This window comes from Bidens hawaiensis, unplaced genomic scaffold (genome assembly GCF_021521415.1).
Source record: "Bidens hawaiensis isolate Kalapana, Puna unplaced genomic scaffold, B.hawaiensis_p1.1 tig00041672_1, whole genome shotgun sequence".
Taxonomy (NCBI): domain Eukaryota; kingdom Viridiplantae; phylum Streptophyta; class Magnoliopsida; order Asterales; family Asteraceae; genus Bidens; species Bidens hawaiensis.
The window spans coordinates 19,885-91,973 of NW_027497375.1; the positions used below are offsets into that span (position 1 = coordinate 19,885).

A 72,089-nucleotide genomic window follows, 5' to 3' on the forward strand; every position below is an offset into this window, starting at 1 on the left:
AGTATTATTATCTACAAAATCTAACAGAATGTGATACCCTTTGTCTACCCATGAGTTAATACTAACTGCACCATACAACAACATGTATAGACAATGAAAATAAACAAAATACATGACCTCGAAAATACTGAAGTGTCAACTTATTACACTATACGACATGCATGCTCTTCAAAAATTAAGCATCCACAACATTCATTACCTACAACACATACATCTTTTCAGCTCTTCAAAATTTAAGCATCCACAACATTCATTACCTACATCACATACATCTTTTCATACTGTCGGCCAAGTTTTCACTTTGTATTTTATCAAAAATAACCAAGGCTTTAAGAAACACAGGATAATTATACCAAGTTTTTAGGTGTAGGGCACTATGATGAACTACAACAAAATTAGATCAATGTGTATGCATTATTTACTTTATACGCTACAATTATTCAAGAAAATAACACCATTATTCAACATACCTTTAATTTCTTATGTAGGGTTAAGTCACTGTAGCACATGAAAAAACCCCAATTAAGCTTCAAAAACTTGTTTGTACACAGCAAAGATGAATAATTGCTTCTTATAGACACCCAAACAAAATTAGTCGAGTTTAAACTTCTCGATTTGGTGTAACAATTACATATGGGAAGAGGATTTCACACAGTTATGTCGATTAGTTTTGGAGTAAAAGCAAGGATGTCCCAGCCGTTTCATATTATAAGCTATACAAAATTGACTTTTTTTACCCTTTTCAGCATAAAACATCTTCAAACTATTTACAAAAATGCCATTGTGTACATAAACAATTGATTTGTGTAATGAATGGTTGAGATTCACTTCTCGCACTTCTCGCCATAATACTACTTCTCGCATGATCCATCCCCTATATATATATATATAATATGGTGGGGTTTGTTCCGGTGTGGGGTGGAGTATGGTAGAGATTAATGGATCTTAGTTTGATATTTGCCTAATACAAAGTATTTTGTTTGAGTGATGTGACGAATCGCGTTAAATGTATTACATGCTTGAAAAGTATCGTGTTTGAAGACCTTTTTTTATTAAAATTTCAGTTTATTTAAATTTCAGTTTATTTTAGCAGTCTGCATATGTCACACCCCCATCTTAGGCCTAGGAGTGCGACCAACAGTTAGTACCATATTTGTAAAATAAATCAGAGTTACGAGTTATTAGCGGAAGTCTTATAAAGCATGTGGATTTAAGTTGTAAATATTTACATTACAAAAGATGAGACAAAAGTCTCATTTAAGTTTACTTGTTTATAAGTTTACAAAACCATAATTAGTTATAATTAAGTTTAATAAAATATCTGAGCCATCGGATTCTTGAGCACTTCGTTCTTCAAGCCCTATTCTTGATTACCTGCAAAATATTAAGAAAATACGTCAGCAACAAATGCTAGTGAATATGCTGACGCTAAAAATATTTTCTTTTATTTGATTACCCCTCAAGACATAACTTAGGTCCGGCTCATCGTGGCTTAGGAATAATCAAGTTATAAAATAATACAATTTATAAACTCAAGTCTCTACTCATAGCACCTCAGCAAACACCGCAGCGTTCGACATTACTTAGGTACCATATATATACACATGGTCAGTCTCACTCGAACGTACTTAGGTCCGGCCCATCGTGGCTGGAGGTCGTGACCAAGTGTGGTGCGATGTGCCCACCGCATTTTACCACATATGTAAGGATCCAGACAAACGTATACTATAGCCTGAAGGCTAGTATTTATACTCTCGTTTATAAATGTTTTAGAGACACTTAGTCTCACGTAAAGTTTTTCATATAACACGTTGACTTGTTTGAAAACAAGTTTGTAAAAGTTGGGGCGTGTTCACCTTTTGATTGGGATCGGTTTCCAACACCGTCCGTGGGTCTTTCCCTTGCTATCTCGCACCTATAGTACGAGTATAACTTTTTATTAGTCGGATATACAATCCGGCTTAAAACCTTTAGTCTTAGTTTTATAATCGCCACCTCAATTTACTTTAAAAACCTTTAGTTTATAAAATAATCTCTTTTCTTTTCTTTTTAAACCCGTAGTTAAAATATCTTTCTTTATAAGATAACCTATAGATATCTTATTCATAAAACCCTACGTTTCTTTTTCTTTAATAAACGTATATCTTTCTTTCTTTATTATTTAAGAATACTCATTATACTTAATAATATTTATAACAAAGATTCATATATATCCACACATGTATTTGAATATACATTTATATTTCTTTCTTTTCTTTACTTTGTTATTTATTCTTTTATTTATCGAGGTATCGAGTATTTACTCGACCTTAGGTTTTAAGCCTTTTCAATATTTTATTATTTTATTCGGGCATTATGCCTATTTTTTCTTTGCTTATCAAACCCTACACAATTGAGCAGCACTTCGACGCCGCTTCAAGTTCCTTATTACCTTGTTCAACTTCTATCCCCTTTTCTTTGCACGCAAAACGAGGCACCAATACTTCGCGTCACACACTTCGAGTTGATCGTCGGGACGTCGGGATTATAACACCTTCTTCTTTTGAACGTCGTCGGGTGGTGGCACGAATATCGAGGTAATAGGCACGGAATACGGGGAATCGGGAACACGTTTATCGAGGCGAATCGAGGGTTGGTTTCTTGGAGTTTAGAGAGATGTGAGAGAGCAGGTTTTGGTGTGTTTGGAATGAGATACCGAACCTGCTATATATAGACAATATTTTGGGGCCCATCGTGATACGCGATGGTCCTCTGGCTGAGCCCGTCGTGTATCGCGACGTAGGCTCTCTGAGTCACCAAGTAGACATGCCACGTGGCGACACGTAACAGGCGTTGTGCCATGTGGCGACACGTGGCAGCACATAGTGCCACCGGTTGCCACGTGGAACACATGTCACAAGCTGTCAGGCCACGTCATCGCGATACGCGATAAAGTTGGTTCAATAGCGATAGCGTATCGCTACTGACTCTTCCAGAAACTTTTGACCAAGCCCTTCGCGATACGCGATAGGCTTATCTTTTGTCCCGTCGAGTATCGCGAGAGGACAAGAAAACAGAATTCTCATTTTTAAACCTTGGAGTTTGGAATTTGGCAAGATTGGTCCATTGACTTTGGAAGTTTGACATTTTTGGCTCGAAATTTCCGTTATGTTACAGCAGGTGTTATAAAACAAACAATCTTCTTGTTGCAGACTGCAGATGTTTGGTCCACATCTTCTGCTACAGATGTCTGTGGATGTGGTCTGCAGACTAGAGACGTTTTACCTCTAAAAAAACAAACAACACCTAAGTCAATTCAATTATTCTTTTCTATATTTTACATTTATGTTTAATTTTTGTAAGTTAACACGTTGTAATGTATGTGTGTGGTTCAATGTTATTACGTCTATGTACTTAACACGCACAATCTACTTGACCACCCATCCTTTATCTCAATTATTGAAATAATTTCAAGGTAAGTTGGAAAACAAGTCGTCAACGACGTCATCATCTTACCAAAGAGAATAAAACGTCATTTGATAAACTATTTTAGAAAATATATCTTTTGATTACCCGAAGGCAAGTGCAACCCTCCTAAATAGAGTAACCGGCTTCGGTTTCATTTTCATGTTATAACCAAACTGAAAAGGCTTTATGGTTAATTATTTGACTAAAACATAATACCAATAATCATATTCTTTCTCAAAATCACAATTATCTTAGACGTCAAGAAGGTTGTTGACAAATAAATCATTAGACTCAAGTTCCAGTTGAGACTAGTTAAGGAAGTTTCGTGGGTGACGCCATTTGGTTTTAGCACCAATGAAATTACTATCCAATGTCCCTACAACGTTCTTTAGCCATCGTGATGTTGATTTATGAGACCTCGAGGTGGTCTGAGGGGAGCGGCAAAGAGAGGGGGTTCCCTCTAGACAGACACTTCGAAGAAGAAAAAAACATGATAGGGTAGGGTAAGATTTCTATATTATTTTTGTTGTTGTAAAGAATATGAATAAAGCATGAGTTTCATTTCAAAACTCTTAAATACTTAAGAACTCTTAACAATTAATTATTTTTAAAAAACAGTTATGTATTAATATTATTTGAGTATAGTTTTATCCTTTTTTATATTTATATTTACAACTAAAATTTTGAAAATAAGTTTTTACACTAATTATTGCATATATATCTAATTTGTTTATTTACACATACGTAACATGTTATTCAAATACGTAATCAAAAATTTATATATAAAGTATGATAAAAATATCCCAAATAAACATGTATTTTTTTTTTGGAATTTTAAATGAAACCAACCCGTTAATAAAATAGTTATATTTAGTTTTATCTTTTAGTGTGTCACGAAACAAGTTTGTAATTAAAAAAAAACACAGAATAATTAACTAGGGTTTACAAGTTTGTACAAGTTTACAGTTTATAAAAGTGGCCGCTTCTTTCGACGTGAACATCGCATATTGTGATATCTTTGTCGCGTCTTCTTCGCTGCTGCTGGCTTCCTACCATAATTATTTCAGGTGTTTCTTCTCAACTCTTATTAAATAATATTAATCATTTTCTTTATTTTAGCATGTCAAATTCCAGTTCCTGTATGTTAGTTGTAGCTAGTAATCACTGATTTAACGTATCAAATATATATCTGATTTATTTAAGTGAAAAAAGGCCAGAACATGTAACCATAAATCTTAGATTCAACGATCTGGATCACCGAAGATTTTCTCGATCTCTTATCAGATTGAAAGTTCAATTTTTTAAGTCTAAAGAAATTTCGTCCGATTTGAACTTAAAATTTTAAATTTACTTCTTTTGATGATACAAACCTTTGCGGCTTTGTCAAATCTGATATCTTTGATTAGCTTTCTTGAAAATTTTCCTATTATTTTATGCTTACTTTGTGTATCTGCATCTTTTGAATTTTGTAAAGTCTGATAGATCAATGAACTGTGGTGTTGGTGCTTTCCCTAACTGTCTGATAGTTTTAGATATTTAAACTAACTGAATAAAGTATACGGTCGCCACATATTTAGCTTATAAATTTATATCCTTGATTAGGTGTGTATGCACAAGATTCGATCTGGTATATCGTTTCGCCTTATATTGGCTTCTATGTGATCAGTTGTCGAACATATTGTAACCATTTGCATTCACCAAGATTAATCAATATATTACGATTATTCCATTTTTGTTATTTGTTTGTTCATAATCAAAATAATTGTTGTGTTTATTAAATTTGTTTCTTATATCCAGTATCACCAATAAACTGGTTTCTGAGCCTGGTTCATTAACTTTACGCAACAAAGAAACGATAACCACTATGGAGAGCAACAGACACAACAACGGCTGCATGGAACAAACTACATACAATCGGAGGCGATGTTATTACTGCCGTGAACAAGGACATTTTATTCAGGGATGCAAAGTGAAAGAGCAAGATGAAGCCACACTACTAATTCGTCAAGCGATTGATACAGGGATTCAGAATCAAGGCGATGGTGATGAATACACTGAGGAACACATCGTTTGTGGCACGGAAAATGGCTTGTGGTCAGATATTTGGGCCAAAGCAATGGAAGAAAGTCTTGCTGTACATACACAAGATGATCCGCAAGAGACTAACGAGGAAACTACTCAAGCATCGTCAGTTATAAATGAAGACGACTATGCTCAATATATCATGGAGGAGATTGCAAGTCTGCTAAAAGACTAATCAAACAAAGGCGTTTCGATTTTGCTGAAGTCATCAAAGCATTAGATGAAGCACAACAAGTCTTTCGAAGAACTCTTTTAAAGCCTGATTAAGTTTAGGGGAGTGTATGTTATTATAATCATTATTACATTTTATTATAATTATTTGTATCAAACATTTGTCTTTTGTCTAGGTTTGTAGTGTCGGGTTATGATTAAAATGGCGGCAAACAAGGAAACCGTTAATAAATGGTTGTTCATGCCACCAACCATTACCGTTATAATCTGTCACTCAAGCTTGTATACATTCGAACATATTGTAATCGTTTGCATTCACCAAGATTAATCTATATACTATGATTAATCCATTTATGTTATTTGTTTGGTCATAATCAAATTCATTGTTATGTTTGTTAAACATGTTTTTGATATCCGGTATCCCCAGTAATTCTTTGTAGCATGTCGCTTTTAACAAGTATACATGCAAGATAAATGTGAAGTCATTACACCTATATTCCATTGATAGTGAACTAATTAATGACCGATAATAGTTTATCTGTTCTGTATAACATTGTCATTAATGGCTCTAAACACGATTCGATCTATGTTTTAAATATACAGATATTCATGATGTTGTTCCGCGTTTCACTGAGTAACTAACTAGCTAATTAATAAGCTAACCAGCTAAAGGATATGCAATTTTTATTGTCATGCTAAAATTGCCCCATTATGCATGCGTGTTTTTTTTGTTGGTAACTAGCAACTACATTTATGTCATATTTTATGTGAATTATGTGTTCGGTTAATCGATTATTAGACAATTTGCTGTCTAATTGGTGCCCGGCTCTATCATTATCAACTCATGATTCACAGTTCCAGCGAGCAAGACAGAACTAGAAAACTTGGTTCTGAAAAGGGGAAAATGGTTGACTCTAGCAATTCCTGCTCAGAGTCTTCTAGAATCCTTTGTTTTGGGAAAGTTTTGAAGGAGAAATTGGGCGATTGTGTTGATCAGATAACCGTAAGCCTAGACTATAACAATCCATGCTGTTTTACTAGACTGCGGTTTTGTGAAGACCGATCCTGTTTCAAAGTCAGCAACTGGTAATGTTCAAACTAACTGGTACCTCCCTACGTTTAACTATACTCTTCCTGATATCATTACCCATGGTAAAACTGAAACCGTGAAGATCAAGTTTCAACATTGGACAAAGGTATTGTAGTGTTTACGGGTCTTTGGTTGGTGGGACCATGATGCGTTCTGTGCTGTTAGACAAAGCCAGATTGGTATTAATGTTCTTGAGCGTGGCTTGGGCTAAATGCAGACGAGTACTTGTAGTTATGAAGGAAACTAAAAAGGGCATTTAAATCCAGCCTGAAAATTAAGGAAGTGTTAAAGTATTGGAGAGAATTCAAAGCCGAGCTCGTGCTACTTCTTTTGACCGATTTATGTGAGGAAGCTGAGCTCAAGGATCGACCTTGTTTATGGGGCTGCAGATGAACTCAAACTCAAGATTTTAGAGTCGGTTATTGGGGGAGATTTGGATAGGCTGAGCTATTTTAGCTCAAATTTGAGATGCTTGACAACGAATAACGACCTATGGAAACAGAAACTCACTGAGAAGTTTCCAGTATTTGTACACATCGACACCAGGTGGACTTACGAAGAGTATTTAGTAGCTCTTGGAGAGATTGGATGAACTGGTTAAGTTGAGTGGTTGATACTGCTAACTTGTTGCTTTGACATGGTGGTTATGAACATGAGGAATGCATAATCTGGGTTGATCTGTTGTCCTTTAAAAATTGTTTGAACCCTTGTGGTATATGCATATAGAGTTACAATTTAAATTATTTTAATTATATTGCCATTGAAATTGATGGGCATGAATTAATTTGGTTTGTTTTGTTTATGGGCTAAAATCTGTCACACCCTATTAATTAAACCGAGGCTTCACATAATACATTGACTACATAGATTACAATAGATCAGAAGGTACAAATCAAGTCAAAGCATATCTACAAACTATCTCCCATCGCACCAGTGGCGGACCCAGGATTTTTTGACAACGGGGTCCTATTTTTTCGTTGTTCAAATTTTTCGGGCCGATCGTCGGTTTGGTCGGGTCGAGTCGAGGCGAGAAACGTAATAATAAAACACACACAAACAATCCTTGCATAATTAGCTCTAAAATTCAAGTTTTTACAAAACTATGTCACACGAGAGAGCTTGTTTGGAGAATCAACACGTGTTTATCCCCTTCGCCTTTGACACTTTTGGTTTCTTAGCTCCGGATGCCGTGGACCTTTTGAATAGGGTTCAGAAAGTTGTGTATAGTAACGTATCAGCCCATAAGAATCAAAACTTTGTTTTTAGTCGGATTGGGTTTGCTATCCAAAAGGGGGTTGCGGCGCAGCTTGTTGCCCGCTTACCTGCCACTTCATTGTAAATCGTTTGGATGTTTCTATGAAATATAATACATTAAAAATTTAAAAAAAAAAAAGAAAAAATCTAACAACATTTGATAATAAAACATACAAAATAATTCTTGTGTTGATTACCAATATAAAATAATCAATCAACATTAGCCCTAAAATGATCTTTTGTATGAGACAAAGTCAGAGGGCGGACGAGATGGATAAGAACTAAGAGGGGTGGAGGCTAGCCGAAAGGAACCGAGGTTGGTTGGAGACTCGGAGAGGTGGCGTGACTGTGTTAGTGTTGGTTGAGTCCTGAGAACATGAGATGTGTGTGAGTTACGATGTTGGAATGGTGTTGAGGTTCCAACATGTTAATCGTTGTACAAAAGAATTTATAAATAAAAGAACATGAACCTAATTCTCCTACCTTTTTAAAGGCTTGCAAACTAAGACGTAGGATAACATGGACTTAATGGGTTAAACCATTACTTACAAACTTACGTAAACAAGAATAACAATTAACTATACCGGCTAGGAATTAGGAAATGAATAAGGACACATGCTGAATTAAATTGTGCAGAATCAGGAGAGTGGGATTTTAATTAGTACATATCAAATGGCTGCAGAGTGACTTTAAACCTAACTAAATGACTAATAATAACAAATAATAAAAACAAAACAGAAAAACAACAAAAAACGGAGCATTGCAGAACTGAACCGGCGACCTTTAGAAGGTAAAACACGGAACTTTCCACTAGACCACACCAATGATAATAGTATGGGTTCTAATCTAAATATTAATTCTTATGGAGTCCTTAAAAAATTCAATATAGCGCTTCTAAGAAATTTTGAAGAAACAATGGTGTCCCGGGACCCCGATCCATACTATGTGGGTCCGCCCCTGCATCGCACTCTGAAAGTAGGTGAATGAGACTAGCTATATACTATCTTCTAGTAATGATGTACTTTGGCCAGACCACACTTTGGCAAGAAGAAGCTCTGTTATTTCAAAACATTAGACCCGCCCTCATACTTAAACATAAACTCGAAGGGGGCATGTTTCGTCAACGAAATGAAAAACTCCTTAAAATTCAATGGCGTCATCATCATGCTAAAACGAATAAAAATCATTTTACTTAATATTTTTAGAAAACCAAGCCGATATTCTTTTTATAAATTGTATCTGAAGGAAAATGCCATGCTCCTTGATAGAGAAACCGTTGGCACTTTTATGTTTTTTTTATGTTATAAACACATCCATAAATGTTTTTTTTTGGCTATTCGCCTATTTGTGTCAAGATTAACGAAGAGATAATCTTTTCCTTGTTAAAAATCACCATTATCCGAGAAGTCAAGAAGGTAGCTAAAGAATAAATCATTATCACAGACGCATTACCACCATATTTACTGATTAGGAAAGACTATATATAGGCGACGATACTTGTCGGGTTTGCCAACAACAAAATGAATTTCCTGTACCCCTACGTTCAACGTTGTTTAGCGATCATTGTGTTGGTTATGGGTGACAAAGAGAGAAGGACGCTCTAGACGGAGGCCAGGTTGAAGCGGGACACATCGAAGAAGAAAAAAAACAACTATTTTGAGACACTAATAAAAAATAATATACTTATATATTTTTTTCTTATATTTTGGAAGGTTATATATGGAAAACTTTATAATAAAAAAAACAAAAAGCACACATTAATGAACTAGGGTTTACAAGTAGCAACAAGTGTAAGTTTATAAAAGGGGCCGCTTCTTTCGGCGTCAACACCGCATTCATCAACTTCTTCTTCGCTGCTGCTTAATACCATTACAATTCAGGTGATTTTTCTGAACTCTTTTTATTAACACTCTTAATATTATTATCATTTAACCAATCTTTATGTATATATATGTGTTTTGTTTCATTGTTGTATCATAAATTCAATGATGTGGAGCATCGGTGATTTTCACTCCTATCAGATTGAAGTTCATTTTTTTTAAATCTAGAGAACTTTTGTTTAAAATTGAGCTGTATTTGTCAAAATTGAAATTGTACAAAACAGTTGTTGGTTTTGATATCCTACACAAAGTAAGCATAAAGTTTCGGGAAAATTGCCAATGGTAGTATCAAAGATATCAAAGTCGACAATGGTTTGTATTATGAAAAGAAGCGAAATCCCAATTTCGACAAGTATAGTTAAATTTTAACGAAATTTCCCTAGATTTTTAAAATTTCAAACCTTCCAATTGAGAGAAAATCATTCATGTGCTCCACATTGTTGCAATTAAGATTTATGGTTAGATATATGGTTGATACATTGAATTGCTAATAACTATCCCAAAGTTCGCCTAATTAGGGTGTAAATGCAAGCTACAAGAACAAAACAAAAACTAAATAAAAACTAGTAGTTTTGGTCATTAAAAGTTAACGAAAAGAGTATAGTGCAGTGTATTAGCTTAAAAGTTCATGTCCTTTGCCTATGCACAAGATTCTGTCTGATGGATCTTGTTTCGCATTTTCTTGGCATCTATGTCGTTTATTCAGACTATATATTCTTCAATTTAGATAAACATCCATCGGACAGGAGTTTTGACATCACATTGAGGTTCTTTGTTGCGTATCGTTCTTACAATCATACTTTTAACTATACTTTAACTAACAAACAAGCTATGGTATTTAAATTTTAAACCCATTATGTTATTCATTAAGTTCATGGATTTATGTAGGCTCGGTGCTATGGATTCTCAAATGATAACTCACAGTTCAAGTAAGCAAGACGGAACCCAAAGCACTAGATCTGACAAGGGGAAATTGGTTGTTGATTCCAGTAACTCACGTTCAGAAGACGATCGGGAGCCTTCAAGAATTCTTTCTTTTCTCAGAAAAGTATTCAAGGAGGAACTGGGAGATCGTGTTGATAAAGATAGTCGCAAGCCCATTCTTTTAGGATTAATAATCCGCGCCGCTTTACTAGACTCAGGTTTTGTGAAGACCGATATTCCTGTTTCAACAAATGGTCATGTTCATAGGAACTGGTATCTCCCTACATTTTACTACACCCTTCCTGTTGCCATTACTAGTGGTAAAACTGAAAATGTCAAGATCAAGTTTCAGCACCTAGGACAAAGGTATTGCAGGGTTTATGGGTTTTTGGTTGGTGGAACCACGGTGCATTCGGTTTTGTTAGAAACATCTAGATTAATATTGTTCTCGAGCGTGGTTTGGGCTAACTGCAAGCGAGTGCTTGTAGTTATGAAGAAAACTAATAAGGTCACCAAAATCCAGCCTGAAAAGGAAGTTTTAAAGATTTGGAGACAAATCAAAGACGAGCTCGTGCTACCACTTTTGATGGATTTATCTGAGAAAGCCGGGCTCGTGGGTCCACCATGTTTTATGAAGCTGCCAGATGAACTAAAACTTAAGATTTTAGAGTCAGTTTGTGGGCCGGATTTGGCGAGGGTGAGCTGTGTTAGCTCAAACTTGAGATGCTTGGCCTCTAGTGACAAGCTGTGGCAACGCAAGCAGGCCGAGCATTTCCCGTTTATCACATGTGTCAACCCTGGTTTGACTAACAAACAGAAATTTGTTAGCTGCTGGAGGGTTTGTTCAGACCGGAAAATGTGTGCGTGTGCTGATATTGCTACCATGTAACTTTGATGTAATTTCGAATCTTTATCAGTTGGTTCGGGAATGTGTAATCAGGGTGGGTTAGGCTTGTAACTTGTAGGTCGATCTCTGTTAGTCTTTGAGAATGTTTAAACCTTATGGTCATGTGGTGTATGTTTGTGATTCAATATTTTATGTTGTTTGATATACATTATCTTTACTAAGCTTTGCAAGTAAGATAATTTACATTAACTTAATTTTATGCAAGCTTTATAATTGTGTGATTTATTATAAATATTCGCCACACAAATAGGTGAGCATGAGCATGTTTATGGGTTGAAAGCTTGAAATCATACATGTTACTAACATTTTGGATTTTTGATAATTTATAATCGACCGGTTTCGTTAGAGGTGTCAACCGTGTTGGGTTGGGGCTTGAATAGCTAATTAATTTGCCAATATAGGTATAATACTTGGTGACTTAATAACGATTGAAACAACCAATAATTCCAACTTAAATGAATCATTTTGTATAGTATCTTTATTTTTATTTCCTTATCATCCCTTACGAATTAACTATATATATGTAGGTCCCAAAACGACCATCGAACGGTTTTGCTCTCGATAAACGTGACGAGACGGGTACGGTAAATCAAACGACCGAACAAAAATATAAAGTTAATATGGATAGTGAACGATCTCGTTATCGGTAAAAGATTAATATATAAAACTATAATCGACCCACCCAAGGTGAGCTCCCCTTGGGTGATGATTTACACCTTACAACACACACTAAAATGAAATACATATGGCATATATATAGCCAAATACAAACATTCTAGAAGCCTAATCCTGTTGAAGCTAAACGCGCGTTCCCAAAGCTCTCGTTTCGTGTCCGGTTTTGCTCGCCGACATTAATAATTATCTTGACCAAAATATATAACGTGTTTCGTAATTTGATATCGCAAGTCACAAATATTGGCCATACAATATATTTAGCATGAGATTTGAATTAAAAATCAAATGGAAAGAATACGAATGAATATTGGTAGAAGTAATGAATAGTTTTGTTGAAGATTATTGTGCTCAAGAATCGACCTTCTTTTATGGGGCTGCCCACTCAAGCTCAAGATTTTGGAGTCGGTTTGTACGTGGCGGGGGGGGGGGGGGGGGTTGGCAAGGTTGAGCTGCGTTAGCTTAAAACTGAGTTGTTTTGAGGTCAAATGATGACCTCTGGGAACAGAAGCTCACTGAGCAGTTTCCAGATATTGTACACATCGCCATCAAAGAGAGATTTGGTAGCTCTTGGAGAAATGATAAACTGAATAAAATGTGTGACTGATATTGATAATATGTTGCTTTGGCAAGGTAGTTATGAACCGAGGAATGCATAATCTTGTTAGGCTTGTTATTTGTAGCCCTGTTCTGTGGGCCTTTGAAGAATATTGGAACCATTGTGATATATTGCTGTCTAAGGTTTTTTGTTGTTTTATATCCATTTTGTTAACTAATCTTTGCAATTAAGATACTTTACATTATCCTCTGTAGATATGTGTTATCTCTTTGCTCAGAGTTTTATATTTTGAAATATTTTAATATATTGGCATTGAAATAGATGACCATGAGCTGATTTGGTTTGTTTATGGGCTAAAATCTGTCACGCCCTATCAAACCAAGGTTAGACATTGGCTATACAGATCACAATAGATCAAAGGAGAAAATCCCAAAATAGCCATGTTAATCGTGTGTTTTTCACTTCTATCCATAGTTTCCCAAAAATCCTCAAAAATGACCATTCAAGAACCGCCGGACAGACGATTTGGTTCTGCAATCCGACCAAACTCGTGGACTATTAAGATCGCACCGACGAAAGTACAGTCCTATACCGTAGGCCGACGAAAGTACGATCCTAAACTGTCGGCCGACGAAAGCACAACTCAGTCCGATTGTTTAATGATCGGAAGTGTGGTCAGTTTCGTCGGAACGGTGTTATATTTTGTTCGGCATTGTGTAATAATTTGCGATCTATTGTGTTTTTTTAGTTATAATTGTGTCTTTTGTTCATTTTCGTCACTGTGTATTTGATTACACCATTGTGTCTTTTCACCTGTATATATGTGTGAACTCTCGGGTGGGCAAAAGTAAAATTGCACTAATTTTGACGTTATTTTACTAATCTCGTGAAAATAACGTTAAAAGTGGGGGAAGGTTAATCAGGCATCATGTGGTGGCGTTGATAGCCGAAAGACAAGGGCACATGCACCAATCAGCTGGTGTCCCGATGATTGAGTGCTATGTGCCTTATGTCCAAGGCTTGATGCAAAACTACTATCGAGCCGGGGGTCTCATCGGAAGCAGCATCTCTATCCCTATGGGGTAGAGGTAAGGTTGTCTACATCTTACCCTCCTCAGACCCTACCATAGCATTGCTATTGATGGGATATACTGAGTACGATGATGATGATGATGATGATTGTGTCTTTTCACCAATTTTTTTTTTTATATTTTTGTATTCTCTTTTATTTTTTTTGAACGGGAATGATGGCGAAACATTTTAGTTTTTTTTTAATATATATTTTGAGTTATGGTTTTTTTATTATTTTTTTTAATTTATTTTTAAGGGGTTTTTTTTGTGTGGTCAAAAATCATTCTCACACTTCTCATTTTTGTCTCCCTTTGTATTCTAACTTTACCCTTCATTCTTTATCCTGATTATGTATTCTAATAACGACAATGTAAGTCGGAAAATGAGTTGTCAACTAAATAAGAGACTCATTCAAGGTCTATATATTAACCGATATCTTTTGAGAATTTGTTATGGGAAGGCAAATGCAACTCTCCTAGATAAGAGTAACCGGTTTCAATTTCATTATTTAAGTTATAACCAACCGAGAAAAGGCTTTATGGTTAAAAATTTGCATAAAAAATAGCGCGATTCATGCTTTTCTCAAAATCACAATCTTTCGAAACGACCTTAAGGTAGTTGACAAATAAATCATCAGAGAGACACTGTTACAGTTTAGACTTATTACGAAAGCTTGTGGGTGACGGCATTGTTGGCCAAGTTTCACGCCAATAAAACTAATTTTCAATGGACCTACAAAATTCTTTAGCCATCGGTACGTGTTAATTATATATGTTTGAGGTTGCCGGAAATGGGGTCTCTCTAAACGAAGTAAGGTAAACCGTAGAAAGTGAGACGCGTTAAAGAAGAAAAGAACATGAGAAGCTAAGTTATGGTAAGATTTTTATATTTTCCTTTCGTTTTTTAAAAAAAAGAAAATATCTTATGTTTTGTTGTATTTTTAGAGTGTGACATATGTAACAAAACTGTAATTTTAAAAAAGGAAAATTTAATTAGGGTTTGAAGTTACAAACAAGTGTAAGTTTATAAATTATAGGGGCCGCGTCTTTTTAGAAGTCAACATTGCATATTGTGATATCTTGGTCGCGTCTTCTTCGCTGCTGCTAGCTTCTTACCATAATTAATTCTTCAGGTGTTTCTTCTCAACTCATTTTAGTCTCGATCTCTTAATATTAATCAATCTTCATGCATACACATTACTGTTTTTTGGATGGCAGTATATATCCATGTGTCCATCCGTATCGTATTCTTGATTTTACCATTTCAAGTTCCCGATCCTATGTCCGTATTTGTTTGGTTGTTGTAGTGATTCAACATATCAACTATGTGTTTGAATTATTTCACAGAAAAACTGTAACAAAAAACCTCAAAGTTAACGATCTGGAGCATCGATGATATTGTCTTGTCTAGATCGTTAAAATTGAGCTATATTTGTCCAAACTGATTACACTTATTTTGATGATACACATCACTGTCAAATCTGATATCTTTATCTTTCTTGCAATTTTCCTTCTACTTTATGCTTACTTTGTGGATCTGAATTTTTGAACTTTGTTGTTCGTGTGGTGTTCGTATTTTCCTTCATTAGCCGACAGTTTTTGGATTTTAAGAAATAGAGTATACGGCGAAGTATTAGCTTGAAAATTTATCTCGTTTAGCATATTTTAGGCATCTATGTCATTTGTTGAGAATATTTTTCATTTTAGATAAAAAAAATAATTTAATCGTCTTTATTGGCTAGATAAACATCAATGTCGCTCTTACAAGTGTTTTAACATCATTGTGCAGTAACTACACCTATATAGTATGATGGTTTTGAATAAGGGATAAGATAACAATAAGCTATAGGTTCAAAGATCTTTTTATTAATTAATTGAACTGCATACATGAATGATAAACATCAATCACTTAAACAGGAAAAGAAGCAAACGGCTTGATTGAGATTGAATCACATTTCATCATATTATACTGTTGAACGACTGACTACTGATAATACTGTCTGTTCTGAATAGAATTGTTGTTAATTAATGGCTTTGAATGCGATACATACTGTTTTATAATATATGTATATTTGTGTTGATCTTCCATTCTTCCGTACTACCAACCAACCAACCAACCGAGTAACGGGTATGCAAGTCTATTTTTGTCAAGCTAAAATGGAAAATGGCGTGCGATGCTTACATGATTTTTTCTTAATTTGGTAGCTAGTTACTACTTCATTTAAATCTTCAGAAGTTCCCAGTAACTACTGCATTTTGGACCCATTCTGGTATTAATATTACTACTAGAAAGCACGTTATGCGTTTTATGTATGTACGTCCTAAAAAACGGTTTATTGAGTCAGTGGTCTCTTTTGGGTGTATCCTCTCTTTTCGCTAGGATAAGGGTAAGGTTTGCCTTCCGGCTCACCCTCTTAAACCCTGCCCTACCCTACCGGTGACTCGGTGAGACCTGAATATATATGTTTGTTTTTTTGTGTGTTCTCAATCTAATTATTATCCGGTAATTGAAATTTAAAACCCATTATCGTATTTAGTATATTTGTGGTTTTATGTAGGTTGGTGTCATCATGAGTTCCCAACTCATTATTCACCTTTCCCATAAGAAAGACGGATCTCCAAGGACAAGATCTGAAAATGGTAAAATGGTTGATTCCAGCCATTCCCGCTCAGAAGACAGATCGCGAAGCACTAGGTCTGAAAAGGGTAAAAAGGTTGAATCCAGCAATTCCCATTCAGAAGATCACGATGGAGAGTCTTCTAGAATTCTTTGTTATATCAGAAATGTTTTCAAGGAGAAACTGGGAGATCGTGTTGATCATGACAATCGCAAGCCCTTGCTTTTCGGACTAACAATCCGCGCTGCTTTATTAGAATCCGGTTTTGTGGAGATTGATCATGCTTCAAAGACAACAATTGGTAATGTTCAAGGGAATTGTTACCTCCCTACACATTACTACACTCTTCCCGATACCATTACTGGTGGTAAAACTGAAGCTGTCAAGATCAAGTTTCAACACCTAGGACAAAGGTGTTGCCGAGTTTACGGGTGTTTGGTTGGTGGGACAACAGTGCATTCGGTGATCTTAGACAAAGCTAGATTGATATTGTTCTCAAGCGTGGTGTGGGCTAACTGCAAGCAAGTTATTGTAGTTATGAGGGAAACTAACAAGGCCACAAAAATCCAGCCAAGTAAAGAAGTTTTGAAGATTTGGAGACAAGTTAAACACGAGCTTGTGCTACCCCTTCTGGTCGATTTATGTGAGAAAGCCGGGCTCAAGGGTCCACCTTGTTTTATGGGGCTACCAGATGATCTCAAACTAAAGATTTTAGAGTCGGTTCATGGGTCCGATTTGGCAAGGGTGAGTTGTGTTAACTCAAGATTGAGATGTTTGTCCTCGAGTAATGATCTGTGGGAACGCAAGTTCACCCAGCAGTTTCCGCATATCTCATTTCCCGAGGGCATGGGCTCGGTGACTTACAAAGAGGTTTTTGCTTGGTATTATAATTGTAGGATACGCCATCAAAATCGGGTCGTGCGTTGGCTTTAACCTTTGCTCAGCTTGATCTAATGCAGAATCCTTGGTCTTATTACATGTAGCTGGTGTTTGTTGTGCTTTGAAGAATGTTTGAACTCTTGTAGTGTATGTTTGTGGTTTTATGTTTTTCTGTTTACATTTTGTTAACCAAACTTTGCATTTATATATAATATTAAAAGATTTTTATATAATGTTGTGATGCTGATTTTCTCCACATTAATTAGCTGATAATTTGTGGATGGTAAAAGAACAAAACAATAAATTATATTGATGCTTATTAACCTATATAATCATGTCCTTGAGTAGATGCCTAAACACATAATTCTCTGTAAATGAAAGCTATATCTCAGTCAGCATAATATTGGATTCCATGCCATTTATTTAGATTAGGGGTGTGCGTGCACACGTAGATTGTGTCGATTATAAACCTTAACGAAAATCAAAGTCGAAAACCTACCAAGCTATCTACTTCATTGAATTGCACATGTGGTTGGCACAATATTCATAAACTGATTATTAGATTCTCAGTGAATCTTTGTTGAGCGGCAGGCGTATATATATGACGATCACAACAATTTAATCTCGTCCGCCTATAACGTCAACCTCGCGTCATAATACCACATCTCAGTTTTAATTTATTTTGGTAAGGGAAGAAAATGAACCTATTCTTTTCATTTGCTCTTCTTTACAAACATAATCAAATTACTTGAACGTACACATTGTCTCTATTGGCCAAGGAGATCAGTGAATCAACCATCAACAATAAAAATACAATAAATTAATTAAGAACAAATAACAAAAAGATCAACCCTGAAACACGCTGGAATTAATTGACTCATTACATTCAATTGCTGCATCCGATGATATTGTTTATATACATATATGTATCGACGAGATGGTTCATACCGAATCAACAAAGCCCTGTGGTATTAACAGTTGACATCACTTGATATATAGTTATCCCTTAACCGACGTGTTTCTCCAAGTGACGTCTCTTACTAGTTTGTTTATATAGGAGGCGACTGGAACTTTGTAAACAGTTAATCACGTCCACTTATCACAAATTCACAATCGAGTTTCAGTCTTATATATTGTTTTTGTTCTTGGTACTTTCGCTTTATGTGTGCGCTAGTGAACATGGTGTCCAAGAACGATGAATCGATTCAGGAGCCGACTAAGATTGGGGAGCCATTTTAGGTGTGCCACTCGAGACGAAAATCTAAGCCATAGCCTGGAGTTCGTCACAGCTACAATCTGGTCGAAACAACAATAAAGTTTGCAACTTTAATAAGGCAGAACCAACTACAGGGGAGAAACCATGATCAGTTCAAGTTAATCACCTTATACGCCACGTACATGCAGGGCCGGCCTAAGAGTGTAGCAGGGTAGCCGATGGTCACAGGCCCGACACCCCGCTATGCCCGATTTTTTTTTTAAAATTATATGTATTTTTATGCAAAGAAAATTATATAATCAATGTTTCAACACAATTATACAACCACTAGCTTGGTCTAGTGGCAAAGAGGTACAACATCTAACCAAGAGGTTGTGGTATCCAGTCTTATCATTTGAGACATTTTTATACAAAAGTTTTTTACACAACTCAAATCATAACAATCCAACAAAATATTCCTTTTACTTAAGATCCAAAATGAATTTTGCCTTTGGCCCAAAAAAAATTTTGTCTTCTCAGAGCCGGCCCTGATACATGGTGTTGATAGGAGGATCTTAAAGAAACTCCAACTTGATGGCGACTCCTGATTTTCAGCGAGGCGTAAATGAAGACGACCATAATCTAGTTGGGAGTTTGGATCAATGGGTCAGATCCGTCACTCACATCACTTTTTAGAGTTACCTTACCCATGGGCCTGGTTACATATATATCCCCCTTAAAACCATTTTCAATGCTAAATGCAATGTATTCCATATCACTATCAACATCCATCAGGCTCGGCTCAACGAATGTGAAAGTCTAAATCGAAATAAAATTTGTGGCTTTTTCATGACAATTGTTAAGGAAAAAAACTTGCTTATTACAGGTTTTAAACTCATGATCTATAGTTTAGTAATAACCAAGCATACCACTACACTAATACATTAATTTAAATTTGCTTTACCAATTATAATATATCTAGAATTTTAAACAGACAGCCTTCGAATATAAGTTTTGCTCAGCTTCATAAACCTGGAAGCATCAGAAAGCATAAAAGATGCATATATAAGATCCCAGCTGCATGATTCCACACTCCATTATTCAACTATTACTAATTATTATAAGACACAAAAGTAAATAAATAGAAAGTAAAGAACTAGGACACTGATAGAACGAGCTTCGAGGTTTGGACCGACAGAACAAGATCTCTAATCGATCCAGCAGCTGCGAGAACCGATACAAGCAAGCACACCAAGCTCAGTGCCCTTAACCAAATCCACCGAAACGATTTACTTGGAATCTTTGCCCGCACAATGTACATTTCTATAGGGAAATATGCTGACAATGGCCAAAACGTTGTAGAGCCGATTAGAGCAAGTAAAGCATTAAAAAATGGGAGCATCATTGCTACTAGCGTTGCTAGTATAACATATGCCGACCTCCAGATTAACCTGAAAAGATTAATCTTAATGTGTCCAATGGTGTATTCCTTGTTGATGAATCTGCTTTCTGGCCACTTTCTACGATTCAAGTTCTCCACGAAAGCGAAAACTGGTTGGACTACAACCTATAATAAATAATAAAATGTCTCAAACTTTGAACATACGAGTGAATGAGTAATGAAGTGCAGTAGATCGATTAATTAAGTACCTGGTAAGCACCTAGAAGGTGTATAACAACGCACAAATTCGCAATGTCAACGAGCCAAAAAGGGTCATAGAAACCAAACCCAGTTAAGTAATTTCCTGGTGCGTTGTTACCGAATGCCGCATATCCAAGTAGCCCACACAACATGTAGAACAATGTAGAAGTTGAAATTCCAATGGTGGTAGCTGTTTTCATGACTTTGTGTTCCGGGGGATTTGATTTTAATGTATCTTACATTTGAAAAGAAACCTTTTACTTAGATTTCGTGTCTGCATTTCATGTACTTATTGAATTTATATTCTGAGCGAATTAATAAAACTACAAACCAAAGATAAAACATATTAGTTTGAACGCAAAACATGATCAATCATCAAAACATTAATTGTTGGTGATTTTGTGACATCATGCTACTTGGATTATCACGGATCACTTGTAGACTAAATGAGAAGTCACCATACACATTGGCCCAAGTAAGGATGTGGATTACACATTTGTCTAAGACTGAGTGGTTTACCCATTAGGGCCAGGGTTCCACGGGGCACCTCCCTACGATAGTTAAGGGTTTGGCCTCCCGAGGGGTCCAAGGGCTAATTCCCACAGTCGTGGTCACGCTGAAGTGACTTAGAAGTTCTACAGTGAAATTGAACCGGACGTCAATAGCAGTACTTTTGGAACTTCGGTCGATACCTCTAAGTATTGTATAATATCTAAAATGATTGTGCCTAAAAGACATATTTGCCCCCTAAACTTTTAACCACATGCATTAGGTGTTGTACAATCAACATTAAATGCTCATATATTATACATTATAATTTAGTATAGATATACATAGGAAAAGTTAATTTTGGTCTTTATGCATAACACACATGTGTATGTAAGAAGCGCAAAACTTAAAATAAATTAACAATTTATATTTATTATTTTTGTTTTCTTATAATAACTTGGTGTCCCATAATTATTCTCAATATATATACATACATACATACATACAAATATATATATATATATATATATATATATATATATATGGTGCAGTTATCGTATGCTAATGTCTTAACGTACGGTAGGTACGCGAGACACTCAAAGGCAAAAACCTAAAACGCTCAGAAAACGCTCACAAAAACTTAAACGCTCAGCAAAAAACCTAAAACGCTCAAAATCGGTCCCCGTGAAAAAAAGTGAAAAATTGATCGATTAACCATCCAAAACAGTTTTTTTCGGTGAATCAATGATTGATTGGATATGTATTGACGATTCCGGGATGTTTAGATGTGATTTCATGGATCGATTCGTGAAAAAATGGATTCGCGTACGTATTGTACGTTAAGGCATTATTGTATTGTATTGGATCTTTTCACACTTTCTATATTCATCGTCAGATCAACATATCTAATGCACCATATTACTTCTTACACTTCTTACTATAACTCCACCATATATATATAGAAAAATGTTCAAATAAAAAACAATTGTTTTGTGAGAAATGTGAAAATGCTTTAAAACAAAGTACACCATCTAAATATTCACTATAACATGTAAATACAACTTTTAAAAACTATCAATCTCAACCACTAGATCCTAGATCCAATAGTGTACATCTATTATTATGTTTCTCACAAAACCATTATTTTTTTACATTAACCATACCCTATGTGAAGAGGTATACCTGTATCTCAACAAGAACTGCAGCGAAACTATAGGCAAAAGCAATGTCTCCAACGGCACAAAAAATGTTCCACATTTTATCCTGGTCTGACAAATCTTCTCTAGGTGGCATACCAATACTTGTTTTAGGAAGCTTACCTCCTGTATCACTCAAACATTTAAATATTATAAATCAAAAACAATTCAACTTACATATAAATACATTTTACGAGTACAAATTGGCAAAACAATGTATAATTTTGATATATGAATAGATAAAACAAATTTGATATCGTGACAAGTGGTGAGCATATAGTGATTGCATAATGACAAGCAAAGATCAAGAGAAATAATGCAATTAGTGAGTGTGAAGAGATTATTGGTACTTGTTAATTTATTAAACGACATACATAACAGATATTTCACGCTCAGTTCAATGAAGAGTTTGAATGATGTTTAATTAACCTGCAATTTTGGCAATGGAGAGCCCCATGCCAATGGTTGAATACGCAAAAGACATGATGGTCGCGATGATGGAAAGGAGCCACAGCTTGTGGAAGTTAGGTAGTTGGCTAAAAACGAGTTCAATACATGCAAAAATTAAAAGATAAGGACTATTCAACGTGTGACACCCCTTGTCGTGGCCATATTTTTTAAAACAGTTCGACTGTTTGATTGCCCTGTTCAAACATATAATCAAAGTCATTAAGATACATTGACACTTGAGCAATACATGCTATAAAGGTTCTTATTGTTACCCAATACTGATCGATGAAGTGACGGTGTATCCGATGCTTACACCAATGAGAGTTCCGTATTGAGCTATCGCACAAGATATGTATTGACGCCCTCCTAGAACCACAACATGATGAAAGGAACATTAAACGATACATTTTAATGAAGTATTGTATATATTATGGAGAAAATGAATACAATGTTGTCACACACCTAACCTTAGACGGAAAACATTTCAAAACTAGGTTGTTTTGATTAAAAGTTACCAAAATTAATTTGAAATCTCCATATTCTTCATTTCTATCACAGTTTAGGTTACAAGATAATCCATGTAAACATGAATTGTGAGATTATTTTGGATCCTTACACAAGCATAAACTGTACTACTTTCATTATAATTGAAAAAGAATGGAAGCAAGAAGCCAAGTAGGATTGGCGAATGGCCGCAGCTGCAAAATTGAAATGCTTAATACCATAGGTATCTTTCGTTTGTATATAATTTATGAACTTTACTAGGTAAACCATTGATCATTTAGGAGAAGAGATATGGTTTTTAAGGGGATTTAACATGATGATCGTTTTTAATTTATAGCCGTGTGATCAACCATATCAAGTTATCAACCGTGTAAAAAATATGTCTGCTATGAAATGAGCTATACAAATTGCCCACAAAACTCACTCAATTATTAGTTTACACTTGCCATGAAAATTAGCCGCAGATCCACTAAAGGGCTTTTAGCCTAGTGTTATTAAGGTGTCGTATAAGACTGCATTTTTAAGTTGTGAGGAATCAAATCTCATGGGTAGCAAGAAAACAAAAACATTCATATTAGTTAATCACATAGGGATTTGCGGTTTATTTCCCCGAATGGCAACTAAGTTGGACGTTCGCAACACTAAATATGAAACTAGTATATATGTTTAGAGAAAACTTATTTAGAAAATAAGAATAAAATTTACCAAGAGTAGTATTAACAGCTTGCATGTAATTGTAGTTACGAGCTCCAGTAACAGGATGAGGAGATCTATAGCAGTCGGTGAGTAAGATGCATGTGTACCAGGAAATGACTGCAAAAATTACAAGCAAACATGTCCCCAAAGTCCAACCCAACTGCGCTAAACACCATGTGAGTGACAACACTCCGGATCCAACCACAGCGGTTATTATATGTGCACTCGCACTCATCCATGTCCCTTCAAAATCAATAATAAAAAAAAAACAAACTTAATTAATTGTATGGTAAAATTGTCATCCAAATTCTCATCCCCTCCCTTTAGAAACGGAATTGAAAAAAAACTACTTGGTTCGAGTCTGAAAGGGTTTCGTTTCAAAACGCATTTGGGTCGGGACAAGTTTCGGGTAGGGAAGGGTTTCGGATCGGAACGAGCTTTGGGCCTCTACGGGTTTCAAATGGGAACAGGTTCGGTTTGAGCAGGTTTTGGATCAGAAAGATTTTCAAGTGGGAACAGGTTTCGGTCGGGACAGGTTCGGTTTGAGACGGGTTTGGGTAGGGTTGCATATTTAAGAACAAAACCGGGCTCAAATCGTAAGTGTTTCCGTTCGGAACGGTTTTCATTTTTAAATCCGAATGGATTCGGTTCGGAACAAGTTACGGACGTTTCAGGTCAAAATGAGTTTCGTATCGGAGCATGTTAAAGTAGGATTGGGTTTCAGGTCGGAACGGGCTCGGGTCGGAGTTGGAATGGGTTTCAGAAGGGTTCAGGTCGTAACGGGATTCGAGTCGAAACGAGTTTAGGGCCTGAACAGGTTTCGAGTCAGAATGAGTTTAGGGCCCGAACGGGTGTCAAGTCTGGAACGAGTTTCGGTTCGGAACAGGTTCTAGTCAGAACAAATTTCAGGTCAGGTTGAGTTTAGGTTCAGGACTGGTGGAGTAGGGTCGGAACATGTTACGACCCAAAATTGTCCCGGGTCGAAATCTGTCCCGAAGCATAACTTGTTCTACATGTGATTTGGGAGTAAATCATTCAGGGGGTGTTTGGGATTCCTTATTTTACTTCCTTATTTTTCATTAAGTTAATAAATTATCAAAGTGTAAATTATGGAATTTTTCCTCTTACAACATAAGCAATCCCAAACACCTCATTATTAAAATATAAACTACTAATAATTGACTTCTAACCAACTAATTAACAAACATACTAACTAATTAAATACAAGGGCAAAATAGTAAATCTAACTTAAAAAGTCAACACAGTAAAATCAACACTACCCCGGAAACCATCCCGACCAATTACTAAACACTAGTTTTGACCTGAACCCGTTCTGAACCGATCAGTGTGCCGAGCTTAACCTTTTTCGAAACGAAACCTGTTCGAACCAAAATCTGTGTGAAGCCGAAAGCCCGAAACCCATTTCAACTCAAACCAAATTGAACACGCTTTTTTGGACTTCAATTCCAATGAACATGGGATTTGTTTAAAGTTCCAATTTCCTTCATATTCGACCGAACACGCCACATATTGTAGGATTTAAATTCCTTTGAATTCCACAAAATGAACACAAACTTATGGTGTGTTCATTTCACAGACTTCGTGGAAATTCAAAGGAATTGAAATTAAAATCTCATGGCATTGCGTGTTCGTTTCGTTGGAATTTGAATCTTAATTTCATTTTAATGAGTTCGGTTCAAAGGATTGAAATTTGAATTTAATTCATTCAAATTCCTTAAAATTAAGGAATTCCAAAATCCTTTCAAAATATGGAGGAATTCAAGATAATCATTGGAATTTATTTATTTATTTTAACTAGGAGAAGGAACAAAACATTTTAGTTTTTTCTTTTATTTATATTTTGATTTATGGACTTATTATTATTATTTTTGAATATTTTTTTGAGAGGTTTTTGATCTTAATAGAAAACCTATAATAAAAATTTTTTTAAAAAAAATAATAAAAAAATCATAACGCAAAATATAAATAAAAAACAAAAAATCTAAAAACACAAAAATGTTTTCGCCGTTATCCTTGTTAATAAAAAACCCAATTCCTATTCATTTGTCAAACGAACACATTAAGAATGTAATTAGATTTCAATTCCTTCAAAGTTTAATTCATATTATAATGTTCATATTCTAAATCCAATTCATTCTAATTCCAAATCCTATACAAATTCCAATTCAAATTTCATTCCATTCTATAAAACAAACGCGCACTTAATATTTAAAAATGATTTTCACAAGTTTTCAAGAATTTTACTGTTTTTTTTAACCCTGGCCACTATAAATTATAAAGTTAGATCACCGGCTTCTTGATAAAATAACCAAAAGTTACATGCAGTTGGTACCTGTTCTTCTTGCTTGTCCATCATCATCAAACTCTTGAACGGCTTCTCCTTTCTCTAAAGAAAAACTTTCTTGTTTCTTCATAGCAGTCGCTCTTAGTTTACTCTAAAAAGTGAGTAGATCAAGAAGGCAGAAGTGGCAAAAGACTAGACTCAATATTTATTGGCACTTTGATATTTGCCACAACATTCATCGGGACGTGTGGTATTTAAATATCATTAATTCAATACATATATTTTAACAATTATAATTAATTAAACTATTATAGTATTATATTTTGTATGTTTCTTTAGACGACCAACTCATAACTCATTTAGTTCTATTCTGAATTTTTAACATTTTTTCATCTTTCAAATTTATTCATCCCATAACTAAAGCTCTCAACTAGTTAGAACAAAATTATCATGTATACATGTGATCGAGTAAAAGCACTTTAGTTTACATCATAACTAAATTTTAGATTATTCCTTGTAAAGATGGAAATGAATTTATAAATGCCAAATTAATGCAATTCAATGATCAAAGACAAAGGTCGTTTTCTTGAAAACAGAAAACTGAATATTAAGAGTTAGCACTAATTGAATTTCCAAAATAGGCTAAAGGTTAAGAGAGAAATTCAAAATAGGTCAAATTTAGAAAAAAAATTAATAATAATTCAACTAAAACTTACGGAGGAGATGAAAACATAACCAAACATCACGCAAAAGATTTTGTGGAGACGTTTTTCACACCAAAAATAACGGGACCGATAGATTTAAATGCAAAAATATCGGATTGCGCCAGTTTCTTTACACGTGTCAGACTTTGGAAACAAACACCAAGCAAATTAAATACAAATTGAAACGAAACTAAATAAAAAAAACTAAAACAAAACCAAAACCGAAAACCTAAATAAAACAAAATACGAATAGAACTAAACAAAAACCACAATGAAACTGAAAAGCTAAAACCGATAAATCTGAAACCAAACAAAAACAAAAATTGTAATCACCAAAACGAAAAACTAAATAAAGTTAGCCCACCTAAAACGAAACTAAAAAAAACATCGAACCGAAACAAAACTAAAACGAAACAACTTTATAAAAATTAAACCCGAAATGAAACCAAAATAAAAATAATTACCATTAAACTTTGAAAAGAAAAAACCAAACTCATTAATGAACACCTGTATTATTATTATTATTATTATTATTAATAGTATAGTAGATTAGAATATTTTGAATGTAATTAAGTTAGATGTAATTTAATATAACTTTAAATTATTTTATTAGCATGAAATTATAAGAATGCATATTAATTATGGAAATAGTTATTGCATTAATAGTATGGTAGATTTTATTAACGGCGATTCACGCATCTACTCACATTTTTAAATTATACCAATAATATACTCAATTTCAAGATATGAATCACAATCTTATTCCTAAAAGGCAAAACTCTCTACCACCCTGTCAAGACTGTGTAAGGCTATACGGTATACATCAGTGGGCAACCCCCATTGGTTGACGTGGATGCTGACATGGCACCCCTCACGCTAGGGGTCTCACTGGAACACCGTCCCGCCCCAAAAATGGTTTACGCTTGACCTGAGGGGAATGAACACCATCATTATCGTCATTCACCCACTCATCTAATGGAATTTTTTTTATATGTTTTTTTTTCATTTTCTTTTTCATTTCTTTTTATTATTAAATGATATGATGGTGGAGAATGATGAATAATGATGTATTTCCTTGGTTGAAGGATGATGTTGAATGGTGGGGGGAAAGCTGACGTGGTGAATGATGGGAAGAGTGTTGAGGAGAGTATACCCATTAGTCTAATGACCAACAATAAAACTTTAATATAATCAATTTACGTTAACTTTTGAGTTTTGTCGCTAAAAAACCATCACGCATTTTAGATAAATTGTAAAGCCATTCCAAATGGTATCCTTTAAGACACATGTGGACTTGTGGAGACATTAGACTTGTGGAATGACCCATAAAAATAAGGGAAAAATTCTTAAAAGAACCATTTTTAGAGAGAGAAAATGGAAAATGGCCCACTGTTATTCAATATTCTCAAAATAGAGCAAAAATTTGGATTGGGGCGACTCTTTGGGTAACGTTCTTACAGTGTTCAAAAATACTTGAATCTCGTCTGCTCCGACAAATATAAAGTGAATCTCATCTTGCCTATCAAATTTTGAGAAAAAAGTTTGTGTCCTATTCTCTTAACACTCTTTCTCTCTTCTCCAACCCCTCTCTTCTATATTTTTTTTCTTCTTCTTCATCACCATCTCATTCGAACTGAATACCTCCGGCCACGAGTAGGCGCATTAGCCACATCCACCGGTTTACCACTTTACCGGCTGTCACCAGTGGCTCAACCATATTTTGCAACAAAACATCCAATGATAACTGTAACATCATGAAAAATTCGATCAAAAAACGTCATATATTCAAAGTAAAGGACCAAAAATGAAAATTCTGGTTTCTTGACCCATCGCGTATGAGACAACCCATCGCGTATCGCGATGGGTATATCACAGAACCCTATGATGGGCGGTGTCGCGATATGCGATCACCTAAAGTCACTACGTCATCGCGTATCGCGATGACGTGGTCTAACAAGCGGTGACTCGTGCCCCGTCATGTGTCCAGCCACGTGGCACACATGGCAAGCCTAGTTATGACGCGACAAGGCTAGTTACGATACACGATGACCTACAAAAAGTCCATCCCGTATCGCGATACGCGATGAATCCTTGGCAAAACCCATCGCGTATCGCGTTGGGTTAAACTGATCAGCCCTATAAATAGGGCAGCCAACCCTGATTCATAACTCACAACTCAACTTTCTCTCTCTAGAAAATACTCTCTCGCTACAGCGTAAACCGTCCCCCGGCACAACAATCGTTACCTCGTAATCCGTGCCCCAAAACCCGACGTTTCCTCGAATTGTATGCCATCAACCGACTCCTCGCTTCGAAGTACGTGCAACCCGATGAGCGTCTAGTGTCACCTCGATTTGCGTTCCAAGAAGTGTTGATAAAGATTTCTCAGAAAACATGCGTGAGAGGAAGTGCTGCCGAAAGTGTACTAGGAGATTATAAGCCAGTTAAGGTAGGGGTTCTGCTTAACTAAAATATTATTGTTATAATAACTAATAGGCTTAGACCCTAGTCGAGGGTATACTCGATACCTCGAAAATATAAACAAGAAAATATAAATAAAATATATTGTTATAAAAATTATTCTTGGTTATTAATATAATATTATTTAAGATTCTTAAATAATAAGTAAAGAAACAAAAGTATACGTTTCTTTGAGAAGAAGAAACGTAGTGTTCTGAAATATAAATGATCGAACTAGAGGTTCGATTATATTTAATAAAGAAAAGATGTTTTGAACTAAATGTTCGAAAGGTAAATATAATCGAGGTAAAGATTATACAAAAAGGACTAAATGTCTAAAGCTAGATTATTGATCTAGTAATAACAAATGGTTATGCTCGTCCTATAGGTTCGAGATATCAAGAAAGACAACTCGATTAGTGAAGTGAAGCTGATCATTTTAAAAGGTGAATACGCCCCAAACTTTTATAACTAGTTTAATCGAGTTAATTAATTTGATTACATGAGATTATGTATCTCTGAAATGTTATGAACAAAAGTAATCGATGGCCCTCAGGTTGTCGTGTATGTTTGTCTGGATCCTTTCATATGTGGTAGACAGTGAGCACATCGCGCCACACCTGGTTATGCCTCCGCTATGATGGGTCGGGCCTAAGTTATGCCGAGAGAGGGTAATCATGTGTGTACTGATGACAGCTAAGTAACCACGAACGCTTCGGTGTTTGCTGAGTGGTTTCGAGTTGAGCTTAGGTTTATAATCGTGATTTAGGTTTTAACTTGAATATTCCTAAGCCACGATGGGCCGAGACCTAAGTTATGTCTCGAGGGGTTTTTAAGTAAATAAAATATTTTATGCGTCAACTTATTCACCAGCATGTGTTGCTGACGTATTTTTAAAATGTTTTACATGTAATTAAGATTAGACGCTTAGGAAAACGAAGTGGCCATTAGGCGATCTGATGGCTCAGAATAATCTTTTGATAAATATAATTGTAAATGGTGGTTTAACAAACAAGATATCTTTTAGAAACGTTAAATGGGTATTTTCAAAATCCCGGGTTTTGAATATATATATATATATATAAATATGTTAATATTATATCCACGCTAAATTTCCGCATTTAAACCGTAACTCTGATTTATTTACAAAAACGGTACCAGCTCTGGGTCACACGTCTAGGCCGCAGTTTGGGGTGTGACAATAACGCACCGTGTTTTCAAAATGTTCTCTAGTCAGAAGAAGAAGAAGAAGAAGAAGAAGAAGAAGAAGAAGATGATGATGATGATGATGACGACGGCGACGACGATGATCATGTTGATGATGTTGAAGAAGAGGAATAGGAAGAAGAAGAAGAAGAAGAAGAAGAAGAAGAAGAAGAAGAAGAAATAAGCGAGAGGTTGAAGCAGAGAGAAAGAGTGTTATAGAATAGGACAACAAATTTTTTCACAAAATTTTGACTAGAAAGACAAATTCACTTAATATTTGAACAGTAAAGTCGGGATTCACTTTAAATTTGAACGGGAAAGACGAAATTCACTATAAATTTGGACGTAGCAGATGAGATTCAAATTTTATTGAATCCCGTCGAAACATCAACCAAAGTGTAGCCCCAGTCTAAATTTTTGGGCCATTTTTGAAATATTGAAGAATAATGGGTCATTTTTCATTTTCTCTCTCTAAAAAAGGATTCTTTTGAAAATTTTCCTAATAATAATAATAATAATAAACGGTTATCATTGTTATAGTAATTATTATTATAAAATTAAGTTTGTCGAATGATTACATACTCATTTGCGTCAGTAGAAAGTTACTTTATTTTGGGATTGCTTTGGTGTTTGACGAGAGATTAGCAGAGATTTACCTTGTGAAAGATTAACAACGAGCTTGTTCCTAGTCAAAACTGGCTTTGGGTGGAAATCGGTTTGTAGGGCTGAGAAACATGAACATGTGGAACCAATTAGATTTCGTTTGAAGGACGATCCGTATAAGAATCAGTTTATTTTTAAGAAAAAAAATAACTTTCTTATCATTTTCTAACAACTATATAGCTATTGGAAACCGGTCATTGAGCAATTTAACGCCATAAGTTAGTATGCATAAATATTGTGTGTTTGGGTTAGGTTAAACTGAAAACACACTTGAGTTAAAAAAAAAACTCTTGAAAATCTAGTATAACAAATAATTGTTATAATTTTTGGGAAATTCCCAAAGTAACCCTTTTGAAGAAAGAGAAAATTTAAATAGGCCAATTTTTTCTTAAAATCCGGAAATAGCCCTTCAAATCTTGTCTGGGGCGTCACATTGGGAATCGATCCGACGAGATTCAAAATGATTTAAATCTTGTCGGCTCCGTTCAAATTTTAAGTAATCTTGTCTTTCAATGTCAAATTTTAGAAAATCTAGTTTGCTTCATCCATTTTTCGAGATTTTTTTTTGTCTTTTTCTTTAACATCTCTCTCTCTCTCTCTCTCTCTTCTCACCTCTCTCTTTCCATTTCTCTCCATCAATCATCTTCACTATCTTCCTTAAAAATAAACCGGATTAGACGGTGACGTTTGAACCGTTTTCGACGCGCACAAATCTAAGCGGACGGATTTATCGGGCTTTGATTTGTGCTCGCCGGAAATGGTTCAAACGTCACCTGAGTCCAAACCGGTTTAGATGGTTGGAGGTTTTTGAAGGAAGCCGATGATGAAGATGATTGAGAGAAAATGGAAGAGAGAGGTGAGAAGGGAGAGAAAGACAGTGTTAAAGAAAATGACAAAAAAAGTTCTTGAAAATTGGACGTAGCAGACGAGATTTTCTAAAATTTGACATCGAAAGACAAGATTACTTCAAATTTGGACGAAGCTGGCTAGATTTAAATCATTTTGAATCTCTTCGCATCGAAGCCCAATTTGACGCCCCAGACGAGATTTGATTGGCCATTTCTAGAATATAAGAAAAAATTAAGCTATTTAAATTTTCTCTCTCTTCAAAAGTACCACTTTAAGAATTTTCCCTTAATTTTTTTATTTTTATTTTTTAACATAATGTAATATATGTTACTATCATCACATAAAGAAATTAACAAGATATATTAGTTTACTTAAGATTATAGTATGTGCTACAAAATGTTGTTGCGGAAATGTTACATATATATGTGACACAAGCATAATTTTTTTGTTACACATTCATAAGTAAATTAAAATTTTTGTGAACTTTTTTTATGTGATGATAATAACATTTATACATTGCGTTAAAACATTTTAATCAGAGGTGGCAAATGGGTTGGGTTGGGTTGGGTCGAAACGTGTCATGGTTCGAAACGGGTCAATTAAAGAAAGAGTTGTTATGTTTCGGTTTAGAACGGGTCAGGGTCAACAGGTTCGGGTCAAAACGGGTCCGGGTCGGAATGAGTCAAGATCGGAACGGGTTATAACAAGTTTCGGGTCGAGTTTTTTTTTAACAAGGACAACGGAGGAAACGTTTTAGTTTTTATATTTTATATTTTTGATTTATATTTTGAGTTACGATTTTTTTATTATTATTTTTGAATATTTTTTTTGGGTTTTTAATCTTAACAGAAAACTCCTCAGAAAAAAATTCAAAAAATTTAACATAAAATCATAACGCAAAATATAAATCAAAAAAGAAAAGAGTAAAAAAAAACTAAAATGTTTCCTCCGTTGTCCTCGTTCAGCAAAAAAAAACTAGAAAAGAGCCGAAACCGAAAGTGGACGAAAACGAAACAAAAAACCAAAAATGAACCGAATTGATTGAAACCAGAAAAATTAATCAAAATGAAACTAAAAAACTGAAGCCGAACATAAACGAAACTGAACAAAAAACCGAAATCGTCCAAAAAGAAACATGAGAAACCAAAACCCAACTTGTTCAGTGCGAAAACTTGTTCAGTGCGAAAACTTGTTGGCTCAAAACCTGATCCGAGCCAAAACCTAAACCAAACTCGTTCCAATCCAAAATCGAACTCGTTCCAATTCAAACCGAACTCGTTATAATCCAAAACCCGTTTCAACCCGAACATTCTTTTTCCTTAAGACACTAACCCACATCGACCCATCTCTTTAAATTTGTCAACCCATTTTGATCCGAAAATAAGAAGGTGGAATTTCAAGTGACCCATTTTGACACATCTTATTAAAATCTATGACCCAAACCAACCCATATAAATTTTAAAATAACCCAAATTGACCCATTTGAAATGGTTTGGGTCAAGATTGCTACCCCTAATTTTAATAAAAGGTTAATTGCTATACTAGATTTATTTTTAATCTATAACATGATTTATATATTGAACAAAATGATCTAATTACAAAAGAGATGTAAGTAAGCAAACAAAAAGCAGCATCACCACCCCATTTTGAATGACAAACTCGATCATACCTGAAAACAAAGTTATAGTACTTTAGCGTCAATAAGTTATTATGCACGACCCATTGAACTCTTTTCAGAAATGTAATAGCTTCGGGGGTAAGGGACCCAAATGTTTCAAAAACAAAAGGAACGAAGACGTGTTGATTATCGGCACATGCTTTCTCATGCTTAACATTTTTTTCCTGATTCCGCATTCAACACAGCTTGTCTAACAACAAAACTGGTATACCTAATCATGACAAGGGGGATACTCCAGTAAGGTCTATACAATCGTGCTTCCTCCTGCCCATCCAAAACACAAGAACGTTTGCTGGTTGGAGAGTAGACCTCCCTTCAAGTGGATCCGACAGGAAGTTCACAGGAGCTTCTTTTTTCGTTGAGATCTCCGCTCGTTTTAACACATCAAAAAGGACATATCTGACCAAATCATGCCTATATTTAAACCCCTGAAGCTCCTTGCAATGAACGGCATGTTCACCAAAGTTATTTAAACAAACTTTACAGCAAATCGGGCATGACTCATCAACTAGGAACAGTAGGATCGTTGAACAATAATAGTTATTTCAACTCTAATGAGTTTTCAAATCATATATGCCTTTGTGTGTTATATTGAATGGTAATCAATTAGCATAAAATATATTTATTAATATTTTATAACCTTCTAAAAACATGAAACGAAGTAACGAACATACTACAAACAACAGTCAAATCAAACATGGGCAAGACCAATCACCAAAGACGGATAGAATATTTTAGCAGGCTAATTGCAAAGGTTGGATTTAAAGTTTTAAACACCTTGGTGAAATTGGATGCATCAGAAAGCATAAAAAGATGCATAAATAAAATCCCGAATCCTTTGGTTCAACAATCACTATTGTTTTGGACACAAAAGCAAATAAATAGAAAGTAAGAACTAGCTAGGACTCTGATAGAAAGAGTTTGGAGGTCTGGACCGAAGCAACAAGTTCTCTAATCGATCCAGCAGCCGCAATAATTGATACAAACAAGCACATCAAGCTAAGTGCTCTCAAGCAAATCCACCTAAACGAATACCTTCGGATCTTTGCCTGCACAATGTGCATTTCTATGGGGAAATACACTGTCAATGGCCAAAACGTTGTTGAGCCAATTAGAGCAAGAAAAGCATTAAAAAATGGAAACATCATTGCTACTAGCGTTGTGAGTATAACATATGCCGACCTCCAGATTAACCTGAAAAGATTGATCCGAAAGTAGCCTATCGAGTATTCCTTGTTGACAAATCTGCTTTGTGGCCACTTTCTGCGACTCAAGTTCTCCACGAACCCAAAAACAGGTTGGACTATTACCTACAATATAATGTCACAAAGTTTGAACATATATACGAGTAATTGAGTAAATGAGTAATGAATTGTAGTAAACTGATTAAGTACCTGGTAAGCACCAAGAAGGTGTATAGCAATGCACAAATTCGCAATGTCAACGAGCCAAAACGGGTCATAGAAACCAAACCCAGTTAAGTAATTCCCTGGTGCATTGTTACCGAATGCCGCGTATCCAAGTAGCCCGCACAACATGTAGAAGAATGTAGACGCTGAAATTCCAATGGTGGTAGCCGTTTGCATGACTTTGTTTTCCGGAGGACTTTGTTTTAATGTATCTTACATTCGAAAAGAAACCTTTTACTAAAATTTCGTGTCTACACTCAACACTAACGAGGTTTGTATATTTCTATGTGATTTCAATAAATAATGCACCATGATACATATAGACTTAGACGACATCCTAACGTAAACCCCAATTGGCTAAATTGTAACGGGCTTAATCCAAATATTCAAAAGCCCCGATTACAACATTTATTACAACCTTGCAGTTACAAAGATGATTCAAATTGGAGCGAGATTTGTCAAATAAAGATGAAAGGTAGTATAATACTTAATACGTTTGGTACATTGATGTTGCATCGGGTTAGTTGACATGTAGCCGGCACAATATTTATCAAATCAAGGAATGGATAGATGAAGTAATGAACCTCAAGAACTAGATTATGGATCGAACATGTCTCAACGAAAAAATTAGCAAACCGTGATATTTTGTTTCAGCACTGCAACGAGATTCAATGGCTTTGTACCTAGAAGGCCAAGTAATAAGTTATCTCCCAAGAAAACACAATACATACAGGTAGGTGGACACGTATCCATACAAACAACCCATTCTGTGTCTAATAAGCTATGAGATACATATAGTTGTAGCCTATGATCTAAAATGTCTTTAATGTAATGGAGAATGTGCTTGAGAGCATTTAATTAAGTGTGGTTCTTGTGGATAAGGTATGTATAGACAAGCATGTTGAATCGCATATGAGATGTATGCATTAGTGAACAAGAAATATTGTAATACACCAGTGAGACTTCGATATAACAAGAGCTCAACTATGGAGCTCGTAATTAGTTGGTGTCGTCAGGGGTTTGACCGACTAACACTAAACACTTACACACCTTTTCATGATCTAAAAGTCTTGAGTGGACGTATGGACGAGGGATCAGTTGGGGACTGATCGATTCACCACCCTAGTTTGGGATGGGGAGCTAGATGGTTGGGTGAGGGAGGGTTCGTGAGTAATATGTCTAATGATTGCACCCCGCAGTGGATGTGAGACCCTAGAAAGGCATATGATAAACACTATGGGGAAAAGAGGCAAACAGAAATGAAGACTCATAAAAGATAACATGACTAGAAATGATAATTAATTATATTTGTTTAAAGATCTAGACATCGATAGCCATGATGATGAGATTGATAACCAAGAAAGATACAAGGCGATGTATGAACCAATATTGTTTACTATGCCCACTAGGAAACATACGATGAGGAAACTTATATGATTCATAAAGATGTAATATTCAGCCTTTTGTACTAACCAGCCAATATTGTCCATTTTACCAACTAGGAGCTTGTGTATTAGTTTTTGGCTACCCTGACGGAGATTTGAGATTTCCCAAGAGGCAACCTATCTTGATACTAGCTACTCCCGATTAGGTCTGCCCCAACAATGTAAATATAATGTGAGATATTTGAATTCAAATTTATTAAATTGTTAGTAAGTTATATGTAATTTCAACCATATCTTATATCATAATATCGTATTATAATTCATAAAATTTCATTATTAACTATTTAAATTATATCTTAATATTCCATATAATAAACGGGTTGTAGCCTAATATGTGAGTGTTTAAAGAGAGATATGCCTGTATCTCAACGAGAACATCAGCGAAAGCATAGGAAAAGGCAATGTCTCCGATTGCACAGAAAATGTTCCATATATTATCCTTGCTTGACATATCTTCTCTAGGTGGCATTCCAATACTTGTTTTAGCAAGGCCACCTCCTGTATAGTTCAAACATTTAAAAATTGATAACAAAATAAAATTCAACTTATATGATCAGAGTTGTTAATTATAAGTTTCTGTCATTCAAAAATAAAAATTATAAGTTTCGGCTATCACAATGTAAAACTTATCTATTTGAAGATTGTATCAACTTTTTTTCCTTTGGATGTCCTTTTTATGCTGTAAAGCAAGTGTCTCTTGACCAAAATTACATTTATAATTAACAATGATACAGATCGGCTAAATATTATTGTAGGATTTTAATATATGAATAGATAAAAATGAATTTCATATGATATTGATTAACTATCTAAATCATGGGTTCAAATCTTATGGTAGTAAAAAAATATGTAACTTAATAGTATGTTAGATAGTATGTGAGTTGCCACTAAAATAAAGTAAGCAGCTGGTATAGCATAGATGTACAGGGTATATCGATCGATTGATCGACTTGAGTCAAGTGCGAGGCTTACGAGTGATTGTGATGTTAAAAATCTATTATGTTTTCTAGGAACAATAAAGTAAAAGTACACCGTAAATTAAAATTTAAGTAACAGATAAAAAAAATGTATGTTTATGAAAACTAAATTCGTCTTTATTTCAAACAATGCAATTAAAATATAAAAATATATCCCCATAAAACACATTTTTATACTTGTTAATGTTATGGTTGAGTGAGAATAGATTGCTATACTTGTTAATTTAACACATATAACAGATATTTCATGATGAGTTTAATGATGTTTAACCTGCAAATTTGGCAATGGAGAGCCCCATTCCAATGGTTGAATACACAAAAGACATGATGGCCGCAATGATGGAAAGGAACGATAGCTTGTGGAAGTTAGGCAGTTGGCTCAAAATGAGTTCTATACCCGCAAAGATTAAAAGATAAGGACTGTTCAGCGTATGACACCCCTTGTCATGACCATATTTCTTAAAACAGTTCGACCTTTTAATGGCCCTATTCAAACGAATAAATGAAGGCATTAAGATACATATATCGACAGTTGAGCGATATGTGATATGTATAGTTTTTTGATTCTTACCCCATACTTATCGACGCTGTGATCGTGTATCCGATGCTTACACCAATGAGGGTTTCGTATTGAGCTATCGCACAATATATGTGTTGACGCCCTCCTAAAAAAACATGAGTAAAAGTTCGTTTAACAATACATTTATGATATTTTTTGGACTTAGGAGGTTCTAAGTTATTATATTTTTGGAGTTTTAAGAAAATATAAGCCTATATACATAATCTAGATATAATTAAAGCAAAATTAGTTAGAAGATAAACATAATTCTTACCGAGATTAGTCTTGACAGCTTGCATGTAGGTATAGTTTCGAGCTCCTGTAGGAGATCTATAACAGTTGGTGAGTAAGGTGCATGTGTACCAGGAGATGACAGCAAAAATTAGAAGCAAAAATGTCCCCAAAGTCCAGCCCAACTGTGCTAAACACCATGTGAGTGACAAAACTCCCGATCCAACCACCGCAGTTATTATATGTGCACTCGCACTCAACCATGTCCCTTCAAAATCAATCAAGCGATATACAATTTTCTAGTTAAGAGTTAAGACCTATTACAGATTCATGGTTTCTTTTTATTTTTGTTTGTTGTAAAAAAAATAATAAGATGAAATAAAAAGAACAAATAAAGATGAATACATGCAATATATAAAATGTGAATTTATTCTACATAACAATTAGGAAATAGTAACTATATTTTTTGGGTTTGATTTGTATGAAAAGAGAGCTCCAATAAAGTGATTTTATAAATGTTATAGAAGAAGAAATGGAAGACAAAGATTAAGATTGAAGGGAATAATATTGAGATTATGAGGGGCTTTAGTTTCTGATACTGACATTGGAGAGCATCATGAAAATAAGGCAGGGACCGGTCTTTTTCAGTCCGCCTATTTTGGAGTTAAAGAGTTAAGACCCCAATTTTATCAGAATTGATGACAACTGGCGTACAAAATTAATCAAGACACCAATCTATCTATAATATATATAAACGAAAACATAAAAATCCTACGTGTCGCGATATGGTCGCTCCCTTTTTTTTAAGTCATCAGATTTGCTTGATTTTTAAATAGAGCCTTCTCATGCATTTGACCCGAATTCACGGGTATGGGTCTTACCAAACCCAGATATTCCTTAAACGGGTTATAGCATCTCATTAAATTAAAAATTATTTTCACCAAATTATTGATGTGAAAATCCTATAAAATAGGATATACTAAAAATTATTATATGATTTTTTTTAAATATTATTTATAATTAAGAAACATTTTTTTAGTAAAAAAAATAAGCAGGTCTTAGGTCTTACCAAACGCAGATAACTTTTAAACCGAGTTATAACATCTTAGTTATTTGTGAAACCTTTTATCATCAAACTTTAAGTATGTTATAAATTTCATTACAATAAATAACATTAAACCCAAAAAAGTATATAAATAATAAAAACGAGTAATGTAAAACAGCCCCCGTAATACGGGGGATAAAAACTAGTTCTATAAAAATACATTGTTTTTATTTTTTTAACGAGCTTGCTACCCATGGTAACCCAATGACAAAAGGCGACCTCATATGTTCACGATTGCAGACATCATTAGGTAGTCATGCCCACCATCTGTCCATCTCATGTTCTGGGGAAAACACGTTGCCCGAAGACCCATTACGGTAAAACGCAGTTAGGATCGGAATCAAGCTTGAAACCTTATAGCTTTCATCCCAAATGTTCAATTCCCCTACTATACTAGTTGAACTTCATTAAAACTTGTATAATTAATTTTAATTCTTTAAAATTAATTTAGATTTCAATAATTTTATAAATTTTAAGATTTATTTTTACAAAAATATAATATTAATAGGTTTATTAAATGCATATATACACATTCATACATATTTTTATATTAAGAAAATCAGAAGATAAAAAAAAATAAAGAAAGAGTGAGATCGGGGAGATTAACACAATGCGTTTTATAATTTTACCTTTTTAATGAAATATACACTTTACAAACTTTTCATATTCAATAATATTATATTGAGAATTTTAAGAACCAATATGCATACTTATATACAATGCATTGTTGGTTTAATCAGAGAAGAGGGCGAGATAGATTGTTACAAAACTGACTTATCTATTACATTTAAAACAATGTGCACAAGTATACTATGTGATATGATTCTTGCAGTTATCAACATTCATTTGATTCTAATTTGAACGTCACCGCGTAATCTACTTTTACACAATGCTTTGTTGATTATATATATGGTTTCTTGATAAAATAACCAAAAGTAAGATGGATTTGTACCTGTTCTTCTAATTTGTCCATCATCATCAAGCTCTTGAGCGGCTTCACCTTTCTCTAAAGCAAAACTATCTTGTTTCTTCATATCAATCGCTCTTAATTAGTGTAATTGAAAACACAAAGAACAAGAATGGTGAGAGTGAGTAGATCGAAGAAGGAGAAAGTAGCAACAGAATATTATGCTAACAGAAGTGGAGGTACTGGTTGATGAAGAAGTCAATAGCTCAAGTAATTTAATACAGGAAATACTCAACATTTGTTGGGAGTCAATATTTATAATTTACTGCCATTTCATGCCACACATTCATTGGGACGCGTAAAATAAGTATTTATCATTAATTAAATATACAATAAATTAGAAAAGTCGGACTATTGTAATTTAATGATCAAAGACAAGCAATAAACTAAAAAAAATGTCCACCTTTTTTAAGAAAACAAAAAATTGATTGCTTATTATGGTCAGACTAAGCTAGTATTAATTTTCATTAATTATGTAATATCTATATATATATATATATTTATATTTCACAATGAGAACAGTAGAATTTTTTTACCAAAAGTGAGCTAGTATTAATTTTCATTAATTATGTAATATCTATAAATAAATAAATAAATATATATATATATATATATATATTCACAATGGGAATACAAGAGTTTTTTACCAAAAGAGTGTAGTTAGAAATTTTATTTACTAAAATGGTGTAGTTAAAAGGGTATTTATCATAATAGTGTGCTTTTGTAAAATCCAAGGAGAACCTCATTTATTGTTAGTTTAGTTTCTCACTTGTATTTTTATTGTATAAGTTCAAGTCATTAAATAATTATTGTTTTAGTAATTTTTAATATTGTTTTGATTTTATTTTTATTTATTTAACCGGTGATTTAATTATTCTTATTATTGTATACGGTATTATTTATTTAACCAGTGACATATATTCTAAATTCTATATATACATTATTACTAATATTATAATAAATATAATATTCATTTTATTTGCTTGACGTGAAAAAAAATCTGAATTTTCTAATCTACCTAATAAAACTATATGAAATACTTATTTTTTTTTTAAATTTAAAGTAGAAAAGACGATCGTTGTTATTAAATTAAACGTACTTCAATTCCATAAATGTAAATCAATTGCTAAAATTTTTGCTTTACTTACAGTGTCGTAACTTGATACCGATTGAATTCGTGTTGGTTTGCCACCGTAACGAGCGTTTATGTACGATTTGGTGCCCACGATGTCGATTCTAGCCAATTTTGCGTCAATTCGTGGATGCAACGTGCCCTTTTTTTGTTTGCCACGTTTTTTTTCCGTTGATTTCAGCGAATTCCCATCAGTTCGCAACTACAATGTGCGAGTTTATTTTATTTTGTTTGTTCGCCGTAGTTTTTTTGTTTTGTTTTAAGTATGTTAAATATTTTGTATTTTGATAGAACGAATTTATTTTTTTGCTTTACTTTCCATGCCATAACTTGATGCTAGTCAAATTCGTGTCGGTTTGCCACCACATCGCGTGGTTTTTGTTATGTTAATTTGTTATATTTTGACGTTAACATACTTTATTTTTGGTTTATTTCCAATGTCGTAACCAACACCGATTAAATTCCCCTTGACTCCCAGCCGCACCGCACGAGCTATATTTTTTTAAACTTATATAATAAACTATTTAAAACCTCAGTCTATATTATTTAAATTGATAGTGAATTTAATATATTTATTATATTTAATATTTTTCCGTTTTAAAGTTACACGCGATTATTTTTTTATTTTTATTTTACTGAGAACGATTACGTTGAAAAGACTCCATACAATTAGTTAGGCGTTGTATTAAAAAAGACCCTGTACAATTAAATTATTTTCTTCTATAATTAAATAAATATAAATAGACCCAATACAAATACCAAAAATTAATAATACTATAATTCTTTAATGATTTAAACTTATCCAATAAAATTATGAGTGAGAAACTAAATATTTTTCTTGGATGTTGCAAAGTACATCAATTTAGTAAATATTTTTTCAAGTACATCATTTTGATAAATAAAATTTCAAAGTACACTATTTTGGAAAAAAAAAAACTCTACACTAAGATATATATATTTATTTTCTTAATGGCATTAATCAACTACTTACAATTACTAGCCTTTCACAACATGTGATGGATCCTAATCCTATATGCATTTGAAGGAAAAAAGGAGTGATCTCACACAACGCTCACTTTCACAATATCAAGAAAGATGTGGACTAGTCGTCCACAATCGATTGAATCATCCAAAGTATTTAACAACTCGTCTCTCATGTTAGGCTATAAACATTGGTCTTGTGCAACCTTATTCCTCACATCTTTGCTTTTACAGCATATACATACGCACATATTAAATATCTTTCATAATCATAAGCATCAAATTGAAGAGAAGATCAAGATTAAAGAAGACCAAAAGAAGAGCACCCAATATACAATTCGCTAATCGTTCATGTAATATTGAGGGGGCATCACTAGATGGTTGTTCTTGTGATTAGTTGATGATCTAAACGTAAAATATCTACTTTTTATAATAAACAAAAATGATAGTTGAACCACATTATCCCTAACTAACCTAATATTTTGCCATGTGTCACTCTATCTTTGAAGCTTTAAGTCATAAATATTTCTAATTAAATTAAAACCTTCCATATACAAAACTATATGTATGACTTGATTTATAATATTTAATTATAAAATTTGTCATCAACTAATCATAATAGTTGTTTTGAATATTTTCTTCTATGGAAAGAAAATTTCATTACCAATTAATAACCAGTGATTTCCCTTAAGTTACGTATCACTAATTACGTAGACAATTAATATACAGTAGCTATTATTTACCATAAAATTTGTTTATTCCATTAGTTATTTACGTCAGCAACAATAACGAAGACTAAATTTCTTTATTAGTAAACACCTTTATTTGATAGTGTCTGTACTCACAAACACACTCGAGATAGCTCTGCACCTCTTCAATCAATTTACCTTGATTAAAACAAGTCCTACATCCAATTACGTATTTAAATTGCACATCATATATTAATATTGTATTATTCACACTTTTAAGCATATGTGAATTACATGTATATATATCAAATAGGTGTCTTCTTTGTTGCCTTTAAACCCATTAAACCAGCAAAACTTACCATCTTGAAATGAAATTCGTCTTTAATTCGGTTGGTTATGTTTATACAGTGTTATACATATATTATATACTTGGGTTACAAACGTCATATTACACGTGGTTTTCATATAAAATTTACATGTACCTATTGGATGATAACTTTTTATAGCTAAAAGAAACATGCATAAACCATTTCATTATTCCATAACTAGATAAATATATAAAATAAAAACTAATTAGGGGTTAAACTATAAAATAAAATGAAGTTGTTTTATAAAAAGACGGCCGTACATCACCGATACAATAAACATAAAGGTGCACTTAAAATTGTGTAAAATCATGACTAACGGTTTGGTTTACGGTTTTATATTTATTGGCCGTGTAAACCAAACCGGATTGTAGGAGGTGGTTGGTCAATTTTAATTTTCTTCGTGTTGTTTACGCTTTAAATTCATCGTTAATGCTATTTTATACTTCTTCTACCATTCATACGATTACTTTTTATAAATGTATTTATTGTGTCAAATGATAAGACGATGTCTAAAAGATAAAAAACTCACATATAAATTCGAAGAACGGTGTTTCTACCATTAGTTATACAATAAAATATCATTCGTTTACCTGCTTATAATTAAATTTTATGGGATATGTGTTTATTTTATATTAACATATAAGATTGTACCTATTTGTTTTAATGTTTCAGTTGATGCATCTACATGCCCGTTGTCATACGTTTCAAATGGTATTCCATTATTATTTAATTTAACTTGAATTTAATTTGAAAAATAACAATAAAAAATAAAATTTACCAAACACAATTGTTTTAATTCCATCTAAATAGTTATCTTTGTTAGAGTCTTTAATATGAACAATACATATTCCGATGCCACTGAAAAAAGAAAATAATGAAAACTCATCCTTACTATAATAAACAAAAGCATGGTTATACCACTTGACACATAGTTGGACCATCTTTGTGTCACTTGGCACTTCAAAGGTTCAAATAAAATTATATCTTATTCCATATTGCTTCAATGAGAAATCTAGAAGAAAACCAACATCCATAAAAGAAAAGGTAGTGCATCCAACTTATTATTATCGTTAGACGGTGCATGAACTATTATGTTCAACTACTCAATTTTAAAAATATTTAATGTTATCCCGATTGTTTTTTTTTTCCAGTTCTTTTTGTGGTTTGAAAGTTGGTTTGCGAACAACCAACACATTTTTTTTATTTGTCGGTTGGACGTTCAATATAGTCCAGTTTTTAAACACTGTTTTTATCTCAAATCGGATAAAATACTAAATAAGTTGAATTTTATTTGTAATAAAAATAAAAAAAGAAAATTGTTTAATATATGATTTAATATACCGTGCAATACATATTTATATAAATAGTTTAACACATTTTTTGTATCTCTTATAAATTCATCGTTTGAATAAATTTATTTATTCCAACTCGTGTTCCAACTCGTGTTGCACACGGGTACGTAACCTACTTATATTAATATAATGTTATCATTTGGTTGGGAATTATATCTTGACAGAGGGTTATTTTAGTTGAAAATTTACACTATCATGACAAAGTGCAGGACACTATCTTGACCTAATATGTTGAAGAAGACAGATCATTAATTTCCTTTTAAGAGTGAAACGTGTAACTGTGATCACTACCATTTAAGAAGATGCCTAGTGAAAACACTCTCAATCTAATGGTTGTTCTTGTGATTAAATAATTGATTAACAAAAGGTAAAACACTCTCTTGATATAGTGCTACAACCTTGGGCTTGGAACTATATCTTGAGAGTTATTTTAGTTGAAAAATTACATTATTTTTTGAAATAGTGTAGTACACTATCTTAGCCTAGTGTGTGTTGAAGAGGGTGAACACTTTCTTTGAAGAGTGAAATGTGTAATTGGCGATCCCTAACATTTAAGTAGACGTTTAGTGAAGAAAACTCTGGATACGAGGATTATGGAGATGACTAGAATGAATTAGCTAGCATTCAGCTAGCTGAACCTTTATAAAATCGATTGGACATCATAAAGTGTATACGACTTTACTTGTTGCATTTATTATTATTATTATTATTATTATTATTGTTGTAAAAAAAGTTTAACAAAGTTATTAGTATTGTTAAAACAAGTCAAAAACTTTTTTTAAAAAAAACCTATACACCCTCTCTATTTTCTAATATGAGTTTGAAGAGAATCTAATACATACCATTCTACTTAATAAAAAACAATATGACAAAGTTTAATAAACAAGCATAGTTGTAAATTGTAAATTTCTTTTGTATTCTTTTCTAACTTAGAAACTCATAAAATCTTTATTGTTTTTCATTCAAACTCTAAAAAAAATAAAAATCAAATTATATATTTCAACCCCCCCCCCCACCCCCAATTTTCTCTAGACACTTCCCTTTTAACGGTTTTTCTTTAGTCATGCTTGATTTATACGCCATCCCCTTATAACCAAATAACATGGTTCCCTCTATATGATTCGTATAGGCTTGTACAGGCCGTACAGATGACATAATGTGTCATAAAACGTTGATTAGTAAAATATACAACTTGTATAGAGCTATAAAAGCTATATAGTTGCCTACACGAGTCGTATATTTCTTATTTTTATGTTTTAAAATTGTAAAAAGCTTTTAATAGGATTTCTTAATAACTTCTAAATAACACATACCTAATTATTATTATTTTTTACATAATAAGCGGATTACATCTTCCAGAGTATAACCAGTCCAAAATCTCAAACACAACATATACAAACTTGTGAGAGTATATATAGTCCTCGTAATATTAAAACAGGGAAGACTGCAATAATATTATTAGTATTATTATAATAAGGTGAGGGTGCGATTGGATCTGAAGAAGAAGAAGATGAAAGGTTTGGGATGGTGGTTAATGTTGGTGGGTTCACTCCGTCTGGCCTCCGTATGGTTCGGTTTCGTCGACATTTGGGCTCTCCGCCGTGCCGTCTTCTCTCAAACCACCAGTTAGTAATTATCCAATTCCTTTATAATTATCTTCACAATCAATAATAACTTCATCTTCAACTCTACTATCGAATCTGAAATTGATTTTGACTAGTTGATGTCTTGATTTGATATCTGTAGACTTCAGTAATTGTTGTGTTGCTTATAATATCTTGAATTGAATTAGGGGTGTGCGTGGTGCGGTTCGGTGAGGTTTTGGGCTAAAACCGAACCGAAAACCAAAACTTCGGTTTTTGGATTTTTTGAATCCGTTCGGTTTCGGTTTTTTCGGTTACGGTTTTTCGGATTTCATTTTGGTTTTGGTTCGGTTTCGGTGTTTTTCGGTTTTGCAATTCAAGCTTAAAAGTTTTAGGCCGAAAAAAAAGTTGACAAAAAATAATGAATTTAAGTATAAATAATTTTGTTCGTTGTTAACTAATAAACTAATATACTATTATACATTTGACCAAAAATATTTTAGTTACATATTCATTAAATTCTTATAAATTACTTAAAATAAAAAATAAAAATTTAGGAATTCAGTTCGGTTCGGTTTTTTCGGTTTTTACTACATGGAAAACCAAAACCGAACCATTAGTTCGGTTTTTACAAAAACAAAAAACCAAACCGTCGGCTTTTGTTTCGGTTCGGTTTTTTCGGTTTGGATTTTTTGGTTTTTTCGTTTTTTGCACACCCCTAAATTGAATAGCTTAATAGGTCTACACAAGTCAACATTCATCACTAGGACTGGCAAACCGGACATTAGTGATGGGTTCGGTACCATTTGGTCATCCTAGTTCGGGTTAGAACGGGTTAGGGTCGGAATGGGTTGATTCAGAAAAGGGTTATCATGGTTCGGGTCGGGACGGGTTTCAGGTTCGAACAGGTTTGGGTTGGCATGGGTTTTGGGCTCGAACAGGTTCGGGTCAAAACGAATTTCAGGTTCGAACAGGTTTGGGTTCAGGTCAAAAGAGGTTGGGTAAGATCCATACGTTTTGGCTTTGCTTATGGTTTTTGGAACCGGTTACGTGCCTGACTTCGGTTTGGCATGTTTAAAACAACACTTTTAAAATTTCAAGTAAGATGCATCGATGCCCCATGAATATTGGCAAACTTTTTAGTTAAATTCATGTATATTGGTTGCATAGTTATCAAATGCGCTAGGCGCACTCGTGGCGCGTAGTCCTCGCCTAGGGCCTAGGCGCAAAAAAAAAGTGAGGGCCTGAAGAAAAAAACGCACTTGAATAAAAAATTTACAATATATTATGTATATAAAAAATAATACTATTCTTCAAATAAAATATACAAAAGCTATTATATAACATTTAATATCATCTAATTAGTACCAAAAGTTCTAAAAAATTCAAGATTCAAATGTAATTCCAGAACTTGAATAACAAAATGTATCAATATAATGCCTTTGACCTCTCCTAGATCTAAGTTTTAATAGCACTCCTTGCGTTTCTTTTGCTCGGCTTTTATCTTCTCATATTCTTGGCATAGACAATGCTGAAGCGCTTGCCTAGGAACTAGAAGCGCATTTATTGAGCCTCGCCTGAAAAACGGCCTAGGCACAAGAGGCGAGGGCTTTTAATAACTATGGTCGGTTGATAGAATATCACATTAACCGTATAAACAGTTGTATGTTCTGCAGATATGCTGAACCATCTTATGTATCTCGGTTAACATAGCAAAGTGTTGTGTTAATGTGGTGTTGTCACTTGGTATTTATTTTGCGGATGAATTCTTGTGCAGTGTCTGAAATACACGGGAGGACGTTTGGGGTGTGGACACTTCTTACATGTACCTTGTGTTTCCTATGTGCGTTTAACCTCGACAACAAGCCGTTATATCTTGCAACCTTTTTATCATTCATATACGCGCTCGGTCACTTTGCTACAGAGTACTTGATCTACCACACCATGGCCATTCAGAATCTTGCAACCGTTGGTTTCTTCGCAGGTATTGTTGTCATTTAAGTTTTCGTTGTGATTATTCTCTTAATTCTATAAATTCAACCGGATTGAATTGAAAGGCCGATTGTGATGGTTCTTGTTATACTATGTTTTACTAAACAGGCACGTCGATAGTATGGATGTTGGTTCAATGGAATGATCATAAGCCTAAACTCCATTGAAGTATGATGAGTATGTAGAAGATTTGATTGGTTTTCTGTTGGGTGATAATATCCATCGATTTGTATTTAACAAGCCAGAAATCAGTTATGAGTTGACTCTTTTCGTGTATTTGTATCAGGTTTGTTTTAGTACCAGAAATAACTCTTGTTGGTTTTTTTCCCTTTGTTTTGTTACTTTTTATTGTCCAAAATATTGAATGGCCAACCTTTGCCATCATGCACTTGGCCAGCAAATTGTGTTGCTGATCCACTATGACAAACCTTTAGTAGAAACATAGAGGGGTTGATCAACCGACCCGTTTATCATGTTCTTGAACCTAGTGGTGATGCTTAGTACTAGCATTCAAAACTATATTAGCAACAATGTGCAATACTGCAAATGCTCTTTGGATTAGATAAACATGAAAAGTTTGGTAGACCTGAACTCATCTTGTGTTTAAGAACGAGACACTGGTGTTTGATTCTTTGGCTTCCAAGAAATCGAAGATTGACCTTTGGAGGACACAATAACCTGTCACAGATCAATCTTATGGCCACCTACAGGGTAACTGATTTGGTTAAAGTTTGATGAAAGTGTTGAAAAACAATTCAGCACTTCCTGGGATTCGAAATATGAGACGGCATGGTTTTACTAACGTTTTCAGAATCATATTAGATATCGAATCGGTCCCCTTGTTGGTCGGATTGGATTTGAGAACCCGACAATGTCATAATAAAGTAACAAAATATATGCAAATTTGGTGTATAATTCCAGTGTAGATTTGAAATTACAATAAATTATGAAAACTTTAATGAATAAAATATTAAGAATAAAATAATAAATAAACTAGTAAATGTATGCAAACATCAGAATCAGCACAAGTAATGAACAACGATTGATATTTAAATTTGTTAACAACAAACATAAGTGAACTTTTTAATTTTTTATTTCGTTTACATTATTATATATCTAAATGACACATTTTATTACTTGCATAAGACGAATCTTAGTAGCATAATCACCTCAACTATAGCCTTCCACCCGATGAAACCGACCCATTAGACAACAACTCGTAGCGGTGCTTAATTATTCCGTTGCAGAACAAATACTTTTAACACACATTATAAACCGAACTAGAATCAGAAAGGCTTCTCTCCAGCAATATTACCGGGCGGGTCATATCTGCAAACAACTATCAAACCACCATCGTTACACTTGCTACTACCACACCCTAATTTTGTGGTGTTTTTCCAGATAATTTGTGTGTAATGGCCACACATATCCTTCACACATTTGTTTTCGCCATAGTCATAATTACGCTTCTCATCAAGCCACATTTGCACTGCATATGAACCATTGAGGGCTTGTCCAGCCGCCATGCTCTCACCGCACTTATCAGAGTGGATCATTTTGCAATCCTTCCTTTGATCGGCATAAGCTTGTGCGTCTTTGGCTAATTTTTCATCCCATGACAAAGGAGGCAAATCCATTACTCTTCTTATACAACTATGCGCGTTAAGGTAGTCGTCGGGTGAGTTGCCTGTTGCTCCTGCATCTTGCGCGTGAGATACATGTAGAATTGATATTGATACAACAAGAACGAGCGCAATGTTACATGAATATCCCATGTTTGGTATGTATGTATGTATGATGAATGGGTGTTCTATATATGTTTTGAAGAATATAAAAGAATACTTATAGTCTTGTGAACATGGAGGAAGGAAGTGAAATGCAGAAAGTAAGGAAGAACAACAGGAAAGCAGTTTTCAAGGGGACACTTTAATGGAGGAAAACATTTCATATTATTCCACTATATATAGTAAATCCTAAATATAAGGTGTATTAACTAGGTCAAACAAACATCATAACTTTTATTTGTTAGTAAATTTGTGATACTCAAATGTTATATTAATGTCAACGAATAATATGAAACATATATATAGGTTACTTGTTTGTGTTTAGCGTCGCATCGTTTGCTAATACATTATCAAACAAAGTGTAGATACATTTAGATATATCTTCCGCCTAGTATAGTGACATTGGCACATTGTTAAAATCGGTGTTCAAAAAAGTAGTTATCTAAATGAAACATATGACCGTTCATCTTATCTTTAATCATTTGAGCATCTCCCTCGGCGATATAATGATATCTCGAACTACGTTTTTGTAATCAATCTTTGTACCTCTTACCAAGTGTCGTCCACACTTAAAAGAGATTTGCACACGGTGAACTACACTTGCACCCAAGCTCATAGATTGAAGTCTGTGAATAAATTCCTCTGTCTTTTACCGCTTGATATATCAATATTGTCCTCACTAACTAGTCCATGATTCTGGGACTGATGAAATCATATACAATGTAGGACTTTCAGTTTAATACATGCTAGGAAATTTGTAACCTTAACATGCGTATTGTGTTGCTTGGAAGATGTTGATGTCGTATCCATGGTGTGTGAAGTGAACGGATATTTCACAACTAGAATTAGTAAATCAAATTGTTATTGAATTAACCAAATCTCTGTTGTCTTCATCAAAAGATTACAAGATAGAAAAATCAAAACTGATAAAGAACTAGAAGGGGGATGAGAGAACATATTAATAGAGTATGGGATGAGAAGAAGAAGCCAAACATTCTAACAATATTCATTCATGATCTTTTACTCTTGTTTCCCGGCTCATATCACACATCAAGGTTTATTGGACCATTAGATAGGGCTGCTGAAATGGGCTTTATGATTGGGCTTAGATGGGTTCATAACAGTGTCAATAAATTTGAAACGCGTCTTACTATATAAATTTGAAACGCGTCTTACCATATTTGTTGCACACATACCTATGGTTGTGAGATCATTTGTCCTGGAAATCGTAATAAAATCTTCCCACTTTTCGAATACCGCTCTAGTTAAGGTTTTTCATATGATGGTATGTTTATGCACCCAAGTTTATGCAGACAACTACCAATTCAATTATATGAGCAAATCAACCAAACCAAATCTTTTAACCAGAAAACCAAAATTCCAAAAACATAAGAGGACATAAATTCCAAAAACAAAAGAATATAAAAGACGATTTATTTTATTAATTGAAGAGGTAGGTCCCAGCAGAGCCCAGTTGGACCCGCAAGACTCACCTTGAAGAGAGACGTCTGCGCAGAAACCAACTGGATCTGCAGGACCAACCATGCTCAGAGACGTGACGTCCTTACGCGCAGTACGCAAGCTGTTCCCGCAGGAAATGCCTCCCAATGGTGAAGGGCTCCGCCTGTTCCCGCGGCCTCGGATACAAGCCATCAGGGAAGGCCACCCGCGCAGCAAGGCTACACGCACAAGGCACTTAGCTCTCAATCACTCAGTGTCACCTGAAGGAATGAGCAAAGCCGGGAACAATCCCGCACAGTGGCGGGAGGGGGAATACTCCCGCCCAAATAAGCCAGTCCGTACGATACAGGAAGATCTTCTGTACTGTACCTGACGAGGTATGGGCAAAAGATCTGAATAAAGATACGACAGCTTATTGACAACAGTATGGCGAGCAGCATGCTCCTTTACTGTATGTCACTATTAGCCGCTGCCTACTCACCAACTACTGCCATACCACGTGCATAGCCGGCAGTTGGTGGAAAAGGAATGGTACACAGCAGGCCTGGTCACTATCAGCCGCTGCCTACCCACCAACTACCAGCAGGGCACGTGCGTAGGCCACTGTTGGTTGAACATGAATACTATTCAGCCGGCCACACCTCCTTGGAAACCTACATTCGGCTATAAATACCACAAATGGTATGACCATCTCATCTTATCATATCTTACCATATTATACCTGATATCTGCTCTAGCAATCTCTTAATATACTTTATATTTAAAGAGCAATCTAGTCTGATTCTCACGCCGGAGGGTGGTCACAAGGAGGAACCCCCCCCCCCTTCTCAGTGACAAGCTCACGGTGTCTGTTTTGCAGGTTATCAGAAGAACCATCTTCTCTGGGTCTAACCCCTCGTGGGAAACATCTATCTAACCCCCAGGTTATCCGTAATCTGCCCGGGGTCCGGTTAGTGTTTCTTCATTAATTTAATTTAAAGATGACAAATAAAATTTACTATATGCTGACAATACAAGTAAAAGGAAGAAAATATTCTTCACAATTTGATGTCACTAGCAAACATCATTACAATATATACATCTATCTGTATATATTTTTTATCAGCACCATTCGTCGGTCCTAATAAGGTTTCGTATCAATATAGTTTCCCGGAGGCCAGTAATTGCAAATCACAAAATATGCAATATTATTCGCGCACTTAACCCTTGCACACCCAAGCTGGGTCGAGTTTCTCCAAACCACTTGAGTATAATGCCCACAACATTTTGAAGGCGCGCATGTGTTTGATGCATAATCATAATCAGGTTTCTCATTGACCCACATCGTTACTGCGTCCTTACCCGAACCTCCTATTGCAAGATTCTCGCCATATTGTTGGTCATTGCAATCCGAATGTATAAGGGCACAATCAGCTATTCTTTTATTGGCGTAATATTGTGCAAATTTAGCGACGGTCTCGTTCCACGTTATAGGATCCAGACCGACCTCTTTTCGTGCGACATTGTGGGCCTTCACATAATCGTCTGGTTTACTATTGGCATCGCAATTATTGGCTGGCGCGTTATCGGCACACCCTGGTCCGCATTTCCTGATATTACCGGCCTCATTTCGAACAACATCGTGGATGCTCACATAATCTTCTGGTGCATTTTCTTGGGTATAAATGAAAGGTATAACCGATATGAATACAACATAAACAAGTGGCCAGTAACGGTGAAACTCCATATTGCTAGATAATGGGTTCATGAATGTTTGAAAAGTATCTATAAGAACGATATTTATAGGGAGAAACAAGCCAAATAGAGGTGAAAATCCAAGCAAATATATGCCATTTATTCCACTCAAAATTTAGGTAGAAAAATTAACCACCATACATAAATCGTAAAAACTTACGTACGTAGTTGAAGTGCGGTTTTGTTTCCTAATTCAATTTTTTGTTATACTCAAAACGATTACAATAAAGCGACAGGAAAATGGGCAAGATGAAATGCGGTTTTATTTTTGTTTTAAAGTATATTGGTCTATGTTGAAAAAGTTCAAAGAAACACTAATAAACACGGGTTTATAACCAAATAAAACACCTACTCTACCAATTTACATTGTTAAAAAATGTGTTTTTGCTTAAGTAGCGTAATTAAGAAGATTATAAAGATTGTATGTGTCATTTTTCGTGTACGATTAAAGGACATTTAGGTCCTAAAACCCAAACTTCCACTACTTGTTTTCTCAAAGTTTAACAAAAAAATAAAAAATAAAAAATAAAAATTCATTACATACAAACAATCACAATATATGTAGTACAAATACAAAAAAATCTAGTACAAAAAGATCAGCCCAAAAAATTTTAATACAAAAAATCTAGCATAAAAATTTAACACAAAAAATCTAGTACAAAAGTGTTAATACAACATAGAAAAAACCCCACTTTTAGTATTCTTTTTAAATATTATTTTTTATACAACAATATGATACTCAAATTAAAGTTAAAAAAATGTTTGATTTGATTTTAGGACTGTTCAGAAAACTCGCAGCTCGCTAGAAAAAAACTCGAAAAAAGCTCGCTCGAAATTGGCTCAATTGTAAGCGAGTCGAGCCTGAGCTAGCTCGATAGGCTTGAATTATTTTTCTTTAATTTATTATATATATATATGCTATAATGCTAATATACATATAAATTATTTAGCCCAACAACTTGATACATGGGCTTCATTTCATATTTACATAATACAAACCAATACAAAATACAATTAAGTAGTCCAACACAATTCCTCTCACATCCCATTCAACCCTAATTCCAAATAACTAGCCGCTCATATAGGGTATGTTTGGCAAAGAGCTTTTAGTAGCTTTTAAGAAAAAGCTTATATTTATTGAAAAGTCTTGTTTGGTTAGAGTAGCTTGAAGCTTTTAGTTTAGGATCAAAAGCTTGAAGCTAAAAGCTCCAACTACTAGCGTTTTGAAAAAGCTACAAGCTTTTTGGTATTTCAAATTTTACAATTTTGGTATTTGAACTTTCATAATCTTTTGTTAATTCATATAATAATTACATATTTAACCCATATTCAAAACCAACTACCCCATGACTTTTTAAAACGCCATAACTTTTTTGCATGTTAATATTTTTAAAAAAAAATTGCATCATAAAAACGAACATTTTATTCTCTTTAATTTGAGTATCATATTGTTATACTTCTTTAACTTTAAAAAATTAACATATTATGTGAATATTGGTTAGGATCGACAACAAGTCGAGTCAGGCAAGCCCGAGTCATGTGTAAGACCAAATTAAGGTTGGAACGAGTCGATGCAAATATGTCTAATATAGTTCGGTTCAGGTTGGTATGGTTTTGAGTCGAAAGGGTCAAGTAAGAATAGCTTTCGGGTTAAAACGGTGCACCGCGCGAGCACCCATCAAGTTTTATCAAAAGCTCCAACTACTCTACCAAACACCTAAATATTCTAAAAAGCTACAGCTAAAAGCTACAACTTCTAGCCACCAGCTTACAGCTACCAGCTAGTTTTGCCAAACATACCCATAGTCATATGTCAATTCTCATCCCATAACTGTAATTCTAAATCTCCGTTCATAGTCATTGGCACATCGTTGTATGGAGCTTTCGCATTACAAAAGTTGAATGATGATGTTGCTAATAGTCATAGGCACTTGAAGGCTAAAGATTCTCCTAGGTGAGTCGGATGCTGATAATTTGAAGATTCGGGTTTAGAATAAAAACGATACTTGAAGAACTGAAGTTTCAGAAAAATTTGAATGATGATTTGACTCTACAGTTGACTAAAACTCGAGTTAAACCTTCAGCATGTTTCTCTTCTCTTAGTTCTAGAAGAAATCATAGAGAAACATATATTGGATATCAAGAATCTTGAAGGATTATTAAAAAAAATCAGTTCAAGCTAAATCGAGTCGAGCCGAGCCGAGCTGGCTCGATTTAAAGCCGAGCTTGAGCTCCAATTTCCAGCTCGATTTAGAGTTCGAGTTGAGCCAGCTCGATTAAATTTCGAGTTGGGCTCGAGCTGGCCTTGGCTCGGGCTTAGCTCGGCTCATGAACATGCCTATTTGATTAATTATTTTTTAACAATAATATTGAATGAGAAAATTAATAAACTTTTAAAAAATGTGGAGAAATTCTAAGCATCATCTTTTTGTTTGAAACCCCCACCCCCCACCCCGACCACCACCACAAAAAATATATATATATAGAACAAAGGGTGTTTAGAACTCACCACCTGAGTAGTTAAACCACTCGTAGTGAAAGAGAAGAGGGACAAGAAGATGGAGAGAATGGAAGGAACACATGGTTATATTTGTTTGCTTACTTCAATATGGATTTTGGTTTAAGATCATTTTTCTTATTTTTGGAATTGGAAAACATTATTAATGGATCTCAACTTTCCTTCCTATGAAATTCAAAACATTGATCTATTGGAAAGTTTAAACGTGACAAAAACGCACTACCTTATCGTATTAAAAAATGGTGAAACTCGATTCTAAACTAAAACATAGTACATGAAACCCAACCAAACCAAACTGAAATAAATGTGAGAAAAAGTTCTTCGGCCATTAATTCTTAATTTTTTTCGTACCAAATTTTTTTTTTCATAAACAGTACCTTGGTAAAATTTACCTAATAATCTTCATATAATGTGTTTTAAGACTCCATGGAGTCCAATTCGATGGTCGGTTATCATCATTTTCGTTGTTTGTTCCAGTTTGTGTGAAGGAATCTCGGTGATGAAATCTATAAATCGACCATTTCTTGATGTTTGTCCAAATTTGTCATATGTTGCATATAAAATCGATGATGATGCGAACATAAGATGTAATTCTTACATCAATACCAAACGTAGAACACAAATCGAACCTAAAATTGTCAAATAAGAAGAACTGTCATTTCATCTTTTTAACATTTCAACTGTGTTTATAATTTTACAAACCAACACACTGTAAAAAAGAATTATTCCTTCGAATGAAACATTCCAATTCGTTTTAAAACAATCTACGATCACCACAGGAAGGTTTCTTTTCAGCTTTATCTTTATCTTTCGGGGGAGCGAAATAATTGCAAGTCACAAAATACGCATACTTTTCAGTTGTGCACTTAACCCTTGCACACCCTATTTGGGTCGAGTCTGGAGCAATGACTTGAGTATAATGGCCACACACTTTTCCAGGTGCGCATGTTTGTGTCGCAACATCCCAATCAGGCTTCTCACCAACCCACATATTTATTGCATCCTGAGCTGCACCGCCCCAGCACAAATTCTCACCATATTCTGTTTCCGAGTGTATAAGTTTGCAATCTTTTCTTTGATTGGCGTAGCTTTGTGCATATTCAGCAAGAGTAGTATTCCACTCTACAGGATCCACACCAACCTCTTTTCGAGCAACGTTGTGGCCTTTCACATAATCTTCTGGTTTACTAGTGACATTGCCATCATCCGGTTCTATATCGTCTTTTTTTGCATCTTTTTTTGCTGGTGCATTATTTTTGCCACCCCCTCCTGTTGGTGCGCACTGGGTAAAGAAACCGACCTCTTTTCGAGCAACATTCTGGATATCCACATGATCTTCTTGTGCATTTTGGGTGTATATGAAAGGTAAAATCGATATGAATACAACATAAACAATAGGCCAGTAATGGTGGATTAATTCCATATTGCTAGAATATTAATGGTTCATGAATGTTTTTGTAAATGAACCATAAATTTTTTTATAGGAAAAAACATGCTAAACATATAGAGGTGGAAACCCCGGCAAAAGGTATGCAATTTTTTTGTCCACTCAAATAATTTAGGTATTAACCACCATACATCTATACTACACAATGTTTTAACAGATTCACATCTAAATTAAGTAATAAGAACAATCATAACCAGTAAACTTCCACGAATAGCTAAATTATTAATAGGGTATGAGAAAATGGAATGCAGGTAAATCGTAGAAATATTTATTATAAATTTATTAATAAGAAACGTTATAATCAAAAACGGTTTCCAATCATAAATTTAATTGATATCAAATATCAATGATCTCTAGAGTGAGATACCTAAAGACTTCAAATAAGGGAGATGTCTTAGGTTCAAATCTCATTTGAGACAACAAATAGAGGACTCAAGTTGGGTCAGAGGGTATTCTAATATATTTATGGTTTCCTCCTGAAGTTGAATTGGAGATTGTTAGCCATAATTTGGTTTGGTCCGGTCCATCGAGCCTATGGTGGATTGGTATCTTGGGGATCAAGTCGAGCACATTACTTGGGCTACAAGTTATTTAATTAATTGTTTAAATATGTTTTTACTAATTAATATTTGAGTATGATAAGGATTTTGTATTCTAGTCTAATTAGGTTTTCATGTTTAAACTAGTATATATACCTGAGCTCATGGGTTATATCATGATGCATTGTGATTTTTCGAGCTAATGAAAGTTACAAGGATCGAGCTTATATACCAATTGAAGTTTGGTAACCAGAATATTTGGATGTGAAGTCGGCGTTCTTACATCATGAGATTGACGAGACCGTGCATGTTAGTCAACTGGAAGGTTTCGAGAAGAAAGGAAGTGAAAAGAAAGTTTATTTATTAAAGAAGGCCCTTTACGGGTTAAAGCAAGCACCGCGGGCTTGGAATGTGAAACTTGACAAAATGTTGCAGTCGCTTGGTTTTTACCAATGTCAACGAGAAACGGCGGTGTATCAAAAATATATAAGGAATGACATATTAATAATATGTGTATATGTTGACGATTTACTTGTCACGGGTTCAAGTACGGATTAAAAACATTTAAAAGATTTAATTTGATATCACTAGCAAAACATCATCATCATTATATATTTATATATATATATATATATATATATCGATCATACATATTCGGTTGGTACCACTTGCCAATTCTAATAAGGTTTCGTTTAAACTTAATTATCATAGCTAGGTGGTTGCCAATAATCGCAAATCACATAATATGCAAGTTTAATATTCGCGCACTTAACCCTTCCACAACCAATTTGGATGCCCTCTTTAGCAACCACTTGAAGAAAATGTCCGCACTCTTTTCCAGGCGCGCATGTCTGTGTCACAGGATCCCAATCAGGCTCCTCAGAGCACCACATATTTACCGCATCCTGAGCCGTACCACCCATTGCAACATTCTCGGTATATCCTTGATCACCCATCGAGTGAACCATGGCACAATCAGGTCTTCTTTTCTCAGCAAAGTTTTGTGCGTATTCAGAAATAGTAGCATTCCACGTTACAGGACCTAAACCATGCTCTTTTCGAACAACATTGTGGGCATTCTCAAAATCTTCTGGTCTACTAGTGGCATTGCCATCATCTACTGGTGCATCATCTGCTGGTGCAATATTGTCACCCACTGGCTCGAAGTTCGTATAGAAACCAACCTCTTTTCGAGCAACATTGTGGACATTCACACGATCTTCTGGTGCATTTTGGGTATAAATGAATGGTAAAATCGATATGAAGACGACATAAACAAGTGGCCGGTAATGGTGGAAGTTCATATTACTTGATTGATAATTATTGGTTAATGGTTAATGGTTAATGAATGTTTGAAAATGAACCATTAGAAAGATATTTATAGGGAAGCTGTATAATATCGGAAACAGTTACAAATCATGAATTTAATATTGATACCAAATTGCGCATAAGCATTTAAATTGAAATTGAATATGCGTCAATACGTGTAATCATTGTCTTTACTAATTAATAATTTGTTAACAAATATATAGATTAAAATTAGGAAATAATTTCATATATGTAAACAACTATTTACAGTGATTGACCACGAATACATATTTCTTTACACATTCTGTTATGCTGACTGATTAGAATACAACCATTTTAAAATTTAAATATGTATACCTTTGATTAGAGTGAATTCTTGAAAGATTTAAAAATGTATCAGTTTGTTACGAAACTTTCGATTTGGTTCGAGTGAAAAAAATTTCAACATTTAACTAAAGTAAGTTCAGCTCAAAACAAAAATGTCAAATTTTGATTGAGGTCAAAACGTTTTGCGGTAAGTACGGCTTTTAAGCAAAATAAATTAGAAACAAAGGGAGTCATTTTAAAAAGGATGAATGGTTTTAAATTTTGAAAATAATACCAACTTCATTAAGTCAAAACGTTTTGCGGTAAGTACGGCTTTTAAGCAAAATAAATTAGAAACAAAGTGGGTCATTTTAAAAAGGATAAATGGTTTTAAATTATCACAATTATGCCTCATTGATAAATAACAGTTTAAACTTAATCTTGGTTGGTGGCGGTTTTAACTAAATATGTATATGTGTACAACGGTCCGTGACTAACGAAACCCTAACTCCGTTAGTTGCAATTAATCGGGAATAAATGTTTTTAACTGGAAAACTCACATTTTCCATTGAATACAAATATATACGTCCAAAATAGTATCAACACTTGTATAGATTATGACAATAAAAACATATTTAATAAGGGTTAGGCTAAATGTACCCCCTGGTTGCTTGTCATACCCCCCCCCCCTTGGAAAAACCAACTTTCATATTAACCACTGAAATAATATAATTACCAAATTAGCACAAAAGTAAGGATTTAATATTATTTTTTTTACAAGTTGCGTTTTCTTTTTATGATTTCGAGTTTAGGGTTTTGGGTTTCGGTTTTAGGGTTTAGGGTTCGGGTTTAGGGTTTAGGGTTCGGTTTCGGGTTTCGGTTTTAGAGTTTCGGTTTTAGGGTTCGGTCTCGGGTTTAGGGTTTAGGGTTCGGTTTCGGGTTTAGGGTTTAGGGTTTCGGGTTTAGGGTTTTGGGTTTCGGGTTTAGTGTTTTAGGTTTTTGGTTTATTTTGTAAAAGATAAAGTGGTAAAATAAGGATATTATAAATATATATATTATTAAAATTAAAAAAAGATATTATAAATATTTATAATATTAATATTAAAAATATTAATATTAAAAAAATAAATTAATAGTAATACTTGATAGTTTTTAATTTGATATATGTAGTGGAGGTTATCAAATGAATAAAATGTTGTAGGGACTAATATGTATATAAATAATGTCAAGAGCTAATTGTAATTTATGTAATAAGTTAAGGGAGGGAGTACATTTAGTAAAAATGGAGTAAGTGGGGGGTACGTTTAGCAGCACCCATTTAAAAAATGTTTATGACGTGACACATCCTAAGTTTGCCACGTGGCACACGGCATTGATGTTTAATATTAAGAGTATGTTTGGTTTGGGGTAATGGAATGTAGGGGGGAAATGAATGGGAGATATAATGGGATGAAATGAACCATTATCATTCAGTTGTCTTGTTTATTATTTAACATACTGGAGTGAAATAAATTATTACTTTATGTTTGGTATCCAAAAACAATGTAGAAATGAAATAGATATAATAAAAACACTCTGATCTCAAAATATTTTTTTACCAAAAAATATAAAAAAAACGATGGTGGTGGTAGCTCCGACGACGAAAATGATGGTGGCGACGGCGAAAGTGGGGGTTGTGGTGGTGGTCAGGGGTGAGGCTGTGTTGCGGTGGTTGTGGTCAGGGGTGAGGTTGTGCGGTGGTGGTGGTGGTGGTGGGGTGGGGTTCAATCGGTGGTAGCATTAATAGTGATGGCAATGGTAGGGTGGCGACGACAGTGGTGGGCAGGCAGCAACACTGGTGGTGCCGGTGATGGTCAGGCGGCGACGGAGGTGGTGATGGTGAAGGCGACGGTGGCGGTGACTGTCAGGTGGTGGTGGTGGCGATCGTAGTGGTGCTGGTTGTTGTTGTTAGGTGATGTGTAATTGGAAAAGTATGGTGAAAAATAAATGAAATGATAAAAAAGGAATAAGGTGAGAATGAATGGTTTTGATGTAATGAGATTCTATGTATAATGGATGATTCCGTTCCATTAAACAATCAAACATCACTTTTTTCATTCACACGCAACGAATTATTCAATTTCCTTTGTCATTCCTATATACCAAACGTTACCTAAGCATTTCAGTATAATAACATGCCTTGAGCTAGTGGTGGAGTGGTAAGAGAGAGACTTGGTGGCCGAGTGGTAAGGAAGAGACTTGATGTTTCATGTGACCCAAGTTTGATTTATGCCCACAACATTTAGTTTCAAAGGCATCAGGGTGATGGTGAGAGACTAGACGAATAGGTGGCTTTCACTAGTTGGATCCTTAAACCAAACGGATTTTATCTCACCGCACTGTCATGCCTTCAGGCGAGTGTTGACGAACGTTGACCTTAGGTGAGGGTTTATGCAGATCGAAAGACGAGTGTATCCTGAAATGGTGAATTTAGCTAGTAGCTCATTTGAATGATTCATTATGCGTTAAAAAAATAAGGTTATATGCAAATTTAATAATTTTAATCATATTCCTTTCGTATTTTTAGAATTTCTACACAAACAATTCAATTTAACTAGCATAACATCATCATCACAATATATACATCTATGATCTATATATTCAGTCGGTACCATTTGTGCTAGAACCTAATAAGGTTTCTCGCCATCATAATTTCCCGGAGGATGATAATTGCAAGTCACAAAATATGCGCTATTCACGCACTTGACCCTCGCACACCCAATGTGGATGGATGTTTTCCAAACCACTTGAGTATAATGCAAACACATCTTAAAAGGTGGGCATGAGTTTAACCCGTAATTGTAATCAGCCTTCTCATCAACCCACAACTTTATTGCATCCAAACCTGAGAACTCCTCATACCCTACTGCGATATTCTCGCCATATTGTTCACTATTCGAGTGTACAAGGGCGCAATCGACCTTTCTTTTATTGGCATAGCTTTCTGCAAATTGAGCGACAGTAGCATTACAGGACATAGGCCCCAGACCAACCTCTTTTCTAACCGCATTGTGGGCATTCACATAATCTTGTGGTGCATTTTTGGTATAAACGAAACGTAATATCAATATGAATACAGCACAAACAAGTGGCCAGTCATGTTGGAATCCCATATTAGCTGTTCATAAAAAGTTTAAAATGCTTTAGGTCTATTGGAATCAAATGAACTGCAAGATTGATATTTATAGGCATAATTGTTGAGAAGTTTCCAAACTTGAGGTGTAAACCATAGCAAAAAAAATTTATTTTCAGCTAAAAATTTAGGTAGAATAACTACCATTCCTAAAAATTTAGGTAGAATAACTAGCGAAAAGATGAAAGTTTTATTTTTGTCAATTGGTTTATGTTGTAACTGCAAGAGAAATAAGATGTACAAACGATTTTCACGGTCCGACAAAAGAAGGTGACAACCAGCAAGATCTTAGTGGTTGACGAGTTTTGTCGGATGACAAGACATTATTACTGGATGACACTTGTTGAACAACTGGATGATGTGGAGAGACACATGGAAAGTAAGTTGATGTGTGTACTGGTAATCTGCTATCTTAGATAACAAGTTATCTAAAACCACTTAATTCTAGTCAACCCCTTAAAACCATTTTTTTTCTTTAAATCACCTAATCCACCAAAAAAATTCCCAGGGATTTTTTTTTCTAGTCAAAAAAATATCTAGTCAACGTTTGTATTGAGCCTAGGTACAATTTTTTCCCCCAAATTTTTATAATTGAAATTTATTATATAATGGTTTAGATGTATATAACTAATATAGGTTATAAAGTCACAGGTTAATATGCGCATTACACGGTGCATGTGACAAAGAATTTGGCAATAAAGTTATATCTAATAGTTTTTAATGTTGTTAATTTTGAAGATGTTAATGATTGGTAACCTGAAGTAGAAAACAAAAAAAAAAGGTTCACTTGTCTAATGCTTCCATCCCGCTCCGAACAGGGATTTCAACATCATCTCATACAAAAAGATAAGAACGAAAATATAAAAATTGATGGCACTTCATTCATTTTGTAATAGTAATAATGACAACAAACTAACAACGATAGTAATAAATTAATAACAATTATTTTTTTAACGGCCAAGAACATATAATTGCTTAAATACTCTGTACGGGATGGCTCAATGATAAAATGTAACTGTCAGCTAACCCAACTTAATCGTATGGAGCCCTTAAGCGTCTCCAAGTTATCTACAGTTCAGGGCAAAACCCGTCCGCCCGAATGCTCACTGGTGGTAAAACTCGGACACCTTAGAATATATCGAATTGGAGATCACAAAGATCTGAAACTTCCTTCATTGAGCCATTCATATCCTCTCCAAAATGTTGACAGTGAAGTTTGAATTTGGGTCTCAATTAAGAAACTCAGGTTTCTTATCACTACACCACATTAGAAAGGATTGATAATAACAATTATGATATTATAATAATAATGATATAATTAATAACTATTATAGCTATTAGAGGCGCATCTTGTTGCTTTTTATCTTCTGTTTCGTTGTAAACAGTACTAACTGAATCAATAATAATAGAAATAACAATTATAATATAATAACATAAATTACACTTATAGGAAAAGTAAAAGTTATAATAACTATTAAGAAATAAAAAATAATATAATGACAATATTATAATTATAATAAAGAAAATTGGATTTAAATAATCTCACCTTTTTGCAGTTGGTCGATAACAATCTCATCCTGAAAAATATAGTTTTCAACGATCCCGACTTTCACACTAATAGTATTCATTGGACCTCCGTTAAAAAAACTTTACTCTGTTAAGTTTTTTCCTGGATATCAAACTAATTTTTTAGGACTTTTGATTGAATTGAGAATATCAATGGATTGATATTAAACTTGTATCAAAACAGTGCTCCAGATGACTTGATTTTTTTGTAATTAAAAGTTTAAGCACTTGAATTGAAGCACCGTTTCATCGTTTGAAACACCATTTTAAAGTAACTTTTACATCAACCGACTCATGTGGCACCCCATATTTTCCCGTTAACTCTGTTAGAAAATACTCTGTTATCTTACACGTCACACATAACATTTACACGAGTCAGTAGCCTATATTATACTTTTGAAAATATATAATGACAAATATATAAAAGACCACAAAAGAGGTGGTAATAGAATAAGTATATTTAGGCCGAGTTACAAGACGATAATTCAACATCAAATCCATTTTGTCTTTTAACATCAAAACAACAAGGGCTACAACATATTTAGCCGTTTGAAATGCATGGATTACTTATGTTACACAAATATTATTATTAATCATTGCCTTAACTAACATTGTTATAGGCCGCGCATTGATCTATACGATTAATAAGGGCGTTGGCCTTCATAATTCCCTGGAGGACCGTAACTACATATAACAAACCACCAACTATTCCGACACTTAACTTTAGCACAACCTAGATAAACAGAATCACGCCAAACCACTTGCGTGTAGTGACGGCACTCATCACCGACACAAGAATTTGATTGATACTCGTAGTATTGTTTCTCTCCGACCCACATGTTGACAGCGTCAGTTGTAGTAAATTGGTCGCCATAACCTTCTGCTAGGTTTTCCCCAAAAGGGCCTTGAGAGTGCTCCATGTCACAATCACCGAGCCTATGGTACGCATACCCACGAGCATAGGCCGCGACCGTTGTGTTCCATATGAGAGGTTGCACCTCGACTTGGGCTCGTGCTTTGTTATGAGGAACAAGGAAGTCTAAGCCCAAATCTTGGTTATGTGGAACAGGCCGAACAGCCTCAGCATAGGAGAAGTGTGCGAAGCATGAGATTATTGTAAGAAGAGTGGCTAGTGACTCGGTCATTTTCAGCACCATTTGTATTGGTGGAATGAAGCATAATACAAGGGCAATACTTGTTTCTATTTATGTACAATTTTTTACTCCGTATATTTGAACTTTTACCTTTTTTTTTCATTAACATGATGGGAGCCACTTGTACACCAAAGTAAATCTCTGGGTAATTATAAAATATGGCCTTATAAGTCATAATTTGTGGGTATTTAAACATTTAGCTAATGATCACATTGTTCCTTAACTTTTGGTCTTGATTGTGATTATCCTACCCCACAACAAGAAAACTATTGTAGGTTATAAAGTCACAGGTTAATATGCGCATTACAAGGTACATGTGACAATGAATTTGGTAATAAAGTTATATCCAATAGTTTTTTATGTTATTAATTTTGAAGAAATTAATTATTGGTAACATGGAGTAGAAAACAAAAAAAAAAGTTCACGTCTAATGCTTCCATCCCGCTTCAAACACGGATTTCAACATCATCTCATACAAAAAGATAAGAACGAAAAAGTAAAAATTGAGTGCACTTCATTTTTTTAAATCTTAGTTTGCCACTAAAGATCACACATAAATGACAAGTTAAAAATATATTATTTACTGTAAATTCATTTTGTAATAGTAATAATAATAACAAATTAAAAATAATAGTAATAACAATTATTTTTTTAAACCAGAGAATTACATAGGTACTTTATATGGGATGATTCAATGGTAAAAGGCTATCGCCAGATGGCCCAATCCAGTTGTACGAAACCCTTAAGCGCCTCTAAGTTATCTAAAGTTCCGGGGAAAGCCCACCCGCCCGAAAGCCCACCGGTGGTAAAATCCGGAGGCCCTTAAGATCGAATTGACGATCAAAAAGATCTCATACTTCTTTCATTGAACCACTCATGTCCTATCCAAAGTGTTGTCAGCGAGGTTTGAACCTGTGCTTCCATTGAGAAACCCAGATTTCCTTTCACTAGCTACATCACATTAGAAAGGACTAGTAATAACAATTATGATATTATAATAATAGTGATTATTATTATAGCGGCGCAGCTTGTTGCCTAATAACGGTTATTTTCTAAGATAATAAAATTATTATCGATCAATTGTATAAAAATTGAATTATTAAAATCCAATCTTCCTAATAATAACTAACTAACAATCTGATAAATTGCATATTGTGTCCAAATTTTATAATTCCTAGTAAGTTTTCATATTGTGTTAGTTCCACACTCCACATTCCAACATTAAAATTAGTATATTAGTTGTTATTAGTAAAACTGAAGATGGTTAAGACTATTGTTTGTCATAGCTTTATCATTATCATGGCAACGTAATGAGACGAACATGCCAATAAATAAATAAACATATCTTTACTATATATAATACATTTCATGAGGGCAAATTAAGACGTTTTTGCTTTAAGGGATTTACAAACCATAAAACACATGATACAACCTATAAAGCATGTTTAAGTGGGGCAAAATGATCATTGAAACTTTAAATATCACGTGTTTTTCAATTTCATCAATAGAGTTACAAAATTGACCTCTTATCTTTACTAACATTTTGTTAAATTTGAAGAATAATTACAAGTTTTTCCCTTCATCTTTACTAACATTTTGTTAACTTTAAAGAATAGTTAAGTTTGCCCCTTCATCTTTAATCTCTATTTGACAACTTTATTTATTTTTTTATTTTCTTCTGATTTTTTTAAATATATTATGTCATAAAAAAAGGAAGCATACCGATTACACGTTGTCGACGTTTCGATATAAATTTTATTGAATATCTAAGTGTGGATCATAAGGTACAAGTCATGGCTGCATCATTGTACAAGTTTTTTAAGTGTCAATGTTTAACTTTTTTGATAATTGTTAACGGTTTTTTTTCTTTAATCACCCAGCGAATAAAGAACAAAGTTTCCCAAAGAAACTGTTCCCTCCTACTATGCAGTTACCAATATGATTCAAAGGCTCCAACCGTCACGCATCATAAACCTCAAAAAGAATTAAATCATATTATTTATTATCTTCCAATGTCTAACTTAGATAATGGCGACCATGTATATGCTTTGATCAAATTAACAGAACCCGCAATCGTTTAGACGGCCTTCAATCGACATCATTACTTCCTGATAGGTCTTGGATTGAAAAATACACATCAAGGTTTGTTATTTTCTTCGTCAAATTCATATGTATTCTTTGATTAATTAGTGACTATTTTGCAAACCCAAGGTTATGGATTTCCTAATAAAATCGTGATTGATTTGCAAACCCTAGGTTAACATCGGTATGAAGTTCGCCTGGTTCTGTCTTATATATGCTAATCAGTATTTGGGGTTTAATTTGCATATGATTATGTTTGAATGAAGAAGAATCAGTTAATAGTGTCATATCGCTTCAATCTGTTTGTGTCGTTTTATGAACCGGTTTTTTACACTTATTATTTAATTGTTGTGTAGATGATTTGGGTGTTTAGAAGAAGATGGTGATAATCCTTCAATTGGAGTTGCTGATGATGAATGTCGTTTGTTTGATTGCGAAGAGGTAAAATTTTAGTCCTTTACAAAACTTATTAGGGGGTGTTTGGTACAGAGAATGGAATTGTAGAGAAATGGAATAGAGAAATGGAATTGCAGAGAAAGGGAATTGGTCTGGAGAATGAGAATTGACTGTTCTGTTTGGTAGTACAGAGATTTCAGTAGAGAAATATAGCTGAGAATCATTTCTCTTGTTTGGTACATAGAAAATAAACAGAGAATTATATCAACTTTATCATTAGCACAAGTATTTTTTTCATAACAAATATTTATTAAAAAATTAAAAAAACATATAAAAAGATGCATAAATTCCAACCAAAATACGCATTGATCAAACCAATTCACATACAAAACATAGTTTTTAAGCAAAAAACATCAACCATAGTTAAAACCAATTCACATACAAAACATACTTCAACCATACACAACTATCCCATTGAACCATCGGTATACAACTCGACCATCTCAATTTTCTCTTCTATTGTCAACGCAAGAAAAGAACGTCCTAGATCCACATCTTTACCAATCAAATGAGCTGCTTTGAACCGTTTTTTCGTAGTGATACATAAGTTAACAATTCAACCATCTCAACATCTTTACCAATCAAATAAGCGGCTTGACATTTGACTGACCTCTGCATAAGTTAACAATTCAACAATCTCAATTAATTAACCACTTCCTCAAAATTATTTTATAAACAAGGTGTCACACTATAAAAGCACAACATTTTGACCAATTTTATAATGGCATTTTATGATAAAATACTATAACATATAAGATAATCAGAAACTAAACATCACACTTAATTTCACTATGCTATACTACTTCCAAACCCAAAAACATGCATTATCTGACTATGGAATTGGAAATACGTTCTTTTAGCATCCTCTTTACCAACATGCTTAACATAAAGATTCAACATTTTAATCAAGATAAATAATCTAGGTAACAAAATTAAACCCTTTAAAAGGTCCAGCAACAAAATTTAAAACACAAATGGGCTCAATTAGCAACCAACAAAAAAACAGTTTCATCCACAAAAACTAGATCTTTTAAAAGCATACCACTTAGTTAGAAAAGATGGGCTTAGTGCACTACCTGCACCCTGTTTGCCAACAAAACAACATAAAAAGATGCAAACTTTAAGTGAAAGAAGCATGATTATCTGCAAAAAGTAAACCCAAATTGATAACTGTCATAACTGTCAACAACACTTTCTCTACAAACAAAAAAGAATTTGGCGTTTCTGCACAAGGATGGATTTCTCAGGTAAAGATAACTTTCTCTGTATTTGTAATAAGGTTCAATGAATTTATGATAAATATTACTGTTAAAGTATCCAGCATCTGCAGCCTGACTTATCTTGAGGTCCCTCAAACCATTGATCCCATGATGGATTTGCAGGCCCAATTGTCCTGCCACCGAAAACAAACCAACCGTATAAAATTACCTTTCTGCCCTCGCCGATCGTATCCATCATGCTACATAAAGAGTACTACACTTATACTTGCAGTCACATATGGCTTGACAAATTGGGTGTAAACAAGCCAAACCACTTGTGAGTTGAGATCAGCTCCCTAAAAGCTTGAATCGAGACAAGCTTAAACGAGCCTGAGCCCCATCTCAAACTTAAAAATAAACATGTTTCACAAACGAGCCCGAGCCTAAGCTTCGCTTATCAAGCTTGAGCGGGCTCACGAGCCTGTTACTTATATAACAACATAATAAATTTAGTATATATTTATCTTATTATTATTATTATTATTATTAAATAAAGTTTAAAATAACTAAATAATATATACATGTCATATACAAAAATTATACTTAAAAAAAGTTATTAATGCATATAAATTAAATAACTAATAAACAACAAATGAGTCAAGTCCGAGCCGAGCTTGAGCCTGAAAAACCACTCGCGAGCTGAACTCAAGCTTTAGAATATATAGCTCAAAACAAGTTGAGCTCGAGTCTGGTAAATTAAACGAGCCGATCTCAAGCATAGTCTAGTATGGGCTCAGCTCAGCTCACCTCAAATAAAAAGTTATGGAATCAGGTGCTTACCATTGCACCACTCCTTGAAGGCTCCTAAAGGGTATTTTAGACATTTAGTTGATGATTACATACATTTACTAAACTTTTGCATTATTATGTTATCTAATCCAAATATGTTAATTTTCTTAACGAGCAAGAAACGAGAGAACTTACTTGGGAAGTAGTGGATCCGGCCTTGTTCCAACATTATTCAGGATTCCGTCAAAACAACGATAACAATTATGTTAAATAATCATTAATCACAAATAAAAAGAATTAATAAAGCATATTCATACTCACTCCTTGCAAGCAACTGAGGCTGATTCCATTTTCTCAAGCTGATCCAACTCCTCCTGCACAAATGAGTGTTTAATTATTTAATACATGTTTTATAAACAATGCTTTAACTTGCTGTTTGTAGAACTCTGCATCCTGCAAATCGCGACCGTCGTCAAGTCCTTCGGCTAACGGAAGGCCATCAGTGACACGTGCAATCATTGTCAGCTTCACCATCTTTAGTTCGAGAAGCTGTCACTGTAATAATAATAAATCACATAACAATAATATTATAACAGATTGATACAAACAAGATGAACATTATTTTCTATCCTATTTCACAATTCATTCAGGTGAGCATAATCGATTGAGAATTAACTTGATTCAGGTGAACATAATTGCAATTTGATCTGGAAAATAATAAGAAATTGAAGATTACCTCATGCTTATGTGATAGGATCCGACGGATTCGAAACGGATACAGAAGAAGGCAAATTGAATTGCGATTAGGGTTTTGGTGATCGAAAAATTGGGGATGCAGTCCAAATAGAAATAGAAATACAAATAGAAAGATCGAACAGCTGGGAGAATTCTTTCCATTTCTCCGCTTTTTTTAGAGAAACGAAATCAGAGAAATGGAAATGGTTTATTTCCATTTCTCACCTCTTTCTTTCATAAACAAACAAGAGAAGTCTTTCCAATTCCATTTCTCACCCCTCAATTCCCTCTACCAAACACCCCCTTAGTGCTTGGTTTTTATCCTTAAAAGAGTTGTAATACTTGAATTAATTTAGCATGACTTGATCTGTATTGTGAGCATGTTTGGGATTGCTTCTTAAAAGTGCTTATGGCTTTTTGGAGAGGCAAAATATCCAAAATGCCCCTCCAAAAGCACCTAAAAGCTCCAAATTAGCTTTTAGGTGCTTTTGGAGGGGCATTTTGGATATTTTGTCTCTCCAAAAAGCCATAAGCACTTTTAAGAAGCAATCCCAAACACCCCCTGTAAATACATATTGAATTTAAGTTTAACTTAAACCCTAAATTATAGATCCACATAATGCATATTTCAAGTTGGTGTTAAATTTATGATTAAAGACTACGTTTTTCCACATGGTGCGTGCGTGTGTTTTGTAGAATTGTGGGGCTAATAATATAATACCATTCGCAGTTGTTATACCAGTTATAGGTGTGATATTGATTGAAAGTTAGAGATTAAATTTATTAGAGGGCAAAAGCATATTCTTAATGTTGTATACAAGCATAAATAAACAATCTTTTTACAGGTAACATAAAAGATTTGCACTTGATGGTTCATTAGTGCAATTCTTATACTTGATAATATAACTCAAATATCTAAGTTTTACTAATTAAAATGATTTTTTTAGTATAGGTTCATCAAGAGTGAGAAAGTGGTGAAAGCAAGAGGGAGCTGGGAGCAACATGGAGCAAATGATATCACTATTAATAGCAAAAGAGTGATATTACAGGTGCACTGGTGAATTGTCAACCTTATTATTGAAGCATTCTTTGTTTATGAGATTTTATCTACGTCATATATATATAATTTTTGTTATTTTATTCTCATTCTAGAACAAAATCTTTAAATATAACCAAGATGAGGTGTTGGGAAAAGCAGAAAAATATCTCTCAACCTTTAAAGATCAGCATGTAGCTCGACTAGAAAGTGTAGTGTAGCAAAAGGAAAACCTTCTTATGTTGAAGAATTACAAGTTCAAGGTGTTTCTAATCCTGAACTTTTAAGGTAGGTAAATACTTTTCGAAGCTTTTGTTCTGTTACATGTTCTCTTTTCTGTCTTTCCTAAAGGAAAGAATAAAGTTATTGCAATATTAATTTCATGGTGTGTTGATAAGTAGTAATGCTAATTACAAAATAATT

At 34.3% G+C, this 72,089-nt stretch overlaps 6 protein-coding genes, 2 long non-coding RNA genes and 3 pseudogenes across 8 annotated transcripts; 3 read left to right on the plus strand and 8 right to left on the minus strand.

Moving 5' to 3' along the window:
• The first annotated feature begins 10,798 nt into the window (after positions 1–10,798).
• LOC143593076 (F-box protein At1g70360-like) lies at positions 10,799–11,737 on the plus strand. The gene has a single exon (XM_077072819.1). The coding sequence runs from the start codon at positions 10,799–10,801 to the stop codon at positions 11,735–11,737; it is 939 nt and encodes a 312-aa protein (XP_076928934.1).
• An 8,167-nt stretch (positions 11,738–19,904) lies between these two features.
• On the minus strand, positions 19,905–20,590 carry LOC143593077 (amino acid permease 6 pseudogene; annotated as a pseudogene).
• Positions 20,591–34,156: 13,566 nt separating this feature from the next.
• Positions 34,157–40,510, minus strand: LOC143593084 (amino acid permease 1-like). The gene is made up of 7 exons (XM_077072824.1): positions 40,269–40,510; positions 38,255–38,479; positions 37,993–38,086; positions 37,693–37,907; positions 36,805–36,942; positions 34,985–35,214; positions 34,157–34,900 (listed from the first exon to the last, which is right to left on the minus strand). Exons 1-7 carry the CDS (start codon positions 40,348–40,350, stop codon positions 34,490–34,492), a joined length of 1,395 nt encoding a protein of 464 aa, XP_076928939.1. The 5' UTR covers positions 40,351–40,510; the 3' UTR covers positions 34,157–34,489.
• A 5,745-nt stretch (positions 40,511–46,255) lies between these two features.
• Positions 46,256–48,721, plus strand: LOC143593085 (ergosterol biosynthetic protein 28-like). Its single transcript, XM_077072825.1, has 3 exons — positions 46,256–46,430; positions 48,166–48,372; positions 48,489–48,721. Exons 1-3 carry the CDS (start codon positions 46,316–46,318, stop codon positions 48,545–48,547), a joined length of 381 nt encoding a protein of 126 aa, XP_076928940.1. The 5' UTR covers positions 46,256–46,315; the 3' UTR covers positions 48,548–48,721.
• An 871-nt stretch (positions 48,722–49,592) lies between these two features.
• On the minus strand, positions 49,593–50,157 carry LOC143593086 (basic form of pathogenesis-related protein 1-like). The gene has a single exon (XM_077072826.1). It carries the CDS (start codon positions 50,153–50,155, stop codon positions 49,667–49,669), a length of 489 nt encoding a protein of 162 aa, XP_076928941.1. The 5' UTR covers positions 50,156–50,157; the 3' UTR covers positions 49,593–49,666.
• Positions 50,158–52,745: 2,588 nt separating this feature from the next.
• Positions 52,746–53,351, minus strand: LOC143593078 (pathogenesis-related leaf protein 4-like). Its single transcript, XM_077072821.1, has one exon. It carries the CDS (start codon positions 53,349–53,351, stop codon positions 52,746–52,748), a length of 606 nt encoding a protein of 201 aa, XP_076928936.1.
• Positions 53,352–58,561: 5,210 nt separating this feature from the next.
• LOC143593079 (pathogenesis-related protein PR-1 type pseudogene) lies at positions 58,562–59,167 on the minus strand (annotated as a pseudogene).
• A 2,912-nt stretch (positions 59,168–62,079) lies between these two features.
• Positions 62,080–62,916, minus strand: LOC143593088 (pathogenesis-related protein PR-1 type pseudogene; annotated as a pseudogene).
• A 1,786-nt stretch (positions 62,917–64,702) lies between these two features.
• On the minus strand, positions 64,703–65,455 carry LOC143593089 (basic form of pathogenesis-related protein 1-like). Its single transcript, XM_077072828.1, has one exon. The coding sequence runs from the start codon at positions 65,370–65,372 to the stop codon at positions 64,857–64,859; it is 516 nt and encodes a 171-aa protein (XP_076928943.1). The 5' UTR covers positions 65,373–65,455; the 3' UTR covers positions 64,703–64,856.
• Positions 65,456–67,275: 1,820 nt separating this feature from the next.
• LOC143593091 (uncharacterized) lies at positions 67,276–71,935 on the plus strand. The gene is made up of 3 exons (XR_013146040.1): positions 67,276–67,511; positions 67,808–67,892; positions 71,583–71,935. It is a non-coding gene; the product is annotated as an uncharacterized LOC143593091 (long non-coding RNA).
• Positions 69,061–70,235, minus strand: LOC143593090 (uncharacterized). Its single transcript, XR_013146039.1, has 2 exons — positions 70,091–70,235; positions 69,061–69,300 (listed from the first exon to the last, which is right to left on the minus strand). It is a non-coding gene; the product is annotated as an uncharacterized LOC143593090 (long non-coding RNA).
• Positions 71,936–72,089: the final 154 nt, after the last annotated feature.

Bases quoted from the DNA above. Each gene is read 5' to 3' on its own strand.
- LOC143593078 (XM_077072821.1), bottom strand. From the start codon at position 53,351: ATGGAGTTTCACCGTTACTGGCCACTTGTTTATGTTGTATTCATATCG.
- LOC143593076 (XM_077072819.1), top strand. From the start codon at position 10,799: ATGGATTTATGTAGGCTCGGTGCTATGGATTCTCAAATGATAACTCAC.
- LOC143593086 (XM_077072826.1), bottom strand. From the start codon at position 50,155: ATGGGATATTCATGTAACATTGCGCTCGTTCTTGTTGTATCAATATCA.
- LOC143593085 (XM_077072825.1), top strand. From the start codon at position 46,316: ATGAAAGGTTTGGGATGGTGGTTAATGTTGGTGGGTTCACTCCGTCTG. The intron at 46,431-48,165 runs GTTAGTAATTAT...ATTCTTGTGCAG, and splicing joins CGTCTTCTCTCAAACCACCA to TGTCTGAAATACACGGGAGG. The intron at 48,373-48,488 runs GTATTGTTGTCA...TTTACTAAACAG, and splicing joins AACCGTTGGTTTCTTCGCAG to GCACGTCGATAGTATGGATG.
- LOC143593089 (XM_077072828.1), bottom strand. From the start codon at position 65,372: ATGGTGCTGAAAATGACCGAGTCACTAGCCACTCTTCTTACAATAATC.
- LOC143593084 (XM_077072824.1), bottom strand. From the start codon at position 40,350: ATGAAGAAACAAGATAGTTTTGCTTTAGAGAAAGGTGAAGCCGCTCAA. The intron at 38,087-38,254 runs GTAAGAATTATG...ATGTTTTTTTAG, and splicing joins AGCTGTCAAGACTAATCTCG to GAGGGCGTCAACACATATAT. The intron at 37,908-37,992 runs GTAAGAATCAAA...TCGTTTGAATAG, and splicing joins ACAGCGTCGATAAGTATGGG to GGCCATTAAAAGGTCGAACT.